Source organism: Cibotium barometz, chromosome 15 (genome assembly GCF_041138505.1).
Source record: "Cibotium barometz isolate CiBa-2024 chromosome 15, ASM4113850v1, whole genome shotgun sequence".
NCBI classification, from domain to species: Eukaryota; Viridiplantae; Streptophyta; class Polypodiopsida; order Cyatheales; family Cibotiaceae; genus Cibotium; species Cibotium barometz.
The window spans coordinates 3,557,444-3,629,532 of record NC_141060.1 but is presented as its reverse complement, the minus strand read 5'-3'; the positions used below and the strand labels follow the sequence as shown (position 1 = coordinate 3,629,532).

General features: G+C 44.4%; 1 protein-coding gene across 7 annotated transcripts; it reads left to right on the top strand.

Annotated features, from left to right (window-relative positions):
- Positions 1-16,316: 16,316 nt before the first annotated feature.
- LOC147630863 (uncharacterized) lies at positions 16,317-64,446 on the top strand. Of its 7 annotated transcripts, none has more exons than XM_086809236.1 (4): positions 16,325-16,615; positions 17,596-18,794; positions 62,966-63,040; positions 63,741-64,446. In XM_086809236.1, the coding sequence occupies exons 2-4, from the start codon at positions 17,841-17,843 to the stop codon at positions 63,858-63,860; spliced, it is 1,149 nt and encodes a 382-aa protein (XP_086665362.1). In that variant the 5' UTR covers positions 16,325-16,615; positions 17,596-17,840; the 3' UTR covers positions 63,861-64,446. The 7 variants fall into 7 exon arrangements, with proteins under 7 accessions (XP_086665357.1, XP_086665361.1, XP_086665362.1 ...); XM_086809237.1 differs by lacking the exon at positions 16,325-16,615 and adding an exon at positions 16,660-16,869; XM_086809238.1 differs by lacking the exon at positions 16,325-16,615 and adding an exon at positions 16,943-17,307.
- Positions 64,447-72,089: the final 7,643 nt, after the last annotated feature.

Sequence of the window (72,089 nt, the reverse complement as noted above, 5' to 3'; positions counted from 1 at the left end):
ACTTCTCAAATCATCAAGTTCTTCAGATTGCTTAATTTTGAAATCATAGCTAGTTTAAGATTGTTCAATATTCAGACCGTCTATGATTCAAATCATCATTCCAAGATCCAGATCATTGACTCAAAAATCTTTCAAAAAGTAAAAAATCAAGAAAAGATTTAAAAATCATACTTGCATTGTTTATATTCATTTTTCACATTTTTATCCATTTTCATGATGTCTGTTTGTCGTTTCACTATTAAAAAAACCTTGAAAATATGTAAAAACCCATTTAAAAACTCCAAAAAAGTCATTTAAAAACTTATAAAAAGAACCTCAGCAAGCAATTTTGGTGCTAGATCAGGTGCTTATACAACATTTCTCAATCTTATTCTAATCTAACCTTTGTATATGAGACTTCTTCTCATGCTCTGACATTAGAGAGTGGTACTAGACCACGTGTAGAGCTGACCTCCCTAATTACACCAAACAACAGTACATAAGTAGACCAAGAGTCCTTCACAAATAGAGGAGGTTAGATCAGTATTGTGGCGTAAAAATCTTTTAGAGCTTCCATAAATAAGAATGGAGCCTAGTGAGTGCCAAGTATTCATAGGTGAATCATTAAGAAGGACTGAAAAGGCTCAAGCATCAAGAAGGGATGAGAGGACTCAAGCAACACGCCAAACTGGAGAGACATAACAAACTAGTAAGAATGCACAGGAACAAGCTCAAACTCAAACATCTAGTGAAACCTATGTGCTATATAGCACTACAGCTATCATGAGACTGTAGATGTGCTAATCTACATTAACCATAATGGGGTGCTCTTGGAGAGATGGTCACTTCTAGCATTGCTACCAAGGCGTGAATTGAAGATCTTGGATAACCCAAAAGTCGTCACTTTTTTGCACGATGGGCCTAAATTCTATGTATACCCAAGGGAAATATGTATATCCCCACACAAATCTCCTCCAATGTTTGCTTGTTTGGTGTGCTAACTAAAGCACAAGGACCACACATAGTCCACAAAATCTCAAGAGCTCACAAAGACCCTAACCTCTCAATAGTAATAGATAGATTCTTTCTTAGGAGCGTTCAAGCTAATCAAGGCAATATTAGCTTGTATGAAGATACCCTAGGCAACATCTTTAACATTGCCATTGCACATAGGAATGTGGATGGAAACCACAAGTTTTTGGATGCACCCTTAGTCAGTAAGTGTTATCATCTAATGAGTGATTGAATGACGTATGTGGATGAGAAAGGTAACACATACATCCCAAGAACGGCCAATAAAGTGAGAAGGACAAAGAGGTCTTAGTAGGAGGGAGTCTTCCCATCTAACACAAACCTAGAGCATAGAACTTCGAGGCCAAGTGAAGTCATGAAATCACCTCAAGACCAAGAAGCTCTATGGTGAGAGGAGAAGTTTCATTCTATTCCATGAGGGAAATGATAGAGAGCACCATCGTGTGAAGGACCATCTCTTATTGCATCCATCTAGGAATTAAGATCTCTCCTTTCACTCCTTTGTAGGAGCATTTTGATGTGACTATGGAGTAAGGATGTGATGGCTCTATGTATACTCTATATATGCATACATAAAGCATACATAGCTCTACATATGCTCTATGCATGCATACATAGAGCATAGAACTATGTATATATACATTGAGCATACATAGAGCATAGAACTATGCATGCATACATAGAGCATAGAACTATGTATATATGCATTGAGTTATGTTTACTCTATGTATTCATAAATAGAGCATACATAGCTCTATGTATGCTCTATGCATGCATACGTAGAGCATAGAACTATGTATATATGCATTGAGTTATGTTTACTCTATGTATTCATAAATAGAGCATACATAGCTCTATGTATGCTCTATGCATGCATACGTAGAGCATAGATAGTTCTATTTATGTATATACAGAGCTATCTATACATGCATAGAGTTGTGTTTACTCTATGTATACTCTATGTATGCATACATAGAGCATACATAGAGCTATCTATACATGCATAGAGTTGTGTTTACTCTGTGTATGCATAAATAGAGCATACATAGCTCTATGCATGCATACATAGAGCATAGATAGTTATATTTATGTATACATAGAACTATGTATACATGCACAAAGTTATGTTTACTCTACGGATGCATAAATAGACCATACATAGTGAACCCAAAGCCAAAATCAAGCTTCCGTAAATATTTACCTTCCACTAGGATGAGTACCATTAAGTGAGAGCCTTTAGAAACAACTAGATCAATAGCCCCAGTTGAGCTAGTAGTACCAATCCAATTAGGAGTGGGGAACTACTAGAGTTGAGAGCCAAGAATATAGAGCCTTAAGTATACCACTAGCTCTTGAAGCACCTACATATATCCAATGAGAAACTAAGAGAAACATCTTTTAGGATACCAACCTATGGGATATGTGGGCCCAGAATTTACATAGCATAAGAGATGAGAAGAACTATGGATGTCATTTTGGCACTAGTTAGACCAATAAAGGGACTAAGTGAGAAAGTTGTTGGAGTATGGACATCCTAGGATAAGACCCTCTCTCATAGCCAAGCTGATTTCAAAGTTCGACGGAATGGGAGATCCCTACAACCAAAAAGAGATCCCTACAACCATTTGGTTGCTTTCATGCAACTCTATACATTTGAAAGGGTGACCAATCCTTGAATAAAGATAGATACTTTTGGCTTAACCTAGAAAGTAATGCTCTTGTTTCAAATGCTAGAAGGTTCACAAAGAGAAACCATGGAAGACTTGGAGCTAGTGTTTATAATAGGATTCTCCAAGACACGTGTCAAGCTAGTTCTGTAGCTCACCTATATTGGTTCAAGTAGCTTGAACATAAAACAATAAGGGACTATATTAATTCTCTTAAGAACTTGAACACTAGGTATCCTAATAAGAAAAAACTAAGTCAAAGTAGGCTAATTTTGTTGTTCTTGTTGGAAGGATCGAGAAGTAAGCAACTACATGATGGTTGTATGCCAAGAGGCATCGACAAATGCTAATTTTGTTGTTCTTGGAAGGATTGAGAAGCAAGCAACTACATGATGGTTGTATGCCAAGAGGCATCAACAAATGCTAGTGGAGTATTTCTTGGATACCATAGACTTTGATGATAACTTTACAGGTATCCTATCCACATATAATCTAAGGTCAAAGTCATTGACCAAAAATCAAGCATGCAATAAGAGCATTCAAAGTAGGCTAAGAGTACCTCACTATGATCAAAGGACTCAAAGGAGTATTCAAAGCCACTCCAAGAGAGATGGGCCATCCCCATTTAGCTTCTAGATGTGAAATGATGTGGTGTGATGTTTGTAGAAGCAACCACATAGCCCATGAATGTCTAATTATACGAGCTAGACATAAAATGATGTGGTGTGATGTTTGTAGAAACAACCACATAGCTCATGAATGTCCAATTCTAAGAGCCAGAGCAAACAGGTGGTGTGGGTATTGCAAGAGATATGGAAATCATGAATTAACCAACTGATACCACGCCCAGAGAATGATGAGAATGACAAAAGTGCCAGCATTTCTAGCGTTTCCTTTGCCTTTAGCCTTGCCAACGCCACCTCCCAGTGTGGTGCAAGTTCAACTTACACTAATATTAATCCCAATCATCATTAGGAATCCTTATAGGGACACAAAGATTACACCTCTAGTGTTACCTCCTCTCAACTAGCCCAACTAAGCACAGTTCATATGAGGCTAGTCATCAAGACTAAGCACAGTTCATATGAGGCTAGTCATCAAGACTAAGCTTATCATTAATAAGCCTCCTAACCCACCTAATTTAGATGTTAAATACCTTGACTCGGTGGTTGGAAGCCCATCAAGGGGTGAGCACCGTCATATGGCCTAGCCAAGACATTAAATGCTATAGATACACATTGTAATGCAAATAGCACATCAAGGGCTTATCGACCAGAGACATCAACACACCAAGGCAAGCTCGCTTAGCATGTTTCAAATGTCAAGACCCTCAATGAGAGCTACCCTAGAAGTACGAATTGCTAACCCTTACTATTAGATAGATGGTGTAAGAAGTGTGGCATTGATCATTTGATCAATGTGATGACTTACCTCTTGAGACCACCAATCCAAATTTCCTTATGATTACGTCATCTTTTGCCATGGGGTTGGGAATTGTTAGCATAACTTGTCCATCGTCTTCTTTGGACTACAAAAAGCAGCTCCAGTGAAGATCCTATGCAAGGTCCCAAGCTAAGTCATTACAAGATCAGTCAACAATGTCCCCATGATATCTTCTACGAAACCCCCTAAGAGCAAAAAGGGAGAAAGGAAAAGTAGGGACCATAATAAGGGGAAGGTAACAACACTACCAAATGAGCTTACAATAGAACCGCTCAGACAAAGAACTTCCCCAAAGTCCTAAGGTTGTGAATGAAACCAAAGAAAAAGATCTAAAGGATCTACAAGGATACTATAAGATTGAGGATGTTCCAAATTTCTCCGGTCAAATTACCTTAGAAGAATAATAGGGAGTAGAAAACCTCGATGGACAAATCCTCACAGATATAACAGAACTTAGGGAAAGCCCAAAAACCATCACAAACCCATAGGGACGAAAGTTGTGAACAAACCAAAAGACCCAAGGAATGATCCATGTTACCTTCGATGTAAATCACTCTTTGAACAAGGAATGAGGCACGAAAAGCAATAACGGATCAATCCTGATGGATAGGATAGATGAACTCTTGGAAATGGTTAAGAAATCAGTGGAAGGAAACTAACATATAAATACAAAGAAGTCCCTCCAAAGAAACTATAAGAATATTCTAACTCGAGAGAGAGGAGGTTGAGTGAAGCACAAGACACGGTGCAGTGGATCCAACTAGAAATAAAGAGACTGCGAGACCAATTATGTTGTTTCCATACAAGATTCCTACATTGAGGCCTTAAGAGCCACTCTTAGAAGTATCTCATAAAGGTAGTGTCTTCAACCAGGGATCATGAAAAGATCAACTATCAAAAGACCACTTATAACAACTAAAAAATCATGAAGCGCTAAAAGAGCTTATATTAAAGGATAAAACCTGTAATGAGAGCCATTAGAGCTTGAAGATGCAAAAAACCTGAGAGTGCTACATGACCACATCGTGAGGGAATGGAAGATTCATGAGATGCACCTTGTGCTTAAGGAATCAATGTTAGAAGAAAAACATGAAGGAAATGAGTTGGAATGGGCATGGGTGTCATGACAATAAAAAAGAAACTCATTGTTGCAGACCATGCCTTCATACATTCTCACATGATGAGTCTATGACCATAGCCAATATACCTTCGACAAGGCCAAAGTTTAAGAATAAAATAGGAGCCTTAAGAGTAATCCTCTATGCACCTGTGATGACCATCCGGATTATTGAGGACTTCAAAAGGCCAAAGCTTAAGAATAAAATAGGAGCCTTAAGAGTAATCCTCTCTGCACCTGTGACCATCAGGATTACTAAGGACTTAAAAAGGAAACCAGAAGCCTAGAATGAATTCTATCAATGGATGAAATAAAAGAATATGGCATAGCAGAAAGAGATAGCAAGACAAAGCACAATAGACAATGCAATAGATATACAATGGAGAGAATTTAAAATTTTGAGTATATCAAAGAGGTACAAGTGATGGTGCTGTCCACCCATGCGTTCTCAAGAAGAGCTTAGATGGTGATCTCTAGACAGACTCTGAATGGAGTATGTACAAGGTGTAGAAGGGGGTGGATACTCACAAGCATTGGATGCCTTAGCTCATGGCAACCATGTCCATATATAGTCCTGTAGGTGGCCACGTAGGCGCGTATACAACGAGGGCGGTTACACTGCATAGACATGGTCACCGCCTACGTGTCAAGAACATGGCCCACCGACAAATGCCCACTAATGATGGACCTAGTATTCGAGGGAATATTCCTCATATCGTCGCCTAGCTAACACTCGTACCCTTGACCATCTCCTAACCATCATCAATGGTCACAATAATGATCCCATTGGTGTCTAAGCTGAGGTTCCCACTAAAGACATATGCACCATGGCTACTCCTCGTAATGGGGGCCTAAAAAATATGCATTATATATCAAAGTAAGATACATGCTGAGAGGCGGGCATTGAGTGTATACTAACACCCCCCTCAATGTCCTGAACTAGGTTTTTGGCCCAACGCCAAGTCAATGAAGATGCCGAGTAAGTTGGTCCTTCCCAAGAGACTTGGTGAAGATGTCGGTGCAATTTTGCTCTGTAGAGCAGTAGTCTAGCTCCACTATCTCATCCTCTATTAGATCCCACACATAATGATACTGAATCTCAATGTGCTTCGTGCGAGCATAAAACACAGGGTTCTTTTAGAGATAGCCATGGAACTCTGATCGTCGCACCTCAAGACTGTAGCCTCCTTGATCTGAACTCCCATGTCAATCAAGATTCTCCTTACCCATACTACCTCACATGTCAATCAAGATTCTCCTTACCCATACTACCTCACATGTAGCAAAGTAAGCTGCCTTATACTCAGCCTCTATGGAAGAAAGTGCCACTGTAGGTTGCTTTTTGGTCCAAGAGAAAGTACCGGAACCAAGCGAAAAACAATATCCAGAAATTGATTTCCTAGAATCACAATCTCCTGCACAATCTGAGTCACAATAACCTATCAGAGTGTCACCCATGCTGTAAATGCTGCCATACTCAAGAGTACCTCTGATGTACCTAAGTACCCTCATCCCTTCCTTCCCAATGACTCTCTCGTGGCTTGTTGTTTGGAAAACTTGCTCAACACACCAACTATGAAGCTGATATCAGGTCTAGTGTTAGTGAGAAAAATCAAGCTCCCCACCAACTTCCTGTACTTCCTGATATCAACAAGTGATGAAGAATCCTCTGTTGCAGAAAGCTTCATATTCACTTCCATTGTTGGCATAGACACAGGCTTGCAGTTTGTCATCCCAAATGCTTTGAGAATCTCCCAAGTATACTTTTGTTGCGAAATGAAGATTTTACCTAACTCTTGCCACCTCAATCCCCAAACAGAAATGCATAAGACCCAAGTCTGTCATCTCAAACTCATGGCTCATCTCTTCATTGTCACCTGAAATGTTTAAGTCATCTACATACAAGACAACCAAAATAATCTTGCCATGACTTTTTAGAACATACAAGTTAGCATCAGAAGCACTTCTTGTAAACCCAAACAGGTATATCCTGTGATACCATACCCTTGGGGCCTGTTTCAGTCGTACAATGCCTTCTTCAGCCTGCAAACTTTGTTTTTTGATCTGGGCATCTCTAAACCTGGTGGTTGAGCCACATATACCTCCTCCTTGAGATGGCCATTCAGAAATGCTGATTTTGACATCCACGTGAAAGATTGGCCACTTTTTGTGAGCAGCCAAGGCAAGTACCGCCCTGATAGTTATCATACAAGCTGTGGGAGCAAAGGTTTCATCAAAGTCGAAACCCTCTACCTATGCAACCAACCTAGCTTTGTATTTCTCAAGTGAGCCATCAGCCTTATACTTAGCTTTCCAAACCCATTTGGTACCAACAATTACCTTTCTGTTTGGTGGTCAGTCAAATAGCTCCCAAGTGTTGTTCTTTATGATGTTGTCATACTCAGACTGCATCGCTGCTTTCCACTTTGAATTTTCTAAGGCTTCATCCAAGGTGGCTGGCTCCTTCACTATTCCCATTATCTCAGCCATCAAGGCCATATTGATAATGAGATCAGATACTCTTCTCTGCTCCTCTATTCTCCTTGATCTGCATGCTCCATCTGCTAAAGATTCTGGCTTCTCAAGTACTGGATTACGCTCATCAAAGAGCTGTTATGCCCACTTTGGAAGTGGCTTTCCTTGTGGTGCAGTAGCAAGCGGTTGTGATGTGTGAGAGTCTTCATCATCTGAAAACTCCGCCTCATTGAGAGGAAATTGACTGGTGGGTTGGACTATTTCTCCGGTTGATGATAAAGTGGACGGACCTCCTTCCTCCACTGAGTGTGGCTGTTCTACAAATACCACATCTCGGCTGGCCACAATCTTCTTTGCCTCTGTATCATAGAGCCGATATGCCTTCGACTCTTCACTATATCCAAGAACGATACACTTCTTAGTTTTGGCATCTAGCTTGGTCCTGGATGCATCTGGAATATGCACATAACATTCATAGCCAAATGTTCAGAAATGAGAAACTGAAGGTTTCTTATTAATAGAGTAGGCCTCTTGAGGTGTAACATCCTTGAGTGCCTTTGCGTAGCTCCGATTGAGGACATAAACTTTGTGTTGACTGCTCTAGCCCCAAAATGTATCGAGCAAACCCTTTGCCTTCAACATGCATCGAGCCATCTCCATGACAGTTCGATTGGCGTTCTACAGCACCATTTTGCAGAGGTGTGTGAGTAGTGGTAAGTTGGCGCTTGATGCCATTCTCCTTGCAGTAGCTGTCAAATTTTGTTTGAAAGGAATTCTCCTCGTCAATCTGTACAAAACTTCTTCACCTTCTTTCCTGTCTCATTTTCAACAAGCTTATGCCATTGTTTGAACTTGCCAAGAGCTTCAGCCTTATCCCGAAGGAAATAAACCCACATCTTCCTACTGTAATCGTCGACTAACAGCATAAAGTAAGAAGATCCCCCCAATACAGTAGTAGACATTTTACCACAAAGATCAACATGTACCAACTCTAGTCTTTGTCTAACTGCTTCTTTCTTGTGGAAATGCCTTGGGTTGTTGCTTGCCCATCATACAAGCTTCACATGGTTCTTGTAATTCTAAAAATGCAGGCAAATTAGCTACCATACCCTTTTTCTACATCCCCTTTAGCACGGCAAATACAATGTGACCAAATCGCTCGTGCCAAAGCTTGCTTATGCTCTTATCTGCAAACACTGTAAGGACACTCAACTCGTAGAGATTGTTACGCCTTGCTCCTTTGCCAACTACCTTGCCAATAGCATCTAGAATTTTTGCTTTAGTTTTCTTGAAGCGTACTTCAAGCCCACGATCCGTTCGCAGCAACTGATAGTAGATTTTTCTTTATCTATGGTACATAAAGCACATTTGACAGCTTCTTCTCTTCACCTGTAGCTTCCATAAAAGATATGGTTCCAGACCCTTTGGGTGGATATTTAGCATTATTCCCAACAACAACACTGATGGGTTCCTATAGAGGCTTCTAGAAACTATACCAGCCCTTCTTACTGGTCATGTGTTGGGATGATCCACCATCCAAAATCCATGAATCATCAACTAGAGCCTGAGCAGATGAACATACCTCTTCAATGGCGACCCAAAGTTCAATCTCGGTGTCTCGACATTGTTGACTGACTCCTTTCCCTTCCTCCATGAAGACTTCAAGGTGCTATTCTTCACGTCAGCCTACTTCTTTCTACATTCTTTGACAGCGTGACCCTTCTTGTCACAGTAATAACAGCTCCCTTGAAACTTCTTCTTCTTCTCATCAGAAGATGTTGTGCCTTTGCCTTTAGCATTGGCAAAAAATGTAGCATCACTACCATCATGGGTCTTCAGCCGCATCTCCTCCTCAAGTAGCATAGCACTAAACTCTTTAAATGATAAAGATGGTACTATAACCTGAGTGTTTAGTGATGTAGCCAAGCTGTCATACTTATGTGGAAGAATTCGGATTCACCTCCAGGCCAACTCCTCACTAGTGTGTGTAATCCCTACAACAGGCGTTTGATCTCGTAGATTTTTGATCCGTGAGATAAATGCTTCAGCAGCTTCTCCTTCAGCAAACTTTTCAGCAAGCAAGCTGATTCTCCAGGTTCAAAATCTTGGTCTGATTGTTGCGAGTCTCATACTGATTTCCTAGTATGATCTAAGCCTTTGAAGCCTTGGTAGTATGTTGAATCAGAGGAGTGAGAACAGAATCACTTACACTGGTGACGATGGCACAAAGTGTGTCAGCATTGTGCCTTCTCCATGCTCGAAGAAGTGTAGCATCTGGCGGAAGCATGTTTGTAGGGTTGTGTGGGGTCGGGACTTTCCACCACATTGGTTCTGCATCCATTCCCAGAATCATAAGAGTCTAGAATGGCATTAATTTTGAATTTCCAAAGTGTATAGTTTGTCCCATCAAGCTTGCCTTCCGTGAAGGCAGGTGGATAAATGCGTAAGATTGGTGCTACAGCAGCAGTAGCAGCAGCAATAGAGGTAGAAGCCATCACTCCTAGGGTTCTATGCAAAGAATGACTAAACTTTATGTACTATTCTTGCTAAGAGCACCTAAGATCTAATACCATAAAAGAATATGGCATAGCGGAAAGATATAGCAAGACAAAGCACAATAGACAATGCAATAAATACGCAATGGAAAGAATTTAAAATTATGATAATATCAAAGAGGAACAAGTGATGGTGCTGTCCACCCGTGCGTTCTCAAGTAGAGCTTAGATGGCGATCTAGACATACTCTGGATGGAGTATATGTACGAGGTGTAGAAGGGGGTGGATACTCACAAGCATTGGATGCCTTAGCTCATAACAACCATGTCCATATATAGTATTGTAGGTGGTGCGGTAGACGCGTATACAACGAGGGCGGTCACACTGCATAGACACGATCACTGCTGCCCACATATCAAGAACACAGCCCACTGACCACCACTGACCACCGCCCACTAATGAGATGGACCTAGTATCCGAGGGAATATTCCTCATACCATCGCCTAGCTAACGCTCGTACCCCTAACCATCTCCTAACCATCATCAATGGTCACAATAATGACCCCATCGACATCTAAGCCAGGGTTCCCACTAAAGACATATGCACCATGGCTACTCCTCATAATGGGGGCCTAAAAAATGTACATTATACGTCAAAGTGAGATACATGCTGAGAGGCGGGCATTGAGTGTATACTAACATGAAATACCAACCCAAATGAGAGAGACCAGGAAAAAGAGGAAAACCCTTTGAAGATATACAAAGACATGCTTGTCAGCGTAATGGGTAGTATTTTGAAGGTGACGACATGAATGCCACTATTTCAACCAAATTGGATGGAGTGACTACAAGTGTGATCCTAGATGGTGAAGTAGGAGTGAACATAGACACCAAAGACATGTGGCAAAGATGGGGAAGCAAGCCCCTCAAACCTTCAAAGATTGTCCTTAAATTACCAGGATGGCAATTTAGGAACCCCTATAAGAATTCTGAAGAAGATGGAAGTAATTTCATGTGGCCTAGCCTATGAGAATACATTTACTATTTTTGACTTTGGAAGGCCCACCAATCACAATGCGATTCTTGGATGCCCATTCATGCATTGAATTATGTTAATCCACAATTGGGGACATGTACCTCTCCAAAAAGATAGTACTATATCAAGGTGAAATTAAGAACCATTCATATAGAGAGGTGGCCAGTGATGCCTATCAATGAATTAGGATATGATACAATAGCATGTTCGAGAGTATAAACTTATGCCATGTGAACATGCATAGTTGTAAAAGGTGTAAGCAAGAAGAGGAACCTTCCATCACTTCACTGCAAAAGATGAGGAGGAAAACTGGATGCATCTATTGGCTACAATGGATATTTATCCTAGAACTATAGGAACTCAGATCTATGATGATAGAAACTCCCATGACTTCACTGCTAGACCCAAACAAGAAGCAAGACTAGATGCATTTGTTGGCTACAATCTATACTTGTCCTAGAACTACATGAACTCAATTCTATGATGACAGAAATGACATTGTCCCTATTATAACCATATCCTCTCAAAACCAAAAGATTTTGCATCATTCAAAAGCTATGGAGAGATGGTAGGACAAAAGATATTGCATCATTAAAAAACAGTGGAGAGATGATAGGATAAATGTGGAGAACCAAAAGATGTTACGTCATTCAAAAACCATGGAGAGATGATAGGATAAAAGATGATGACATTGTCCCTATCAAAAACCATATCTCATAACCAAATGATGCTCAGACGCTTTAGTGTAAGCTTTGAGCTAAGCTATGCATTGAGATGGGTAGATAAGGATGAAGAGGATGAGGAAGTGTCAAAACACCAAGCACTCCTTAGAGGTCCTTAAAAGCAGAGAAGCTTCTCTAAAAAATTTCAAAAAGCCAATGCATATTAGAACAAGAGAGCCTCATGGACGAAAAACACTATTTGCATTATGTCGATGCCTTGAGGGCTACCAAGGAGTTACATTCTAATTGGAAGGATCTAATGAAGAAGCCAAGCTTGGATGCCTTAAAAATAGATCCTAAAATTGTAAAACCTTAACAGGCAATAATCCCATGGATTTAGTCTCACTTGACTCTAGAAAATCCCATGGATTGAACATATGAGAGTTGACCAACACAAAACCACATTCGCTATATAGAGGAGGGGACACAAAACCAAATTCACTACAGAGGATCCTATCCCTCTTGCCCATGCGTGCTCATGGGAAGTGTGTTGGGTTTGGGATCACCGATCACGAAATCGCATCATTCAATAGTTCATTGGTTGACAAAGAAACCTACTGGTTGTGACGAACTTATCTCTAGCATCCTATCACACTGTTAGTATTAGGATTCTAAGAAAGTATACTATTACACACGTATGCTTAGAACAATTGCATCAGATGCAAAGACAAATATGTATTGCATAGATCAAATGATTGCCATTTCAAAGTGGGATTACAACTATGAGAAATGGAGAGTAGATTTTCAAGACTTAGATCATTATGATTTGGTAAGGTTTTATTTCTTCCATTTCTATCATTATAATTTTGTGAGTTTTTTGTCTTTCTTTCTCCTTACCACCACCAGGAATGAACTCTATTTATTTGTGCCAAGATTCCAACTTCTAGACTCTTCTTGCCTACGATCGGCTATTACCCCTTATAACAATTGAGACTTGTTACAAAATGTGATTGTTAAATAAGACTTCTATTCACCGAAGAAGCCTCCATCCTATTCTTCACCAGGGTGAAGACTTGACTTCTTTATTATTAAGATTACTATTCACTGTTGAAGAATCTATGCTATTCATCAATGAAGACTTGACTTTTTCATTAAGAACTAGTGGGTTAACCAGTGCTTTGCACATATATAGCCCACCTCCTCTCTCGAACCTCCAAATTGCATCCTAAACCTCAAAATTCTTGCCACATGGCAGCTTCATGAAACTCTTTCTTTATATAATATAGAGATATAGAGATTCTATTCGTCAATGTAGACTATATGCTATTCATCAATGATGAAGACTCAGCTTCTTTATTAAGACTTTTATTCATTGGTAAAGAGTCTCTATGCTACAACTGGTTTAGACTCAACCCATTACTTTTGACTAGCCATATATATTTTTCACTGCTTTGCTTTTTGTCGATAGATTATATAAGGTTTACACTTTTCTCTTTATGGGCTTGAATAGCAAGAGTATGGGGAGAGCTATGCCAAAAAAAAAGAGGATTTCTGGAACAAAATAGTTGAAATTACCTTTAAACCAATGTGATTTTGAGGCATTATATTATAACTAGTGGTCTAGCCCGTGCTGGCATGTACATAATTTCCAGCTTTATATTTTTTAAATTCCTAGAGTAATAAGAGCCTACCTCTCCTTGAACCTCCAAATTACCTCCCGAACCTCCAAATTCTTACCATGTGGTAGCTTCATGTAACTTTTCCTTTATATAATATATAGAGATATAGAGAAGAGAAGTTTTGTTCTTACATCACTATGGAGGGGCTATATTGGTCCAGCATAATATATTTTTGTTTTTAAACTTTATCAATTTTTGTTTGATTTTTCTTTTGGAGGGTGGTCCACACTCTATTATTGTTACTTGCTCTATTATTGTTACATGCAATCTAAGCTTGAAAGTTTTAAATTGAAATTCTAGATACAATCCCATGCAACAATGTTTGGACACTACTTTGGTAACACTACATGACGTAAAAGTTTCCTTCCATAGTTTTGGGGAAAAGAATATAACATTATTTCATGATAAATCTATATTATCTATACATCACAGGATAAGTACTAGTATGGGAAAAAATAGCTATACATTATAGTTACATTGTGCTAAATAGAGATTAGTATAGCGAGCACTAGAAATAGGAAGCATTTTAAAGTAAAATATTTATCCCAATAAAAAATCACTTTGATGTTTTGCTTGACCACGCTCAATCTACATGACCAAGAAAGCATGTGAAAGTTATTGGCATGGGAAGAAAAAGTCATATATCATATTTATAATATTCTAAATTTTAACTCTTTAGTACATATAACGAAGAAGGAATTTTGATTCTAAATTTGGCATTAAAATGCACATGATGAAGTTATTATTTATCATTGGCAAAAACATAAAATTTTTTTCAATATGTAATGAATATGGTCCAAAAAGAGTCAGATGTAAATGACATATTTGATGTAAGTTTTTAAGATTGACATGATGTAAAAATGTCCTAAGACACCTTTATGTCATGTTACCAAACTAGTGTTGAAAGTAATCCCTTGACCTTTTCATTTGCACGTACATTATATTATGCTAAGAGTCACACCCATCAATTGATTAATTATTACTTCAATTTCTCAAGATCTATGTACATTTAATCATCTTTTCACACTTTCCTTTTCGTTTTTGTTTCATATTGACTTCTTATCCCATATATAACATGCTTTGCTTGTTTGCTTATTTTGTGTGTGTATGTGTTTACTCTTTCTAGATGTGCATGCTTGTGCATATGTATATGCAAGCATATGCATACATGTGCATGTGAGTGAGTTTGTGTGCATGTGTGGGTAGCTGCCTGCATGCATGGTTGTGTGTGCACATAGTTAATGCATGTTTGTGTACTTGCCTATGTGCACACTTGGATGCATGTGCATGTGTGGCGCCATGTATGCTTGTGTGTGTGCATACACGCATGTGTATTCTACACGTGTACATGTGCACACATTGTTAGTATACACTCAATGCTCGCCTCTTAGCGTGTATCTCACATCGGTGTTTGGTGCACATTTGTAAAGGCTCCCGTTTATGAGGAGAATCCATTAGGGTATGTGTCTTTGGTGGGAACCCCGACTTAAATGCCGATGGGGTCATTATTATGACCATTGATGGTTAGGAGATGGTCAGGGGTTCAAGAGGGGGGCCAATGATCTGTTGGCCACATTTTAATGCTTGTGAGTATCCATATCCTCTACACATAGTACATCCTCCATCCAGAGTCTGTCTAGATCACCATCTAAGCTCTACTTGAGAGCACATGGGTGGACATCGCCATCACATTTTATCTATCTCAGAATTTTACATTCTCTATCTTCTTTGTTTTGCTATCTACTTTCAGCTATGCTATATTCTTATACACATGCACCTGTTCTTAGGCATGCATATACTAGCTCCTATAAGTTACACATGAATGCATGCATCTCTACATGTGCATATGCTTCCATGCAACATGTGCTCTTTGGTGCATGTATGAAATATTCACACATGCATGGGTGCATGTACACGTGTGCTCTTGGTGCCTACACATGTGCATGCACAATCCATGCCATGTTCTTCCTCATGAATCAAGCATGATCGCAACTTATTTAAAACCTCATAAGGTGGTTAAGAGGTCACTTGCATTGTTTTTATTCCTTTATGGCATACTATTTTCATATTCGTAGATAAAAAATCAAACGAAAAAATGTCTTGTGACTAGATTTGTTTTGTAGCAAAATCACGAGAGCCACCAAACGTAATTATAGATTCTTTGCATAAGTATTCTTATGTAGCTAACAATTTTTAAGTAACCCTTAATAGCCCTTCAAATGTCATAGATCAAGACATCAAAGCCTTATCTTTGGATAAATTCTCAACTTTAATCAACTTCTACTCTTAGAAATTGTGAAAGATCTATGTCCAATTTTGTATTGATGGATGTGATGCATTATGACCCAACTTATATCGATAGATGTGGTGCTTTGAGCAAGGCCTCCGTCTCATGTTGACCTTGATGTTCTCAACCTCTACAAGGCATGAATAGCACTTGAGATGCTTCTTCACGAGGAATTAATTGTTGGTCACCGCTTGGAGTACATTTTCAAATGCTTCGGATGCCTTATTTGGGACTAACACCTTATCAAAGTCTTTGGATGCCTCGAGAAGTTTGCTAATGAGGGCCTTTGTGGGTGCCTCTTATTGCCATCATTGAAGTGTTGGGAAGTCTGTAAAGCTAGTGTGGGATGAGTGGGTCCCCAATAAACGTTCAAAGCTAAGTATATATTTCATTAAAGCCAAGTATATAGAAGTCTATTAAGGAGTTTGTAGAAATCATGTAAAGCTACAACCCTTAAGTATACACTTTATAAAAAAACAAATTTGAAGGACCATTGCCGGCTAAAGAGCAGACAAACGAGCGACAGAAAGTTAGCAGGAGAAAAAAGAAGAAAGGAAGCAAGACTCTTCACTTGTGGAGATCTCAGGCCTTCCAAGCCCCCTTTGCCTGCCATTAGCAATAGCAATACATCAATCACATTTTTGATTGTATTTTCTGTCACTCCCACCTTTCAGCATTTCCATCCCCCCTTTTCCGAGATTTTACTGCAGATATGAAAGTTTGCCATCATCGATCATCACCAGGCGAGCATCTGGTTTTCGTACCTCTTCTTTCTGTGTTATAATCTTTTTTGAATTTTAAGCTTTCCAACGCCTTTTATTTGGAATGGAAGTAACTTGATGACCTAAAGCTATGGAAATTTTGGGTTTAGAAAGGCTGTGATGATGTCTGGAACCGGATAAATAATGGATAATGGGATGTGCTGCATGAGCTTGCTATACCGCTGTCATCATGGCTTTGATTTTTCGGCATTGGGCACCCGCATCGTGGGTGGCAGGTGCCTAACTGCACCATCATGAGCTTCTTTAGGCTATGGACATGGCTTCTAACTTTGCTTTCAGATCTAAAAAAACCTTTTCCATTATATTTTGATCACATCTTTTAAAGGGTTGAAGACAATGTAGGATGGCTTGGACGTCGTTTTACACTGTAGGATGCCACACATAGGTGCATGCTTTTGTCCATTGCTCCCATTTAGGCATAGAGACCACGGGCTATTTTCTACCAAAGTTTCCCAAGACTTGTACTCAGCCATGTCAAAGTCACCCAAGACCTGCACTTGGCCCACCCATGCTGCTTGTAACGCCATTTCAGTGGAGAGAAATTAGCAATGTTTTTTATATAAGGCAAGGAGTCTTTCCTCATGTGTGTGCTAGACAGCTATGCTTGATGGGCCATGCACCTCTGGGTGAGGATACTGGTCCTTGACTGGCAGGTAGATTTGCACCTTCTGCTTTCCACTAGACCAACTTACTAGGAACATTTTGATTACCTAAGAGATAGTCGTGTTGGGGGGCTATATATGTACCATTGTGAGCTGCTTAGACTTGCTTTTGGTTGTAGAAATTTTGCATTTTGAGCTTCGTGCCCAGGGGTGGGGTGTTTTCTGTTTTTTTTCCTTTGAACGGCATGCAAACTTGCACTGCTGATTGCATAACTGCCTACTACATAGACTGTATTTATCAACCTTTGTTGTTCTCTTTCTTTTTTTTTTTGGGTGAAGGCTGGCTGGCATGGTCTTCTGATGGTGCACATAGTGTAAGGGACAGTCAGGATGCTCGTTTGGCAAGCAATGCATTCAAAAACAGTTTCATCAGACAAAGATTTGAGCACTATCAAATGTGCTGTTTCTGAAGTGGGGAAATGCACAGTTTAAGGGACAGTGAGGTTGCTTGTTTGGCAAGCAATGCATTCAAAAACAGTTTCATTAAACAATATCAAATGTGCTGTTTCTGAAGTGGATAAGTGATGACTAAAGCCCTTTCCACAGCGATTCAAAAAGGCTCCTCTGACAATGGCATGATGAGCTTAGAACCAGATATTTTGTCATCTCCAACCTTGTTGAAAGAAAACAGTCAGGTGACTAAAGACCATGATGCAGATGGAGGAGGTGTTTTCGGAAATGTCATCGGCCAATCACGTACATGTGAGGAGGAGGCGGTGTTGGTTGATGTGTGCCGGGTGTGCCAGTGCTCAGAACCAGACAAAAGTGGGGACGCTGCTCTCAAATTTCTGGGCATTTCCGTCCCTCCTCATGCTGTTCATCAGAATACAAATGGGTTGAGTCTGGATCCGGCTGGGGCTTCCTCTACTGATGGAAAGGATAAACTACCAACAGAAGACAATACTTCAAATGGCCCAGCAAGCCTTGCTATGCATGCTTGTACTTTCGACTTAGAAGTTGGACCTACCATTCCTGTTGACAGCCTTATGGAACTGGGCTGCGCCTGTAGAAGTGATCTAGCATTGGCACATTATGCATGCGCACTGCGTTGGTTTGTGAGCAGAGGTTCTATGATTTGTGAAATATGCGGGGTGCCTGCAATAAATGTGAGCATTGTGGATCGAAACAAGATTTTGTGTGTTTTGAAAGAAAAAAACACATTGCAACATGTTGTGCCAGTGGTGGGCACTGGAGAAACCAACTCTACAAGAAGTCCTCTGGCTGATCACAGTGTTCCCTATGATTTATCAAACAATACTACGGAGTTGGTCCAGGTCACCACCTGGTTTGATCCTCTTGGCAACACAGCGTCAGGCCCAAGGAGTCTCTCTGAGCAAGTGGTTGACATTCCAGACGAGGGTTCCATTACTTCTGTAAGCCCAGCAACCAAGTGGGCCGTGGAAGGAACGGGAATACTGATTGCTACGGGCTTGCTCACTGTCACAATTACTTGGCTTCTTTCTCCTCAAGTTGATAAGGTATGGGCTTGCGTATCTCTGGGAGTGTGTTCCCTCTGCTTGCTCTTAATTTTTTGTTATGCTCTTAGCTTGTGCCTTCAGGATTTGAGATGTTTTGAAGCTTATTTTCCAACAAGAAACAACTATTTTGTTTTTTAAAGGTGACAGGAGATGGCTGGTGGGAAACAGCTGTTTCTTGCTGCAGCATGCATGCACGCGCGCTCAACCACCCACACACCCACCCACCTATTTCACCCATCCACACGCTTTTTGGCTGCTTGCACACCACCACCCACCCACCCACACACCCACCTATTTCACCCATCCACATGCTTTTTTCCATTTCGCTCCTTGCTTTTGTGTTGTTGAGTGAAGTTTGCTTTTAAGAGATGGCCAGAAGAAAGAAAGCTTGTTCATGAGTAAGGCTATGGGGCATTTTCATGAAGCATCCTTTAAATTAGGAGCAAGCTGAAAGTAGGCGAAAATAAAATGAAATATTGAAAGAATTGTACCATGTAATATCCGAGACCAGTGGGATGAAGGTTGTCCATTGTTACTCGTGTTAATACCTGTCACATACGGCACTATCACTTGGACATGACTGAGCTGTGCAAGAGTACGTTGGCTCATTAACTGAAGAGAGCAGAAGATAGAGGTTACATGAGACCCCAGATTGGGTCCCAATATCCCACTGAAGGGCTGCAATCCTTTGGTGTATTTGCTTGATTATGGAGTTGAAATGAGTACAATACAGATCTTAATCCTTGACCTAAAGATTTCTCCTTCCTTATATCATTATCATTATCAACATCATCATAGTGGGCATCATATTGAGCATGTGGATAACTGCGCAATACATCTTTATACCAGTATAAAGGAGATCTCATGCGTGTGTGTTGCCATCCTCATCCATCCAGAATATCCAGTATAGGGGAGTCTATGACTGTCAAGAGACTTGCCATGTTCATCATGGGTGGGGGAGTGTCCTTGTGTGCTAGAGAATCACCCAATCTGAAGCTGCCGTATGGAAGGCGGCTGTGGACTTGGGGCCCATGGATGTCGGATCCATTGTAGCTGGCGAATGTGGTCCAAGGTGACTTCAGATGGTCCAGGTGGGCTGTGGTTCGGCGTACTAGGGTGATTGGTCCTGGGTGAGTCTGTGGGCTCAAGTACCTCTTTGGGTTGCCGACTAATGCTGCCACCCTATACTTGGAAGAAGCTAGTAATGGTCAGCTGTGAGGTCTCCCAAGGCTGGGCTTTGCTATTTGAGAGAGAGAGAGAGAAAGAAAGAAAGATTTTATTAACGTCTTCTAAAGGCCAAAAAACGGCCTATGAGACAAAACCTTTGTACATCATCATCATGTCTCAATGGACATCAAATGGATACAAAAGAAAAAAAAGTACAAAATACTCTATAATGTGGAGATAAATCACATACAGGGCTCTGGTTAACTACTATGGGGTGTGGGTGGGACGGAGGGGGGGTAAATACATCCAATAAAGCATCTAGCTCCAACCGCCGGTGCCAATGATTGGGTGTAGGATGTCATAAATCGGGTTAGGGGCAAGATATCTCTGTCATGGCCCTGTGAAAATGGAACAGCACAAGTGTGGGCATGGTGGTTGCAGAGTCAGAATATTGAATGATTCACATGGGGGTTGCCCGGACAGAGTTAATGATGTGTGGACATCCCTAGGTGTGAAGGGGGGAACTAGAACATTAAACTTTTAATGTTTATTAAAGTTGCCCCTAGGCCTTAGTGGCCCTAGGGAACTTTCAAAGTTTGGGGGCCCTAGGATTTTTATGGGGAGGAGGCCACTCCACTTTTGGAGTGAGTGCTTCTCTCTCCTCCCCCTCTCTCTAGCTTTTGGGAAAAGGAGTCGTGGAGGGGATGCGCTTGTGTACATGCGTGGAGAAGCTGAAGAGAAGAGTCGACTGCAGATTTTGTGAGCTGCTGCTGCTGTTTTTCTGAGTGCAAACCAGCCGTACAGCACTGTACGGCCAGATCTGCTGCAAGTACTCTCTCTCTCTCTTTGGGACAGGCTGCGGGTCTTCTTCTCTGCGGGACTGGCTGCGCACAGGCTCTGTACAGGCCGGGCAGACAAGTACACAGCAAGTACAACATTGTGCGACTGCCGTACAGTGTACGGACAATCAGGTACAGCAAGTACTGCTGCAGGCGGCGCAGGACAGGTGCTGGACAGAACTGATTACGCCGATTCAGGCGAGTACAAGTGTGGACAGCAGGCTGCGTGTGCAAGTACAACTCCTGGCATGTATCCCGAGGTAGTGCAGACGGGTACGGGGCTGTTTTTCAGATCTGTACATTCAAAGACAGCATAGAAGTGAACACAAGGAGGAGGGTACAGACAAGTACGTGCATGCGTGTGAAGCAGGGTTGTGGAAACAAGTGCCTGCAAGTACAGATTGGTACCGTTGCTTCCTCCAGTGCTGTTTCACGAGCTGAATTTGGTAAGCTCCGTTTCTGTTTATCTATCTCTCTTTCTACTGCTTGATGTTTGTTGCAGATATGAGTTATCTGGCCCCTTGTGAGAGGAGGGGTATGGCAGATTGACAAGGGTTAAGACAGAGTTTGGACAGCATATGTATGTATGAGCTGAGATGTTGTATCATGCACTTGAGTTATGCCAGATGTATGCTCATGGCTGCCCTACTTAGTGGTCTTGGCTGATCAGAGGGAGGCACAGTGTGTTATTTGGAGACACAGATCTGTGTGCATAGATCCTCTGTGCTAAGAGGTATTGTGGGCCGTCAGATTGGACATACAGGTGTAATCTCTTGGCTGATTTTTGTTGTAATCAGCCATTCATATTATTTTAATTGAATAAAGAAATACCGCAAGGGGCGCCAAGCTTTGGGGCCAATAGGTGTCGCTTTGTTTTCAGATTGGGCACTCTAGCCTCCAATCTGTTTTGTTTTCATATCTAGACTACAAGTGGACGGGTGACTGCTAGTCTACCACACTCTGGTTTCTATCAGAGGCCGGTTTCAAGGTTCCGTCCCCGGGACCAATCATCAACTTTCTGAAGGGGGTGAGCTCGTGGTTGCTTTGAAGAAAGCCATCGATGAAAATTCAGCAAACATGTCTGATACAGAGGATGAGTACTTCTATCATGAAGAAGAAGAGCAAGAGACTTCTTCTGAGAGAGATGTATCTGAGGATATTTTTGCAGGAGAACAGGCTGCAGATGTTGAGCCTTATGAGGATGTAACACAGCCAGAAGATGTGCATGGTAAAGAGGATGATGATGCTCGGTTCAAAGATCGTTTGGCTAGTGTTATGGATACTTTTATGTAGCTCACACAGAGTGAGAGATTTGCTGAATTTATGAGATCTCGCACAGAGCCCTGCACAGAGCCCGAGAAAAAGAAGAAGAAGGTTCGTTCAAAGAATCTTCCTCAGGGTCATAGTGGTGCCATCCCACTGTGGGAGAAGGAAGAATTAGGGTTAGGTTAATTCATGTGGGAGACATACACAGAAAAGAACAAGGGAGAGAGAGAGAGAGAGAGTTGTGGGGATAAGTCAACTCATGAGGCATGAGTGTGTGACTCCCCTATCACACATGTATATTGCACTAGTACACATAGTGCACTTAGTACATTAAAAGTACTAAGTGTACTATGTACTATAACTTATGGGCTTGTACACACTATAAGGGTGGGCATTATGCCTTTACCCCAACAACCTCCCACTTAAAGGCAAAGTGCCCTTAAGTAAAGGAAAAGAAAAAATCAGCATGTACATGATAATATACAAGGCCATATCAAGGCTGAAACTGGCCTCATCCAATGCCCATCAAGTGTCTGCAATGAGCAAAACGCTCCGGAGGCAAACTCTTTGTCAACAGATCAGCCGGGTTGTCATCCGTATGAATCTTAACAAGCTGAATTTGCTTGTTCTCTATCACCTCTCTGATGAAGTGATACTTCACATCCACATGCTTCGTCTTTGCATGAAAGACAGGGTTCTTTGCCAACTGGATGGCACTCTGACTATCACAATGCAACAATGGAATATCCCCTGTATAGCCCAAATCAACCACTAACTGAGATAGCCATAATGCCTCCTTGCAAGCCTCTGTGGCTGCAATATACTCGGCCTCTGTAGTAGATAAGGCAGTGCACTTCTGCATCCTGGATATCCATGACACAGCACCTCCTGTGAATGTAAACACATAACCGGTAGTAGACTTCCGGTTATCTGGATGACCGGCATAATCCGAATCCGTGTAACCATGCACTAATGCATCCTGTTTGCCAAAACATATGCACATATCCTGTGTGCCCTTCAGGTATCTCATGACACCTTTCACTGCTTCCCAATGCTTCTTGCCAGGGTTGGCCATGTATCTAGAAACCACTCCCACTGCAAATGCAATGTCCGGCCTAGTAGCAACCATGGCATACATGAGACTGCCACAAGCTGAAGCATACGGAATCTTGGCCATATCAGCCCTGTCTCTATCTGACTGTGGGCTGTCCATAGCACTGAGTTTCACATATGGAGGCAAAGGAGTACTAGTCTTCTTCCCCCCGTCCATATTGAACCTCTGCAAGACTTTGCCAATGTATTCCTTCTGAGACAAATACAACACATGCTGATTTCTGTCCCGAAGTATCCGCATACCCAAAATGTGATTTGCATCACCCAAATCCTTCATATCAAAGGTTTCATGCAGCCTCTTCTTCAAGGCATCCATCTCTTTACGAGATTTCCCGGCAATCAACATATCATCAACATACAAGATGAGGATCAATAGACTGCCATCCAAAGCTTTCTTGGTGTACAAGCAGTGATCTATGTCACTTCTCCTGAATTTCTGAGATTTCATGAATGTATCAAATTTATGATACCATTCTCTTGGTGCCTGTTTGAGCCCATAAAGACTCTTTTTCAGCTTGCATACAAGCTTCTCCTTTCCACTCACTGCATAACCCTCTGGCTGCTGCATATATATCTCCTCATGGAGATCACCGTGAAGAAAAGCAGTCTTCACATCCATCTGAATCAAGTCCAGATCATCATGTGCAACCAAAGCCAACACAGCTCTAAGTGTGGTCATTTTGACCACTGGAGAGAAGATCTCATCAAAGTCCACACCATATTCCTGCTTGAAGCCCTTAGCCACTAACCTGGCTTTGTATCTTGGCTTTGCATCTGGTGCAACTTTGAGCCTGTATACCCACTTGCATGGCAAAACCTTCTTGCCTGCAGGCAAATGCACCAACTTCCAAGTTCCATTTTTGTGCAGAGAATCCATCTCTGATTTCATGGCACGCTCCCATAGAGCTTTGTCTGCCCTCTGTAAAGCCTCTTTGTAACATGAGGGCTCCCCACAGTCAGTGAGCATCAAGTAGTCAACCCTTGGAACAAACCTGTCAGGGGCTCTGGAGGGTCTTGTGGACCTCCGTACCCAATGACCATCATTTGCAGGTTGCTGTCCAGCCTGCATATCACCCATTGGTGGCTCCTGTTCCATGTCATAAGGCTGAAAAATCATGCCCGGTATCTCCTCTAACTGTGGTATATCCATAGGGATATCTTCTGCCATCTCTGGCTGTCCATTTGGACCATTTTCAGCACCATTTAAGGGCTGGTTTTCCTGCTGTAATGGCTGATTTACAGCCCTTTGTTGTTGTCCATGATGTCCATCATCATCAAAGATGACTCTGCCAGGCTCCTGTTGCCTTGCAGGCTCCTTATACATGCATGTTTCATCAAAAATGACATCATTGCTGCGTATGATCTTTCTATTCATGGGATCCCAAAGTCTATACCCCATTTCACCTCTGTTACCATATCCTAGGAATATGCATTTGTGAGACTTTGGATCAAGTTTGGTGCGCATTTCCCTGCGTATGTGCACGTACGCAACGCAACCAAACACTTTCAAGTGCTTGTATGACGGAGGCTTCCTTGTCCATACTTCTTCTGGCACTTTCCCACCAAGCCTCGTGTTAGGTGACCTGTTTATAAGGTGAACGGCTGTCATAACAGCTTCAGCCCAAAAACCATGAGGTAATGCAGCATGTGACAACATAGAACGGACCTTCTCCTGAATGGTCCTGTTCATCCTCTCTGCTGCCCCGTTTTGTGGAGGATCATAAGGAGTAGAGAGCTCCCTCTTGATGCCTTTAGCCGCACAAAAGTCCTGAAACTGTTTGGACATATACTCTCCACCATTGTCGGAACGCAAAGCCTTCAGTGTTTTGCCAGTTTGATTCTCAACAAGAGCAACAAACTTCTGAAACACTGAGAATGTATCACTCTTCAAACGAAGAGGATAGACCCACACCTTACGTGTGGCATCATCAATAAAGGACACAAAGTATTTTGCTCCTCCCAAAGAAAGCTGAGGCATCTCACATACATCTGTATGCACAAGCTCTAACTGAGCATCTTTCTGTCCAAGAGCTTTCTTGTGGGGGCACTGTAGTTGCCTACCATATATACAATGCTCACAAAACTGAAAACTTGAAAACTTTAGAGAAGGCAAGTAACCCAAACGAGACAATTGCTCCATTCCCTTGACACTCATGTGTCCCAACCGGCTATGCCACATAGAAATTTCCGGCAGCTCGGTTGCATTTACATTAGCATGGTGACAAACACCTGCATGCATGAAATAAAGAGTGTCCACCTTAGAGCCTCTGGCAACAACCAGTGAGCCCTTACTAATTTTCCACTTTCCACTACCAAATGTGGTAACATAATCAGCATCATCAAGCTGTCCAGTAGAAAGCAGGTTCTTCTTGATCTCAGGCACATGCCTGACATCATGGAGCATAAGCTGTGAGCCATCTGAAAACACAAGCCTCACATCACCTCTGCCAAGAATCTTGCATGCATGGTTATCACCCAAATAAACCACTCCTTCATTGCCAGCAGTATACCTGACAAACAAGTCTCTGCAACCTGTGACATGAAAGGAGGCACCTGAATCAATGATCCATGAGTGCATACCATGACCACCTGTAAGAAGTGAATGGGCATCAAGTGAAGACGTAAATAGGACCTCATCCTCACTGCCACCTGCATGTGACACATTGATTTCTTCAATCTTGACTCCACTTTTGCCCTTTGGCTTTACATCTTTGGCTTCATCTTTCTCTTTGTCTTTGCCTTTTCCCTTTTCCTTTTGATCATTTTTCCATTTGTAGCATTGCTTTTTAATGTGTCCCTTCTTGCCACAATAATGGCATTCCAAATCCTTTTTGGAGCGAGACTTGCTCCTTCCCCTTTCTTGGCTTTTCCCCCTTTGCTGGGATCTCCCACGTGCATTCATTGCATTGGACTTTCCAACAGAGTTGTTTTTCCTGTTCATCTCTTCTTGAAGAAGAGCACCCTCAACATCTGCACATGACAGCATAGCATGCGAATTGCTAGTGGCTGTCCTGAATGTGTCCCAACTCTCTGGCAAAGTGCATAACAGAAAAGTGGCTTTGAACTCATCGTCCATTGCCAACTTTTGATTAATGACCTGGCTGACAATACCATTAAACTCATTTAGATGGGCTGTCATAGATGCCCCTTCCTTCATCTGAAGACCTATGAGTTTCTTCAACCAATACACTTTGCTTGAGGCACTTTGTTGGGCATACAAGTCCTGCAATCTCTGCCACATTCCCCAAGCTGTCTTCTCTTCACGAATGCTGAAAAGTAATGAGTCTGACACAGACAACATGATAGTAGATCTTGCCAGCTCATCCATATCTTCCCACTCTTCAGCAGTAAGAGAAGCGGGCATTACACCCCTTTCTTTGATAAGCTTGTGCTGCTTTTTCTGGAGCAACACATTGTAGCACTGGGTTTGCCAAATATCATAATTATGCGAGTCTTCAAGCTTCTTGATGTGAAGCAATGAAGAGCTCTCACCTGTGGTTGCCATAGCAATATGCAACCTGTCTCAATGCCTGACTCCCTGCAAAATGTGCAAACACTGCACCAAAAGCACACAAAGTGCTCACAGTTTTTCTCCCAAGCTTTATATCCCACTGCGGAAGCAAGAATGCAACTTTTCTCCCACTTTATGTGATGAAATCACCAAAATCTGGTTGCTGCAGATTTTGGACAGCACCTTAAATGTGCTCTGTTGCCCTTCCAAAGTACTGTACAGCAGTACCAAGTGCTCACCAATGATGTACCAAACCTGTACCGGCAAGTACAGCAGCTGAAATTGAACCTTTTGGTCACTCAAAACAGTGTACAGCCATGCCAAAACTTGTACAAAGCTGTGCCAAATCTGTACCAGCAGGTACAGTAGCAATAAATGCTCTCCTGGCTGTCCAAATGAGTGAAAATCAGACTTTTACAGTCCCGTACACTGCATACAACAGTCCCGAACAGAAATTGGGCAAAAGCCCCTTGACTGCAAGCTGATTTTTGAGGATTCAAGGCATAAATGTCTTGCCTGCTGCTTTGCCAAGCTCAACAAGCATACGAACTTGAAAAGCCCCTTGATTTAAGATCAATTTCTGATCATACATGGTACATTGACGCACATGAAGGCATCCAGAGTGTTCACGATGCTTCCCCCTGGCCACATATACATCCAAATAATGAAAGCCCCTTGATTTACAGGCACATTGAGTGCTTGTAAGGTATCAACACATTATCCACAGCATCAACTGCGATTGCCTGCATGCAAATCAACCAAATCGGCACAAAAGCCCCTTGATTTGCACTGCAATTTGCTGCAATTTTGCCCAAATGTGCGATTTCTCACATCATACAACATGTATGAGTGCTTAATTGCACAATTACATCAAAAGCCCCAAATTTCGACATCCAATTTCCTGCAAATTGATCCTGATTGTGACCAATTTCCTGCAAATTGATCCTTATTGTGACCAATGTCACCCAATTTTGCCAATTTTGCTCAAAAATTGAGCAATTTGGCACCTGTACCTGCTCAATTGATTACTGTACTTGCTCAATTTGCAAATCCCAAAAAAAAAATTGAAGCAGAATACCTTGTAATTTTCTGATTTTTCTTTGATTTGCAGGCGGGTTGATGAATTTGGTGCTGATGCTTATGCAGTTGCTCCTGCTTGTTGCTATGGGAGGGCTCTTCAGGCGTGCAGCAATTTCAGAAGTCAGAGCATCGACCGCCTTTCTCCCAGTCACCGAAGCGAGTGGGTTCGGGGCCCTCGGGGCCTCCAACCTCTCCTCTGTGTGGGTTCTTGTTCTCTTGCTCTTCTTCAAGATCATGCGAGACCCTCTCAACGCTACCGCTATGGCTCTCTGACGGAGAAGGCTCCTCCGATGCAGATCTCTTCTCACCGTGATGAGGATCCGTGGTCGCCGCGTGTAGAAAAAAGTGTGTTGCCTGCAACACAGGGCGTAGCAAGGGGCGGAAAGCTGAGACGGATTTGCCTTCGCCTGGCCAGCGCTACACGGGACGAGTCGCTCACGTAGCCAGCCGTCGACCAAATCGCCACGCTGCCTTCGCTTGTCTGCGAATGATTAAACGCCCGCCTTCGCTCAAGCTTCTTCGCTCGCCTGCCTTCGCCTAGTGGTGCTATCGCCTGAGTTCGCACAGCTCACAAAGAGTTTGCACAGCCCACGCTGGCTGGGCTGCCTACGCCCAGCTGCTGTAGGTTAACTGCGCTAGGCAGCCTGGGCAGCCTTCTACGAAGATTCACCTGATTGGCTGGGCAAACCTCCCTCTAGCGCAACTTGACAGAAGCTGGTCACCGTGCTTTCTTCAACGAGAAGGAGCTTCTGGGTATGCGCCTGATTGGCTGGGCAAACCTCCCTCAAGCTCTGATACCAGTTGTGGGAGAAGGAAGAATTAGGGTTAGGTTAATTCATGTGGGAGACATACACAGAAGAACAAGGGAGAGAGAGAGAGAGAGAGTTGTGGGGATAAGTCAACTCATGAGGCATGAGTGTGTGACTCCCCTATCACACATGTATATTGCACTAGTACACATAGTGCACTTAGTACATTAAAAGTACTAAGTGTACTATGTACTATAACTTATGGGCTTGTACACACTATAAGGGTGGGCATTATGCCTTTACCCCAACATCCCATAGGAACCATCTTTTGGCCAGTTTCCGAATATGCAGCATGCTTATGGTGCAAACTCTCAGAGTTCCTTCTATGGACAGCCACCTATTCCTCAGCAGAATATGCATCCAGGTTATTTTGGTGGTGGTTTGGTGTTCCAATCCATGACTGGGGGTTACCCTCAGGGAGGCATGGGTATGTATGGGCCTTTTGGAGCCAATTTTCAGCCTAGCATGCAAGGGAATATGTATGGTGGTATGCAATCCGGTATGCAAGGAAATGTGTTTGGAGGCATGCAACTTGGGATGCATGGCAATATGTTTGGTGGTATGCAGCCAGGTATGCATAATGGAATGTTTGGAAACATGGCTCGAATGTATGGTATGCCTGGTGTGGGAATGGGAAATGTTGACCCAATGATGGGTATGAATGTTGGGGGCAGCAATCTTGCGAAACCACTTCCATATGATAATCTAACGCCTATGGGAAAGGCGAAGGATTACAAGGAAGGGGGAGCTGCAGTGAAGTTTGACACATTCAGTGGGGCCAAGGATAAACTTAAAGCACTTACCTTTTTACAGCAGTTTGATGCTGCTTTTTCTGGTGGGAATTACACAGAGTCCTCTAAGGTGAGGAAAGCTGCCACTTTTCTCAAGGGCAATGCTTTGCAGTGGTGGTCTACTCTTCTTTTGCAGGGCATAGCACCCACTACATGGGTCCAATTTAAACAGGTTCTCTTCCGTATGGCTCACATCTACATTCGAGGTGGATGTTATGACCGCATGGCATAAGCTGGATGCTTCAAAGTGTGATAGTTTGGAGGATTATAACAAGAAGTTTTGGGAAGCTTTACTCCCAGTGACTTCTTACCGTGGCGTGCCATTATCTGAGCAGGTAGAGAAGTATTGTTGTGGGCTGCCCAAACAGGTACGAGATTATTGTATAAAGACGAGTAACGAACATGTCACAGATGATTGAAAATGCTATGACAGCTAATGCGTTACTCACTGGTGGTTCATCTGGGTTTAAAGGCAGTAAGAAATTGAGCAAGGAAGCTGAAAAATTTGGGCATGCTTCTCGTGATGCTAAAGGGTCTTCAGAGACAAAGTATAAGAAGTTGCCAATGCCCAAGAGGACTTCTGAGGAAAGACAGGCTTTGAGAGATGCTCAAAAGTGTTTTTACTGTACTGAAGAGGGGCATATGTCATTCAATTGTCCCAAAAGAAAGTCCCAAAAGGATTTTGACAATAAAGGAGAGCCCAAGCCAAAGAAACCAAAGCCTTCTGCAGGCTTAGTTCTTGATCTTGTGGGGGAGCAGCTAGGTGGTGAAGCCACAGAGTTGTGCAGGGCATGGGGCAAAGTGAGAGATCAGAATGCCTTGATCTTCTTTGACACAGGTGCTAGAGCCAACTTCATTTCACCAGATTTGGCTGGCCGATTGGGGATTCGCGCAGAGGAGATGGGGCCGTTACATGAGGCAAATATGGCTTGTCCAGGGTATGCAGAACCCGTTACTCCTATCATTGGGAAGCTTCGGCTTCATTTGCAGGGTTATGTGGACAGCGAAGAGTTCTTCATCATGCCTTTGGATGGCTGTGATGTTTTGTTGGGGATGCCATGGTGCCACAGGATACATGCGGTGGTGGATACTTACAATAGGAAAATCACTCTGACTCATAGAGGGAAAGAGCATGTATTGGATGTAAAACTCAAAGGGGAATCTGTTCCTATTGTATCCGCTTCGGCGATTTCATCAGTAATGAAAAAGCATCTTTCCGCGTACTTGATTTATGTAGGATGCACAGGATGATGAGTCTAAGTCTAATTTGTCTATGTTAGATAAGGACAGGACTGATTTCTTAAGTGGGTTTCAAGACTGTTTTTCCGAGTCATTGCCAGGAGAATTACCTCTTGAGAGGCCAGAAGATCATGCCATAGATCTGATTCCTGGTAGTACTCCACCGAATAGACCGCCGTACCGTGTTAGTGCAGCCCAACAGGAAGAGATTATGAGTCAGGTGCAGGAGCTTTTGAATAAGGGGTTGATTCAGCCTAGCTCATCACTCTTTTGCTCACCTGTGCTCTTGGTGCAGAAAAAGGATGGTTCTTGGCGCATGTGTATTGATTACAGGGCGCTGAACAAGAATACCATCAAGAATCGATTCCCCATACGGAGGATCGATGACATATTGGACCGCTTACAGGGCTCCACAGTTTTTAGTCGTATTGACTTGAAAAGCGGGTATCATCAGATACGCATTAGACCCGAGGATGTGCATAAGACAGCATTCTGAACCATGTTTGGGTTGAATGAGTTCTTGGTTATGCCCTTTGGTTTGACGAATGCGCCTGCCACATTTAATAGAATGATGGACATGATTTTCCGGCCTCATAGAGAGTTTGTGGGCACATTCTTTGATGATACGATTGTGCATTCACAAACTGAGGAAGAGCATAGAAGGCATTTGGCCATTGTGTTTGCAGAACTCAGAAACCATAGGTTGGTTGTTAATGGCAAGAAGAGTGAGTTTTTCTTGCAGGAGATACATTTCTTGGGGCATATTGTGTCTGGTCATGGAGTCCGTATGGATCCAGCAAAGGTGGAAGCAATACTTAATTGGCCAGCTTTGAGGACCGTGCATGATGTACGCAGTTTTCTAGGATTGTGTTCTTATTACAGGCGTTACATACGGCACTTTGCTGAAATTGCTTCGCCTCTTCATGCTTTGACGAAGAAGGCAACTCCGTTTAGATGGGCTGATCGGGAAATTACAGCATTCAAAAAGCTCAAAGAAAAGCTTACTTCGGACCCAGTATTGGTGTTACTGGACCTCCGAAAGGCTTTTGTTGTCCAGTGTGATGCCTGTGGAAGTAGCATTGGTGCAGTTCTCATGCAAGAGGGACATGTGATAGCCTATGAGAGTAGAGTTTTGCAAGATGCCGAGAAGCATTTACAGGTGTATGAGAAAGAGATGTTGGCTGTAATTCACGCTCTTTCTACATGGAAACACTACTTGCTTGGGGCTGATTTCACTGTACAGACAGATCATCAGACCTTGCGTTATTTCCTCACGCAGACTAAGCTTTCAGAGAAGCATATGCGTTGGGCAAACTTTTTGTCAATGTTTCACTTCCAGATTGTGCATGTGGAAGGCAAAAAGAATGTAGTGGCAGATGCTTTGTCACGCAAGCCACAGGTCTCTGCAGTTTCACTTGCTTATCATCATGAGCTTGATGAAATGAAAGAGTAGTATGCCCATGATGAGGACTTTGAAAGGTTGTATGATCAGATGTCTGAGGGTCAGCGGCATGAGCACTATACTCTCAGAGATGGGTTTTTATTGATGCATGGCAGACTGTGTGTTACCAGGCCATTGCGACTCAAGGTTATGATTGAAAGTCATGCTCCACCGTATGCAGGTCATAGAGGTATTGACGCCACGGTCAAAGCAGTGGAGACTTTCTTTTATTGGCCAACCTTGAGAAGAGATGTTGATGCCTTTGTGAGGCAATGCATCGTATGTCAGAAGGTAAAGTTTGACCGTCAGAAGACACCAGGGTTATTACAGCCTTTACCTATTCCAGATAGACCGTGGGAGAGCATTGCCATGGATTTTGTATTTGATCTTCCACGGACACAAACGGGAAATGATGGCATCTGGACTATCATATGCAGGTTCAGTAAGCAGGCTCATTTCATTCCCGTGCGGAAGACAATTAAAGTGGATCATATGGTGAAGTTGTTCATGGCGAACATCTTCAAGTATCATGGCTTGCCTACGTCTATCATTAGTGACCGTGATCCACGGATGACGAGTTTGTTCTGGAGAGGGTTGTTTGACAACATGGGTACAACTCTCAAGTTTTCATCATCATTTCATCCACAGACAGATGGTCAGTCAGAAGAGGCTAACTCTACAGTATTGGATCTTCTCAAGTGTTATGTGTCAGAGCACAAGCAACAATGGGAAAAGTATCTTCCTTTGGTGGAGTTTGCATATAACAACACTGTACATACCTCGACAGGCAAGGCGCCTTTTGAGATTGTAGAAGGAGGGAAGAAGGTACCACCCATTTTGCATACAAAAGATAAGATCTTTGAGGCTGATCAGTATGTGGAGAGCTTGGATGAAGCTTATCAGAGAGTTAAGTTGGCCCTCCAGAAAACTCAGCAGAAGCAAAAGAAAGCCGCAGACCGTCACAGACGTGATTTACAGTTTGCATTGGGTGATTGGGTTCTTTTGCGCTTTGAAAAGGCTAGACTCAAGAAGATGAAGGGTAAAGAGCGCTTATTCCCTAAATTGAGCATGCGATATTATGGGCCTTTTCAGGTTTTGGAAAAGATTGGTGAGGTAACCTATCGTTTGAAGTTACCAGATCACTGGAGGATTCACAATGCTTTTCACGTGAGTCTCCTTAGACCTTTCCGTGGGGATGTGCCTGAGGATGTATCAGTTGAGGCTCAGCCGGAAGTTGAGGAACTTGATGAGGTTCTGATTCCAGAGCAGATATTGGCACATAAAGAAAGGAAGGTACGAGGTAAAGTTTCCCGTCGCTATCTTGTGAAGTTCAAGAACTATTCACCGATGGATGCGAAGTGGATGGAGGAAGGTGACTTAACAGATTCACCTCAGGTTTTGCAGCTTTATCTCGATGCCTTTGAGTTAGAGCCGACTCTTGTTGTGGCTCATTCAGGTTCAGCAGAGCATGGGTCTGGAGCATTACCTGATGCTCAAGAGGGGGGTAGCACCTCCACTCCCTTGATACAGACAGGCTCAGATGACATCTAGAGGTCGCTTGGTGCAGTTTTTATCTCACCCGAACGTACTGAGGCTGACAGTATATCTGTTTATGGGACTTCTATGATATATGTGTACTTGTCACATGAGATTTTTGTGGATATGTATGGTTCACAGTGGTATACAACTTGGACTATTACTATGCCATTGGTTTGCAGTGAATGTTGATACATGTGTATGGCTTAGAGAGATTGGGACGCTGATCTTGCCATATTGTGTATTTCACTTTGGATATTTTGATGCATCACCAGAATGCAATCGAGGACGCTTGCCATTTTTCAAGAGGGGGGTATGTCATGGCCCTGTGAAAATGGAACAGCACAAGTGTGGGCATGGTGGTTGCAGAGTCAGAATATTGAATGATTCACATGGGGGGTGCCCGGACAGAGTTAATGATGTGTGGACATCCCTAGGTGTGAAGGGGGGAACTAGAACATTAAACTTTTAATGTTTATTAAAGTTGCCCCTAGGCCTTAGTGGCCCTAGGGAACTTTCAAAGTTTGGGGGCCCTAGGATTTTTATGGGGAGGAGGCCACTCCACTTTTGGAGTGAGTGCTTCTCTCTCCTCCCCCTCTCTCTAGCTTTTGGGAAAAGGAGTCGTGGAGGGGATGCGCTTGTGTACATGCGTGGAGAAGCTGAAGAGAAGAGTCGACTGCAGATTTTGTGAGCTGCTGCTGCTGTTTTTCTGAGTGCAAACCAGCCGTACAGCACTGTACGGCCAGATCTGCTGCAAGTACTCTCTCTCTCTCTTTGGGACAGGCTGCGGGTCTTCTTCTCTGCTGGACTGGCTGCGCACAGGCTCTGTACAGGCTGTGCAGACAAGTACACAGCAAGTACAACACTGTACGACTGCCGTACAGTGTACGGACAGTCAGGTACAGCAAGTACTGCTGCAGGCGGCGCAGGACAGGTGCTGGACAGAACTGATTACGCCGATTCAGGCGAGTACAAGTGTGGATAGCAAGGTGCGTGTGCAAGTACAACTCCTGGCACGTATCCCGAGGTAGTGCAGACGGGTACGGGGCTGTTTTTCAGATCTGTACATTCAAAGACAGCATAGAAGTGAACACAAGGAGGAGGGTACAGACAAGTACGTGCATGCGTGTGAAGCAGGGTTGTGGAAACAAGTGCCTGCAAGTACAGATTGGTACCACTGCTTCCTCCAGTGCTGTTTCACGAGCTGAATTTGGTAAGCTCCGTTTCTGTTCATCTATCTCTCTTTCTACTGCTTGATGTCTGTTGCAGATATGAGTTATCTGGCCCCTTGTGAGAGGAGGGGTATGGTAGATTGACAAGGGTTGAGACAGAGTTTGGACAGCATATGTATGTATGAGCTGAGATGTTGTATCATGCACTTGAGTTATGCCAGATGTATGCCCATGGCTGCCCTGCTTAGTGGTCTTGGCTGATCAGAGGGAGGCACAGTGTGTTATTTGGAGACACAGATCTGTGTGCATAGATCCTCTATGCTAAGAGGTATTGTGGGCCGTCAGATTGGACATATAGGTGTAATCTCTTGGCTGATTTTTGTTGTACTCAGCCATTCATATTATTTTAATTGAATAAAGAAATACCGCAAGGGGCGCCAAGCTTTGGGGCCAACAGGTGTCGCTTTGTTTTCAGATTTGGGCACTCTAGCTCCAATCTGTTTTGTTTTCATATCTAGACTACAATTGGACGGGTGACTGCTAGTCTACCGCACTCTGGTTTCTATCAGAGGCCGGTTTCAATCTCCCAATCTGTACTAGATCAATCGGGGGTCTGTCCTCTCTGCTATGTCTCCTCAAGATCTCATCAACCTGGGGGCGAGGGCCAGGTGGGCGGGGGCATCTCTTGTATCGTAGCTCTCTCGCTCGGGCTGATGTCACTCCTCTACTAGTAGATGTAGAGATAGTGCGTCTCTGAGTGACCCGGGTTTGGACCGAAGGAGCTGTGGAGGATGTCCCACCATTGAGTGGCTGGAAGAAGGTAGTGATCCGTGTCTAAGATGTAGTATCCCTTTGCTGTGGGAGCTGCTGTAATAGGCGCTCTCTATGACGTCGTAACTCCATCAAAAATCCCCCCAAGTATCTTTGATCATGAAACTGCATAACTCTGTTGAGTGGACCAAATCCCTCCCTGAAGAGACAGTGGTATCTCCCCCGAATCTCATAGTATACTGGGCAATGGCAAACATAATGCTCCTCTGTCTCCACCTCTATGTGGCACAATCTGCAAATACGTCTCCCTCGGGGCTCCTGTAGCTCTCCATGCCTCTATCTCTAGAGTGTGTGAAGATACCCGAAGCTGCCCAATAGTAGTGCGCATGGCATGAGACATATATACATCGATGTACCCCGGTCTCTGCACAAACCCATCCTTTGTGAGCTGAGAGAGAGAAAGAAGAAAGAAAGAAGAAAGAAAGAAGAAAGCTGTATTAACGTCTACTAGAGGCTGAACTCGACCTATGAGACAAATCAATGTACAACTGTCAGTGTCCTCTGGATGTCCAGAAAAAAGAGAGGACAAAATGAACATGAAATAAACTATGAAAGTACTGAGCTAGTGGGGGGGGTGTGATGGATGGAGCACTACTGCTATATGCGTAGGGTATACAAGAATGCAATGCAAATCTGTCTAGCTCCAACTAGTACCATAATGGGGGTGTAATATGTGATACATAGGCGATGGCGAGGCAAAAATCCCTCGGAGCATGATCTCCGGGTGTGAGTGTAAGTGATCAAGTCGCTCCTGGATATGGTGCTGATGTCGAGCCCGTATCTCTGTGATCTCCCTCTGATGTAGTATGGGAGTTTGGTAGCTTGGTGCTCTTGGTCTCCGTCTGGCTCGGAGGTCCTTAGCGCGCTGAAGTGTAACCCCCTCCTGTGTCCGGGTAGGCACTGGGATAGATCTCTGGAAGAAATCAGTGAGCTGCAGCTGTCGCCCACCTCTCCCTGTGGTATGAGTCCGTGACTCCGTAGTAGTGCCTCTCTGTGGCGCTGTGTCTCTAGCAAGAACTGGCCAAATCTGCGCTGGTCTGCGGATTCCATGATCTGGCTGAGTGAGGGATGTCCACTGAAGATGGTGGTGTATCTCTCTCTAATGTCACTATATGCTCTGCATCTGGGCATACATAATGCTCCTCACTCTCAACCTCCTCCTGGTATAGTCTGCATACTTGCCTCAATCTCAAGCTGGTGTGATGACACTCTGAGCTGGCCAATTGCCACTCAGGCACTGTGAGGCATGTACACATCCATATATCCGGGTCGCTGAATGAATCCATTTGCTGAGATACGCATAAACTGATCTCTGTAGTATAGCATCTTTGGCGGTAAAGGCTGGCTGGGTGTAATCCAAGTCTCCTGATGAGTGTATCGCTGCCATAAATCCTGTCGAAGGACTCTGTTCCTCTCACTGTGAGAGCTGGATGTGTGGTGCATGTATATCATACTAGAAAGGTGGCAGGTGATCTATGTTGAGACCATGCTGAGTGAGCCACTGTATCATCTGTGAGTACGATGATCTCCTATCTCCACTCTGCGAGCTGCCTGGATGTCTCAAAAGCTCTTTGTGAGAGTCGATTTAATGGCATATCTCTGATCCTCTGTATGAAGCAGATCGACTGGAAGAGGGCCTCTACTAGCATAGGAGGTGCGGCAAACTCCGCTCGAACAATGTCATATGGGACGGAGGGTTTACTGCTGATCATCCGTGAGAGCATGAGAATCTGAGGCCTCTCTATCTAAGACCATGTGGAGGTGGCGAGCCTAGGTGCCTATACTGCTGCAGCATACATCAAAGCAGGGGTGACTAGTGTGTCAAACAATCACCCCTTCGTAGGGGCTCCTGGAAGTGTGCCTGGTGACATTGTCTCTCTAGCATGGCCAGAGCTGCATACCCTCGTGTGAGTCTATCCTTGGCTGCCTGTGTCTTAGTAAATCTTCCTGGCGGAGTCGCAAATGTAATCCCCAAGTACACATGAGTCTACCACCTCTACCTGTCCTCCTGCTAGTGTGAAGATGGCCTGTCGTCGAACCGGTCCTGAGGTGTGGAAAATCATGACCTTGGTTTTCCAAAGGTTCACTATAAGTCCCCTCTATGTGCAGAAGTCATCGAGTGCATGGAGATGATGCTAAGTCCCATTCGCGACTCAGAGACCAAAATAATATCATCTGCATATAGCATAATGTGGACTGTGGTACGTGAGATGTCTACCCCGTCCCCACCACCGTGAACAATGAAGTCAGCCACCTCATCAATGTATAACCCAAATAGTGTAGGTACTAGGAGAGAGTGGGCATCCTTGCTTCACACCTATGGTGCTAGCAATAACATCAGATAGCCCCCCGAGACATCATATGCGCCCGAGCTGCTCATATAAGGCATAGATGCCCCAACTGTGCCTCCTCATATGCACGCCTCTTACTGCGTGTGAGGGTCCTTATCTGTCGGCTCGACTGTCTCTCTGTAATGGTCCCAAGTGCTCTCTGGGCACGGAGGTGTTTGTATAGCTCTTTGCACTCATCATCATACCACCGATTCTGGGGCATGCTCCTAGATCTATCTGTGTGTGCAATGTGTGTATGATGGGGGAAGCTGCAGGTGGCGGCGGTATGTAGTAGAGATGACATCTGAGTGGTGAGTGTGTCTAGAGGTGACACGGGATCCATCTGGAGTAGCCCGTCATATACTTGATGCTCATATATGTATGCCAGGTCATGGGTGAAGTAGAAAGTGGTAGGCGATGCCTGTGTGGGCTGTGTGGGTGTTGGTGTGGAGCTCGCCAGTGACAGCAAGAGGTACGTGTGATCCGCACTGATGGGACAAGGGGGGGGGATGGTGAAAGATGTCACTGCGTTTGTGGTCTCCATAGACCCCATGATGTAGTCCATTGTGCTACCTCCCCCTGACCGTGGAAAGCATGTCAGTGCTCTTGAATCCTGCCACTGTCTCATCCCGTTATAAATAACAAGATGGTGTTGGGCTCCCAACTCAAGTAAGTGATGACCATATCTGGTGTTATCCGGCCCCATGTCCTCTGACACCCTGCAAGTTCCCGTGTCCTCCACCTCTAGTGTGTGCATCACTTGGGGGTGCTCGAAATCATAAATGTCGCACTGTCGGCTCTGTGTGCGTGCATTGAAGTCCCCCATAAGGAGGACTTCCCCCAGGTTGGAGTAGTGTATGATCTCATCTGAAAGGGCTGCATATGGTGACTTCCCCAATGGCCCTGTGTACCTCCTCCTCTCTATGCTCCTCCTCTGCTATCATGGCATATCTCGATCCTCTAGAAGAGAAGTAGCATAGAGCAATGTATAACACCCTGTCTGCTGAGAGCTGCAGCCTGATCCACATGTTTCTAGCCTCCTGGTCACGTGCTACCACCTGTAGGTGCTCGTGTAGCTCTCGCCTAAAGAGTATCGCTATACCTCCAGATCCTCTTGATGTGCTCTGCCGTGTGGTCCCCCTGTGTGTAGACTCCCACTGATAACCCTCTACTTTGGGTAGGCCCCTCTCTGGGCTTTGGTGTGTCTCTGTAAGTAGTATGATGTCCCGTCCCTCCATGACCTCCTCCATCCTCCCAGGATGTGTCAAAAGTGCTCCATTGCAGTTCCAAACTGCTATATGTATCTGTGAATCTGGATCCTCCGTAACCGATGTCCCATAGGCCGCCTAGCGCTAATCGGTGGCCTTGCCATCGATGATGACACGACCATCGCGATAGAATGCTCTCTTGCCCTCTTTCCGGGCCTGTAGGACTCTCGGCATGCATGTTTTCCTGTGTTCTATCTGCATCTTCGTAAGGTCGTCATCCAAATAGATGGATCTCCCTGTAATCCTCGTAGAATCACCCTCTTCCTCATGAAGGTGGCCCTCTCTGTCTCTCCTGCAAACTGCAGGATGAGGCTCGCTTGCGTGTTGAGTCTTTCCCGGCTCTCCATGTTTTGGTGAAGGGGAGAGGGTCCTCTTCCCTGTAGCCGAGCTTCGTGCATAGAAGCTGTCCATCTTTCTCGGGAGTGGAGTCAGGTGTCTCGGCTATACCTGTGACTCGAATGTTGAGGCGGCGGGCCTGTCTCATCTTCTCCTCTTCAATGGTGGTGTGAATGATTTGGTGTTCTTCCCTTTGAGTCTCCTCCCTCACCTCTTTACGGATGTTCTTCTTCACCACTTCAACCCATCTTGATTGCTTGGCTTCAAGTTTCCCCTCAATGTCCTTTGTGATCTCCTTGGAGATCTCTTCTTTGATGGCCGTGAGAGTGTTGCCATTGATCTCCCCTTCTTCCTTCTCGGTGTTCTTGACGGCTACCAGTTCCACTTTCAGTGCACTCACCTCCTCCTTGAGTGCCGTGTTCTCTTGTTCAAGTTCCGTGACCCGTACTTGGAGGGCCATGATGTGCCGGTGTAACTTGTTCTCCCCTTCTTCCTTCTCGGTGTTCTTGACGGCTACCAGTTCCACTTTCAGTGCACTCACCTCCTCCTTGAGTGCCGTGTTCTCTTGTTCAAGTTCCGTGACCCGTACTTGGAGGGCCATGATGTGCCAGTGTAACTTGTTCTCCACCTCATTGAGGTTGGAATCGGATGTCTTCTTGTTCTCCTTGATTAGTGCCTTCATTGATGTCTCGAGGGCCTCGAGCTTCTCTTGGAGACTCGGAGCCATTCCTCAAGATTATTCTGCAGTGCTTCCCACAGGCAGAGGAGCGAGAGAGAGAGAGAGAGAGAGAGAGAGAGAGAGAGAGAGAGAGAGAGAGAGAGAGAGAGAGAGAGAGAGAGATGAAATGAAATGAAATGTTATATTAACGTCTTCAAAAGGCCAAAGTGACCTATGAGACCAAAGTTACAACCATGTGACATCTGATACACTGTCTGGAAAAGAAAAGAAAGAATTGAAGGTAAGTATCTAGCCCTACAATACATCAGTAGGGAGCATTCGGAAGCAGCAACTAGGGAGAGTGGGAAGCTAATGCTACTAGTCAAAATGGGGTACATGAGTACATGGATACATGAATACATGAATATGGGGGAGTACAAAAGTGACAGTGAGTACAACAGTATATGGCTGGAGTCGTAATCATCCTAGGACCTCTAGCATGGGTCTCTGCCGGAAGGCCTGGATATTTGCCATAGTGAGATGCTTGGTCGGACGAGCCCGATGCCTCGCAATGATGCTCTCAATCCTCCGGTGTAGGCACCGTCTCCGATGTGAGGATCCGTGAACCCTCGGGCTGCCCAACTGGATAGCTCTCTCAACTAGAGTCCCACGGGGTGCCCACTGTTGGGCTGTCGGCTGTGTGTCCTCCTGGGTAGTCCCTCTAAAGAAGTCAGTAATCTGTCTCTGTGTGGACTCCCTGCCAGTCGGGCGTCTGCTCCTAATAATAGACTCTCTGAACGTGCGGATCTCCAGGAGATAAAAACCCAAGCATCACTGATCACAATAGTCCATGACTCTAGCCAGTGGACCAAATCCCTCTCTGAAAAGGCAATGGTAGTGCCCTCGAATCTCATAATATGCTGTGCAACGACAGATGTAGTGCTCCTCCGTCTCTGGCTCTATCCAACAAATCTGACAAATCCTGTCCCTTGGAGGTATGCCTCTAAATTTGCCTTTCTCTATCTCTAACTGATGTGAAGAGGTGCGGATCTGCCCAATGGCGCACCTCAATCCATGAGACAGATGGGTATCCATGTAGCTCGGTCTAAGTATAAAGCCATCCTGAGTGGTGCGGAGAAGATGGTCTCTATAGAAAGCCATCTTCGTCCCCAACTCTTGTGAGGGCTCTAGCCATGTCCTCCTAGTGTCCAACTGAATGAGGTCCTGTCTGATGACTCTACTAATCTCAGAATGTGTCAAGGTGAGAGAGGGTGCCTCCAGAGAGTACTGGAAGGGTGGAAGTCTGTCTAAACTGAACCCGTGGAGCTCAAACCAGGATGCTATCTGCGCATACCAACATGAAGTGTCTCCCTCCATGGCTAGCTGATGAGAGGACTCTAAAGCAAGTCGTGCATACCGGTGTCGGGGAAGCTCCCAGGTGCTATGAATGAAGGAAACTGATCTGGCAAGAGCCTCGACTACGATCGGTGGTGCTCCCATCTGGGCTCTAATAATCTCATGGGGTACCAAGGCCTTAGCCCGAATCATCGTGGAGATCATGGACACAAGTGGTCTCTCCATCGATCTCCATCCATCGTATGTGCATCGTGATCAACCGTGACGATCTAGGCTAGGCCCCCAGATCTGTACTCCATATAGCATAGCCGATGTGACCAGCGTGTCAAAAAGCCACAGCTTAGTGCGTGGCTCCTAAAACTGTACCTGTGAGCACATCCTCTCTAGACCTCCTAGTGCTGCATATCCTCTAGTCAATCTGGCCTCTGCTGCCCCCCTCATGGAAAATGTGGGCCGAGTGAACACCACTCCAAGATATGTGTATGAGTCAACATACTCCACTGTCTCCTGCCCATATGTGAAAATAGGTGCTGATCTCCAGACCCACTGAGCTGTAGTGTTAAACACCATAACCTTGGTCTTACCAAGGTTAACTGAGAGCCCACTGTCCTGTGCATAAGCATGTAAAGTATCCAAGTGCCTCTGCATACCCTTTGGTGAGTCTGCTATAAGCACAATATCATCAGCATATAAGAGCAGAGGTATCCAAGTGCCAGCCAACTGGGCTCCTCTGTCCCCTCGTGTCCCAATATAATCAGAGATCTCATCAATGTATAGTCCAAATAGAGTCAGAGAGAGCGGGCAGCCCTGTTTCACCCCTATAGTGGAGTGTACTGGCTGGGAGAGACCCTCTGAAGTCCGCACCTGCCCAACTACTGTCTCATAAAGTGCCATAATACCCCAAATGAGCTCACATGGAACCCCCAAGTCTTGCAGCCTGCGCATCAGTCTAGCTCTGGGCAGTGTCAAAGCCAAGTAGATCCTCCTCCCATGTGCTCTGCCCTCCTCAATGATAGCCTTGAGGGTAAAGATATGATCCAAAGTAGAGAATCTCCTCCTGAAACCCGCTTGTCCCTGAGCTCGGACCCCTTGTCTCTTTGCCCATCTGCTCAACTCCTGCTCAAGAATAGAGGCATATAGCTTGGCCGCGAGAGAGAGAGAGAGAGAGAGAGAGAGAGAGAGAGAGAGAGAGAGAGAGAGAGAGAGAGAATTTCTAGTAGCGCAAGCACAGTGTGAGCAGGCCAGCACAACGCGAGCACAGCAACGCAGTACAGTAGGGGTGCGCAATGTAAGCAGGGCAGCTTGGGCGGGGTGGGTACGAAGGGCAGTGCCAGGCGCAGCAGCACAAGGGTGCGCAGACCACCAACGCGTAGCGTGAGATCGCCAGCGCGAGCAGCGAGAGAGCAAAGACGTCATGCCATGGACAGCGTGAGCAGCTAGAGGGTGACCACAAGCGTGCAGCGCGCGCGAGAGAGAGAGAGAGAGAGAGAGAGAGAGAGAGAGAGAGAGAGAGAGAGAGAGAGATTAAGCATCTACTAAAGACCCAATGGGCCTATGAGACCAAAGTGGTACAATAATGTCCATGGCATATCTCATCATGGAATGGAAGATAAAACAGAATGAAAACATAAATATAGCTATCTCACTGGGGTGATACAAAACTGTCCATGGAAACTCGTCATGGAATACTAAGAACATAAAAACATGGGAGCAACATCAGCTCCGAGTAGATGGTATACCACTCTCCAAAATGTCAAGCATGGGGTTGATGAGTATGGCCGAGAGGTCTCCCTCAGCTATGTCACGTGGAAAGGTAGCTCCAGGGCGGTGGAGCATGTCCTGGATCTGGAGCTGATGAGGTGATCGTGGGCCGACGGGGGGGTCAAGGGCGTCGGGCATGCATACCATACTCCAGAGTGTCCCTCAAGTGCTAGCTATCTGGAGGACTCCAGGGTAAGCCTCGGGTACCTGTGGGGATCCATGACTGATGCGATGAAGGTACGTGACTGTCTGGAAGAGTGCCTCCACTACCATCGGGGCTGTAGGAAACTCTGCGTGGATAATCTGGTGTGGGACTAATGGTTTGCTGCGGATCATACGGGAGAACATCATGACCTGGGGCCTCTCAACTCGTTGCTCATCCTCATCGGATAAATCTGGCCCCCAGAAAGCTGCTCCATACATCAAGGCTGGTGTGACGAGGGTGTCAAAAAGCCAACCCTTCATCTTGGGCTCTTGGAAATGTGCCTGGAAGCACTGCCGCTCAAGTAAGCTCAAGGCTGCATATCCCCGCGTCACTCTAGCATGTGCTGCGGGAAGCATGGTAAAGCGTGGGCCACTGAAAGTGACATCAAGGTAGACATAGGATGAGACAATCTCCACAGGATCCCCTCTATATGTGAAGCTCAATTTGGATGTGACGGGGCGAGAGGTATTGAAGACCATTACCTTGGTTTTACCAAGGTTAACAGAGAGGTCCCGTTGAGTGCAAAGGTCATGTAAGGCATCCAACTGTCTCTGAAGCCCTTCGGCTGAGTCTGAGAGGAGGTCGATGTCATCTGCATAAAGTAGTATGGGGATCAATATGCCTGCCAGTGTGGGACCAGCCCCACCTAATCCATCAATGAAGCTCGAGATCTCATCAATGTAGAGGCCGAAAAGAGTGGGTGATAAGAGGGCAGCCCTGTTTCACCCCAATGGTGCTGGAAATCTCTTGTGATGTACCTCTTGGGGCTCTCACTCGTCCGGTGATGGACTCATAGAGGGCGATGATGCTCCAAACCAAGTCAGATGGGACTCTGATCTCCTGTAGACGGTGTAAGAGGCGAGCTCGGGGTACAATATCAAAAGCTTTGCGGAAATCCACAAAGCAGCAGTAAATCCTCTGGTGTCGTGCTCTACCCTCCTCGATGATGGCACGGAGGGTGAAGATGTGGTCAAGGGTAGAGTAGCTCCTCCGAAAGCCAGCCTGTCCTGAGGTTCTGCATCCCTAGCTCTCTGCAAATGAACTGAGCTCTGCCTCTAGCACTGATCCATAGAGTTTGGCCTATGTGTGACCAATCATGATCGTCCTGTAGTTATTAGAATCAAGTGGATCTCCGGCTTTGAGGATGGGGGTGATGGTGTTGGTGGACCAAGAGGGTGGAAATCCTTCACAAAGGGCTCTATTGAACAGGTAGGCTAGTAGGGGCGCTAGGTTATCATGGGCATGTGAGATGTACTCGGCAGTGAGTCCCTCATGATCTTGGGCTCGCCCATTGCGTAGTCTACGAATGGCCTTGAGGACCATGCCCTTTGTGAAGAAGGTGGAGGTGGTGGGGCGGGGGTCTCGTGATGGGGGTAGGGGTGGCTGATGGGGGATATGATAAGAGGGAGCGTGCATAGGCGTGCCATGTGTCTGTGCAAGTGATAGGTGTGGGAGGGCGATGTTCTCGGAGTTTCCTACATGCCTCTTTGCAGTTCGGCCCTAAGAAAAGTCGGTATAACTCATCCTCTTTCCGAGCATAGAACTCTCGTTTCTTGCGTCGGGTGAGCCGTTGAGAAATCCCTTGCGCTTGGCGCTTCGTGACCCAATCCGTAACTCATGCTTAAGACGGGAGCGTGTGGCCCGACATTCGTCATCATACCAAGAGTTCTGGGGCATGGAACTGCAAGGTGGCTTGGCGGTAGACGGCTGCGTGCAGATGAAAGAAGCTGCAGTGGATGTGTGGAGTATGGTGGTGAGTTGTGTTGTGAGGGTGGATAGGGGGACAGTAGGTTCCACATCCTAGAGTTGGTGGTAGATGTGGTTGGAGTAAACAAGGTCAAGCTCGTGATCAAAGAGGACCTGAGTGTAATGTGAGATTGGGGGAGGTGGTGGAGGGATGGGTGGTGTGCAGGTAAGAGTGAAAGAGAGGTAGGCATGGTCAGCTTCAAAAGGGGGTGGCCGAATGAAGAAGTCGGGGATAAGGTGTGCCAAAGCCAGAGATCCCATAAGGTAGTCCACAGTGCTAGTACCTCCTGAGCGAGGGAAGGAGGTGAGGGCGCCGGAGGAGGGCCATCGGGACATCCCGTTGTAGATAACGAGACCATGTGCAGCGCCCAGCTCTAAGAAATATCTCCCAGACACTGTGACCTCTTCACGGTCCTGTGATGATCGCTGCAGCCCTGTGTCAGTGATGTCCAGCTCCTGTAGTCTGATAGGGTCATCTAGACCGAGTAGTGGGACCTGCTGACTTCCCGTCCTGGCGTTGAAATCCCCGAGTAGGAGGACTTCCCCCAACTGTGAGAACTCCATGATATCCTCATATAATGGTAAGTACGGTGACTGGCCATGCTGTGCGGCGTAAGGGGAGTGGCGTGGTGCAAAATAACACACAGCAGTGTGGGTGACTTTGTCACTACGAAGCTGTAGCCGCACCCAAAGATATCGTGCATCCTCGTCCTTCCGGATGAATATGGTACTGGATGCCAGATCACTATGTAGTTAGTTAGGGTTTGCTTTTAGAACAAGGGGCCAGCCCATAGGGCTACCCCAAGTCTTAGTGTGGGCATGGGGATAGTGTGAAAACACCCCCATGAGGGCCAGGAAGGCCCTAGCTGAACCCACGAGCCATGGAGAGGTTGTAGGACAGCCCCAGGGGCAGCCGACAATACATGAAGCTTTTATAGGGCTGTAGGGCAAGTTTGGGGCAGCCCATACAGGCTGCCCAGTCCCCAAGGCAGTCTAGATTCAGTGCCCAGCCCATCTAGAATCATGCGCATGATCCCCAGCCAGCCATGAAATGATGCGCAGCTTTTTATGTGATTTTTCCAGCATTTAATGCTGATTTATAGTCGTGGGTAGAAAAGTGAACTGGCCGCCTGGATAAGAGCTGGCTGACTGCTGTTTATGAGAAGTATAAATAGGAGATCCACAATCCCATTGTGTTATCTCACAATTCATCAAGTGCTCAAGCAAAACAGGGCTAGGACAGCTAAGAGGTTGCTAAAGCAAAGGGGTGGAGGATCGCAGGTCAAGGGCAGAGATTTCTCAGCCAAGAAAGGTCAAGATTTCTGTATTTTCTTTCAGATTTACATCATTCTAATAAAGCAAATACACCATCCGTGGTGGGGGCCCTACAGAGGGTATTTGGGACCCAATACTGTGTCCTCTCCTCTCTCCCTCTCTCTCTCTCTCCAGTGCATGGTGACAAGATGGCTCATCATCAGAAGTGCAGCAGTTGTACAGTTTTAGAACCCAATAGGATGATAATTGTCGTACACCGTGACCCCATTGTACATCCTCAGTCCAGGATAAGTCAAGCACGAGCTACGTAGGTCATTCCTCAGCCTTAGTGGGTCAGTCAGTCAGTCAAGTCCCTTAACCCACTTGGAGAGAATCATTCATGCATGTAGAGTCAGTAGAAGCCTTGGGGTTTGCATCAGAAAGCACTCTGCATCCTGCATAATATGCATTCATATGCTTGTGCATCATTTAGAACATCCCCGAAGCCTTAGGGAATTTACTGGGATTTATCTGGTATTTTTTCCATATTTATAGTATTTATTTAGCATTATTTGCATTATTGGGCATTTATAAATATAAAACTTTATTAAATGACCAACCTCCAGTTAGTATAAATAGGCTTGCCTAGAGCCTATTCTCTCATTCAGTCTTCATTGTGCTAACAGCTCTCCTTCCCCTTGCTTTCAGCCCAAGACTAATCCAGCCCTAGAGCCCATAAGCTTTCTTCTCCAGCCCCTTGAGAACCATAGCTTCAGCCAGCCCTAGGTGCCTGCCTTCAGCATCATTCAGCCCTGAATTCAGCATCAGTTCAGGCCCAGATGCAGCCCACAGTTCAGCATAGTTCAACGCCAGCAAACAGTGCATCTTCTCTGCGTTTTTGCCCAGCCGTACAGCAGCAGTCCTGCGTTTCTGTTCCAGCCGTACAGCAGCAGCCCTGCAGTCCCCTGTTTCTCATGCGTTTCAGTCCTCAGCCCTCTCTACACTTCAGCGTTTCTGTCCACAGCAGATTCCAGCCCTGAAGATTCAGTCTACAGCAGTTTCCAGCCCTGAATCTGTTGTTTGCATCAGTGTCCAGCCTTCTATGCATCATCCACACATGCAGCAGTCATCTGGTGAAGGTAACACAGCATTCATATGTGTTTTCAGCATTCTAACATAGTGTAGAACAGTCCGCCTTCTTCTTCTCTCAGCCTCAGGTGTGCAGCCCTTCCTCATGCCCTTGGGAAGAGTGCATAGGCTCGAGATCAAGTCATCGAGGTGTTTCTACAGCAGTGTACAGATCAGCCACTCTCCGATCCTCCGAGATCTTGCATTCGGCTTATCTACAGTCCAAAGTCATTCTCTCTAAAGTAATAAAGCAAATACTATCTCGTTATCGGGATAGGGGGCCCTTCAGTGGGTAATTCGGGACCCAATCTGTTGTACAGTTCTCATCTATCTCTCTCTCTCATCTCTTTAAAGTTTGAAGTATTAAAGTGGATTGCTAAACTCACGAAACTCAGGATACAGAAGACGGTGTGAGCATTTGTGTGATAGGATCTTCCAATACAAAGACTTCCGCTGCATATCACATTGGTATCAGATTCAGATAGTCCACACACACCGTATCCTAGCGTGGGGGCATCCTTGGATGGTTAGATTGCGTTCCGGCACGACCACCGACTTCAGCATCATGTCTACAGGAGAGAGTACTCATCAGTCGGAAGATGTCTCCCCCGAAGGAGACCTTGTTCTTCCGCCTACAGCAGACACCATAGCTCTTCTTAGAGCTCATAACCAGCTACTCATGGACCGTCTCTAACTCTTGGAGGCAGCAACAGCACGTCCTTCTACACCTCCAGCAGCACCCGACTACATCTCCCTCTTCTTTCAGATGGAACAACAAAGGAGAGAGGACGAGGCCCGAAGGAGAAGAGAAAAAGAAGAAAGACGGGACTATGAGGAAGCCCAACGCAGGATCGACGAAGACCGGCGTCAGGCTGAACTCGCCGCTCGGGAACACCAACGTGAGCTTGATCGAGAACGTATGTTACTCGAATACCAACGGGAAAAGGAGGCCATACACTTGAGGTATCAACAGCTCTCCTCAGTCTCCATAGTCATAGGTGTCACCAGCCAGCATCCCGCAGCAGCATCAACCACCATCATTCGCAGTCAACCGAATTTCAGCAAGTATGATGGTAAGTGTGATCATTCTTCAGTTAATCAATTTATTCATCAGTTTAATGCTCATTTTCCATTAGCTAAGATCACAGATCCACAAGACAAAGTCCACTTAGCGGCTCCCCATCTCACTGGTGAGGCAGTCACTTGGTGGCAGCATTGGTCTAGTATTCATACTGACCAGGCCACAGGTGTCACAGCCTTTGACTGGGACATCTTTGTCCATGACCTGAAGACCAGATTTCTCCCGTCCCAGTACATGACCGGTCTGAAAGACGAGTTCTATGGACTCAGACAGAACGGATCCCTAGTGCTTCAGTTTTCCAGTAAGGTTATTACTTTAGCACAGCAGTTAGGGTTATCTGAGCAGGCTAAGATGGAGCAATTCATTCGTGGATTGGACTCTAACATTTGGTTCACAGTTCGTAACTTTGAACCAAGTACATATAACCGGGCTCTGACTCTCGCTCAGAATGAAGAAATGAAGCTCAACGGGGGCAAGCCCAAGCACACATCTCAGTCCAGTACCAAACCCCAGCAATAGCAATCAGCTGCACAGACAGGGAAAGGTAATGCATCTTCTAAAGATGCTAAGAAGGACAGCAGTAATAGCTCCAGTTCAGGGGGTAAGAAGAATAAAGAACCTAAGAAAACCCCTGATGAAAAGGCTAAAGCAGGCATTACTGGAGGTTATCTTCCTCCAGAGGAGCAAAGGAAGTACCAGTCAGAAAATAGATGTTTTCTCTGTCACATTATAGGGCATGGTAAGAAGGATTGCCACAAATGGCAAGCGGCACAAGCTGCCAAAGCCCCTTCTGCCACAGTTGCCACAGCCTCCCCAGCTCCTCCAGCTCCGCCTACTACCTCAAATGCAGTTCAACTTTTACCTTCCATGCTCCTATGCCATCCGTGGTATTTGATGCTAAGTAGGAGGGTGAGAGCGACGCTGCTCAGAAGAGCCTCATCCGAGCTTATGGCTCTGCCCAGGGCCGACAGTTTGTAGTCCTTTTCGATATGGGCAGTTCTGAAGACGCCATCTCTTCCCAGTTGGCTAATAAATTGAACTGCACTTTAGTCCCATATCATCTGGATGTGGACGGGTTTACACCTGGTCTTCGCACCCACATTTCCCAGAAGGCACAGCAGTTTGCCTTTGAAGTTTAGAAGGCCTCATTTCAACGAGATTTCATCGTCTCCCCTCTGTTAGGGTGTGACATGATCTTAGGAATTCAGTGGTTCCGTCAGTATGAGCCTATTCCCAATTTTGGGCAGGACACTTTTACTATTTGTAAAGGTTTTCCTGAGCCTGTCATGATTCAGGGGGATAGAAGCATTCTTGGCATCCCATTGATTTCACATCTCCAGGCCAGACGAGCTATCCGCAAGGGAGCAGAAGGAGCACTCCTTTATGTTCGTGCTCAAACAGCCCCTCCCTCATTAGTAGCATCCATTACATCTTCAGTCCCTCAGTTAGCCGACCTCCTATCCAGACACCAGGACATTATGCTTAGGGACGATCTCCCGCCCAGTCTCCCACCCTCTCGCCTTGAGGACCATCACATTGATTTGGTCCCTGGATCAGATCCTCCTAGCAGGTTTCCCTATCGTCTTTCCAAGACTTTAGAGGGCGAGTTGGAAAAGCAGTTATCTGAGCTTCTCCGAGCCGGATTCATTCGGCCTTCTTCCTCCCCATTTGCTGCACCTATCCTATTTGTCCAAAAGAAGGACAAGTCTGCACGCCTTTGTGTAGACTACAGGGCATTAAACAAACTCACTATCAAGAATAAGTTTCCTATGCCCAGGATAGAGTACATTTTGGAGCGTTTAGACGGTGCTAAGTTTTTCACTAAGATCGACCTTAAGAGTGGTTACCATCAGGTCCGCATTTTTGAAGCTGACATTCCAAAAACAGCTTTCAGGACAGAGCGTGGTCACTACAAGTTCGTAGTCATGCCTTTTGGGCTTACAAATGCACCCGCAACGTTCAATAAGATGATGTCTAGGATTTTTGCAGTCCATATTGGAAAGTGTGTTTTTATATTTCTTGATGACATACTAGTCTTCTCAGCCACTGCGGAGCAGCATGAGAAAGATGTGGAGAAAGTCTTGCAACTTTTGCGAGATAATCAGCTCTACATAAACGCCAAAAAGTCTATCTTTGGTGTTAAGGAAGTTCGTATTTGGGCTACATCATCGGTTCCGATGGGATTAGACTGGACCCATCAAAGGTTCAGGAGATCTTAGATTGGGACATTCCTAAGACCGCCCAAGAAATCCGTTCATTCGTAGGTCTTTGTCAGGCCTATAGCACACATGTCCATCAGTTTTCCAACCTTGCAGCACCTCTTACCGACTTGCTCAAGGGGGTGAAGACTCGCAAGCAGAAAGTCTCAGTTACAGGTAAGGCACTTGATGCATTCCGTGCACTCCAGAAAGCTGCCTCAGAAGCACCTATATTAAAGTTAGCATCATGGGACGAACCTTTCGAGGTCATCACGGATGCCAGCAATGTAGCCATAGGTGCAGTCCTCCAGCAGGACAATAGACCCGTGGCATATTACAGCAGAAAGTTGGATGTCGCCGAAAAGAATTATTCGGTATATGACAAAGAGCTTTTGGGTGTGATCACAGCGCTCAAACATTGGAAGCCTTTTCTTTATGGACAGGCTTTCATAGTGAAAACAGACCACCAAGCACTTAAGTGGCTTCAGACTATGCCAAGTGCCCAGTGGAGTGATCGACAGGCCAGGTGGAGTCAAATCTTCCAACAGTTTGGAGGTATGATTGAATACATCCCTGGTAAGCATAACCCAGTAGCAGATGCTCTCAGTCGAAAGTCCAGCATCCAGGCAGTCCAAGAAGCTACCATTCTCGAAATCACGGGGAAGGACTTGGATAGTATGAAAGACCAATATGTCGACTCCCCTGAGTTTGGTACTCAGTATAGTTTGGCCCTCACTTCTGAGCCTGGCCACTATTCAGTACAGAACGGTTGGTTGTTCTACAAGAACCGTCTCTGTGTTACTCAAGAAAAGCGTTCTGCTCTTCTCCACGATGCCCATGATTCCTTAGTTGGAGGACATAGGGGTATCAACAATACCCTCGAGAAATTAGAACGGTCCTTTTATTGGCCAAAGATGAGGCGTGATGTCTATGCACATGTACAAGCCTGTAAGATTTGTCAAAAAGTCAAGGTTTCCCATTCAAAGAAGGCAGGTTTACTTCAACCTTTGCCTATCCCCGACGGCCCTTTTATCAACATATCTATGGACTTTGTAGGGCCTCTACCAGCATCCACTGGATCGCGTAACACTCAGTGTTTTACCATTGTGGATCGCTTTAGTAAATTCTGCATGCTCATCCCATGCAAGCATACGGCCATAGCCGAGGACGTAGCCCGTCTGTTTCTCAAGCATTGGTATCCAATTTGTGGTTTGCCTAGCACCACAACATCAGACATAGATTCCAAGTTTACCTCGCATTTCTGGAGGGCATTATTTGAAAACTTTGGAACTAAGTTGCAGTTGTCTAGTGCATTCCATCCCCAGATAGATGGCCAGACAGAAATTTATAATCAGTTGACCTTCGATGTTCTCAAGTCATATTGTCATGACCAGCAGTCCAAATGGGAGCACTATCTTCCGTTGGTCCAAGCTATCTTGAACGACACTCATTCATCCAGTGTCGGACAGACTCCATATGAAGCAGCCTTTGGTCGCCGTTTTTCTTCTCTTTTGACGAGAATGGTGTCTCCATCTTTAGAGGCTAATAAAACCACGGAAGCATTTTCCGAGATCATTGAGTCAGTCAAGGACCGCTTGACCAAAGCTCAGGAAGCATATAGCAGACAGGCAAATAAATCTAGACGAGATGTCCACTTCAAGGAAGGGGATTGGGTCTATTTGCGTATCATGAAGCAGAGATTGAAACAAGTGGGCAAACGTTGTCCCAAGCTTTCATTCCGTAGTTTTGGCCCTTTTCCAATAGTTAAGAAGATAAGTGATGTCTCAATGAAGTTAAAGTTGCCTGCCAGTTGGACAATGCATGATGTTTTCCATGTTTCTTGGCTAAAACCATATGTTGGTCCAGAAGTGTTTGATGTTTCAGATGAACAGCAGCCAGACGTGGTAGACGAGGCAGAAGTTATTGAGCCTGAGCAGATCCTTCTTCATCGATGGAAGCATGGTTCCGGTCGACGGATTCGTCAGTTCTATACGAAATTCCGAGATCGAGGTACCCACGAAGCCGTATGGCTCGACGAGGAGTTCTTCCAGGAGTATCCCCAGTTATTGGCGGACTACTTGGAAGCCATGAACCTGCCGCCAAGCTAATCAGGAGGGAATGTCACATGCACTCTACACTCAGTGCATGGTGACAAGATGGCTCATCATAAAAAATGCAGCAGTTGTACAGTTTTAGAACCCAATAGGATGATAATTGTCGTACGCCGTGACCCCATTGTACATCCTCAGTCCAGGATAAGTCAGGCACGAGCTACGTAGGTCATTCCTCAGCCTTAGTGGGTCAGTCAGTCAGTCAAGTCCCTTAACCCACTTGGAGAGAATCATTCATGCATGTAGAGTCAGTAGAAGCCTTGGGGTTTGCATCAGAAAGCACTCTGCATCCTGCATAATATGCATTCATATGCTTGTGCATCATTTAGAACATCCCCGAAGCCTTAGGGAATTTACTGGGATTTATCTGGTATTTTTTCCATATTTATAGTATTTATTTAGCATTATTTGCATTATTGGGCATTTATAAATATAAAACTTTATTAAATGACCAACCTCCAGTTAGTATAAATAGGCTTGCCTAGAGCCTATTCTCTCATTCAATCTTCATTGTGCTAAGAGCTCTCCTTCTCCTTGCTTTCAGCCCAAGACTAATCCAGTCCTAGAGCCCATAAGCTTTCTTCTCCAGCCCCTTGAGAACCATAGCTTCAGCCAGCCCTAGGCGCCTGCCTTCAGCATCATTCAGCCCTGAATTCAGCATCAGTTCAGGCCCAGATTCAGCCCACAGTTCAGCATAGTTCAACGCCAGCAAACAGTGCATCTTCTCTGCGTTTTTGCCCAGCCGTACAGCAGCAGTCCTGCGTTTCTGTTCCAGCCGTACAGCAGCAGCCCTGCAGTCCCCTGTTTCTCATGCGTTTCAGTCCTCAGCCCTCTCTACACTTCAGCGTTTCTGTCCACAGCAGATTCCAGCCCTGAAGATTCAGTCTACAGCAGTTTCCAGCCCTGAATCTGTTGTTTGCATCAGTGTCCAGCCTTCTATGCATCATCCACACATGCAGCAGTCATCTGGCGAAGGTAACACAGCATTCATATGTGTTTTCAGCATTCTAACATAGTGTAGAACAGTCCACCTTCTTCTTCTCTCAGCCTCAGGTGTGCAGCCCTTCCTCATGCCCTTGGGAAGAGTGCATAGGCTCGAGATCAAGTCATCGAGGTGTTTCTACAGCAGTGTACAGATCAGCCACTCTCCGATCCTGCGAGATCTTGCGTTCGGCTTATCTACAGTCCAAAGTCATTCTCTCTAAAGTAATAAAGCAAATACTATCTCGTTATCGGGATAGGGGACCCTTCAGTGGGTAATTCGGGACCCAATCTGGTGTACAGTTCTCATCTATCTCTCTCTCTCATCTCTTTAAAGTTTGAAGTATTAAAGTGGATTGCTAAACTCACGAAACTCAGGATACAGAAGACGGTGTGAGCATTTGTGTGACAGGATCTTCCAATACAAAGACTTCCGCTGCATATCACAATTTGTCCTTTTGTATGACAAAAGAAACATCTACCCTCCTTGTACTACTGAGAAAGCTCCTCAGCACTCAACTTGCCACCTGTCTTGCTTGCCTCTACTTTTTGGTCTGGAGTAAGCGTAGACGCATTGTTCAAGTTCTTGGAGTCAGAGGCTTCCAGGCTCTGTCCTTGGGAAGACCCCGTCTGGTTCTAGCCTTTGTCCCTTGAGGTGGTAGCCTTGGGAGAAGCCGGCTGGGAAGTCTTGGGCTTGCCACCATTATGCTTCATTTTTGCACTATGCGCAAGCGAGAGTGCATCTTCAAAGGTGGCTGGCCTAAACATACGTACCTCCCATTGGATTTGCGTGTCAAGGTCATACAAAAACTGCCCTTTCTTGTCCAAATCAAATAAGCCTAATTGCAAACATAAGGTCGAAATTCTATTGGCAAACTGAAGGACTGGTTGCGCGTTCTAACGTGCTCCCCTGAACTTGTCTTCGAGTCATTCAAGGTAGTGGGGCGGTAGAAACTGCTGCTTAAGGTCGGGGACAAACTCGTCCCACACATAAGCTGCCATATCTAATCTCGTGTGGGCATGAGCCCACTGAGTCCACCAAGAAATGGCCTCACCTTCCAAGTCTCAACTTGCTAAGATCACTCTGTCAGTATCTGTTTTTCTAATTGTGGCAAAGTAAGCTTCAAATTGATGCAACCATGAATAAAGAGTTGTGGGATCGAGTTTACCATTATACTTATTGAAGTTCATTTTCTCGGAAAAATGATTCGAGGGCGCCGTCGGTGTCAATCTGGCGTCCAAAGCTTTGAGGTAACGCTCATGTTCCACGCGTCGCAAGGCTTTGTCTTCTCGTTGTCGGATCTCCAATGCACGCATCTGCAACTCACGCAAAGAGCTCGGCTGTGGTCGTGACCCTGCGAGAGGGTCCCTGTGTCGAGGATATGGAATCTGGGATACAGAAGGAGAGGGAGGAGGAGATGGAAAACGCAACGCTGGGCAACGGGTACGTTCTTCCAGAGCCTCAATCTGCGCCTTCTGCTCTTCCAACTTGGTCGTCTGGTCTGTGATTGCTCGCACCATGTGCTGGAACATATCTGTAACACTCAAGCTTGGTGTCCTAGCTGGGCTGCCTGGTGCACTTTGGTCCCAAGGTTCTTGGTCTCTCTCGTTGTCGAAGCTCGCCATAGCAGGAAAACGCACTTCCTTTCCGTAGCGCAATCTGACCATCCACCCCGAGTAAGCGTAATACGCAGTGCTTAACTATTGTTGATAGATTTAGCAAATTTGTTATGCTTATTCCTTGCAGGGCCAATGTGACCGCTGAGGATGTTGCCCAGTTGTTCATTCGGCATTGGTACCCGATTGGTGGGATTCCTAGGACCATAGTGTCAGACCGAGATGCCAAGTTTACCAGTCATTTTTGGAGGGCATTGTTTGATAACTTTGGTACTAAATTGAATTTTTCCAGTGCATTCCAGCCATAGTCGAACGGCCAGACAGAGATATACAACCACTTGGCCTTTGATGTGCTGAAGTGTTATGTCCACGATAAGCAAGGTAAGTGGGAATTTTATTTGCCTTTAGTTCAAGCTGTTTTGAATGATTCTTTTTCTTCAGCTGGCATCAAGCATTCTCGGTCGTCCACCACGTCATCGACCGTTTTGAGCCGTTTTGGGGTTCCATGCGAATAGGAAATGCCGTTCCATTGTTCAAGACCACAAGGAACGGTGTTTCTTGTGACTATGCCACCAAGGCCTTGCAGACAATTACTCCTTATGAAGCTTGGAATGTCTATGGATTATTTGCGTGTTTTTGGTTGTCTTGCATATGCTCTTGTGCATGAGCAACATCGCAATAAGCTGGATAATAAGGCGGTAAAATGTGTTTTTGTGGGATATAGCTCAGAAAGCCAAGGGTATAGACTCTACCTTTTGGCCACAAAGCGGATTTTGGTGTATTTGTTGAGAACGCAGTTCAGCCCATGCGTTTATGTAAAAAACAGCAAAATGTATGCTCATAGGACATCTTTGATACACTCCTATCTTTGTACAATGCTAGGTAGCTGTGGAGCAAATGAATGCTCAAAAAGGTGCTGCAAATCAGTCCATACTGGTCGAAAATCACCTCGAATTTCAACCCACAAATCAACCTATTGATGAGGCAACTATGGATGATGTAGTGGATGAGGAAAGGGAAGTCCTACAGGCGTCCAAGAGTATGCCAAAATGGTTGGTGCAGACATTGCGAGACAACAAGTTAGCTACTCCTTTACCTAGCAGGACATGTGCAGGTTCTTATCATGTATCTTATTCTTTTGTGGATCATTGCCCCTTCTGCTCCTTCCTTGCCTCCCCACCATCTGCTCCCGCCTCTGCCATACTCCTGCCTGCCCCTTCTACTCCCGCCTTGCCCCCTCACCATCTACTTCCGCCTTTGTCCCCCACCCTATGCTCCTACCTCTACCTTTGTCTTCTATGTTGCTTCCGCCTCTGCCCTCTTCTGCTCCCGCCTTTGCCCCTTCTGCTGTGACCAAAAGCAGAAAGGATCAGGAAGAGGAAAGGGAAGGATCGGGTCAAGCCAGGCAAGATGTGGCTTTAAGTTCGGTGCACATGCAAATGCATGTCAGTGGTGCACTGTCATGCTCACTGTGAATGCGTTGAAGAGGGGGAGTGTGAAAGCGGGCATCCAAAAGCAAGCTGTGGCAGCGGCTACAAGGGAGTTAACCAGATTGTTCATTCAATGTGCATTATCCTTCCACATATTGAAGACAAAGCGTTGGAAAAGTTGCATGAGGACAGTGAGCCGCATCGGCTATGAGTGGGAGGGACCTTCATACGAGGCCTTGTGCACCCGTGAGCTTAGGAGAGAGCGTATGCAAGTAGAGGACATACAACCACTTAGAGCTACATGGGAGAAATATGGATGCACACTTCTATGTGATGGATGGTCAGATGTACGTAACAGAAGTGTATAACATTTTGGTGTCCTCCTGCAAGGGCACTATGTTCTTCAAGGCTATCGATGCCTCTTTACCAGGCACAATGGTGATAGGGGAGTTCATTTAGAGACACTTGCGTGAGGCTGTGATGGAGATAGGCCCAGAGAACATAGTGCAGGTTATTACAGATAATGGAGATAATGGCTCTAATTGTGTCAGTATGGGCCATATGTTGTGTGAGGAGTTTCCAAATTTTTTTTGGACTCCTTGTGCATCACATAGCTTAGATTTGTTGATGGAGGATGTGGAGAAGATGCCGTGGGTTGCCAAAGTGTTGGCCACTTAAAGTTTATTGTCAAATTTTTGACAAAGAGACCAAAGGTGCTGAATATCTTTAGAGTAGAGAGTGAGCTGCAGCTCCAAAAACCCTCGTCTACTAGATTTGCCTATATGTTTATTCTAGTTGATAGGGTACTACGAGTTTGGGCCGGACCCTTCCACACAATTGTTTCATGCGCATGGTTTGAGAGGAAGGATGTGAAAGAAAGAAGGCCCAAATATGTGAAACTTGAAACCACTATAATTGGAGAGGAAGCCTTTTGGAAGAAGGCTGAAGTGTTGGTGAGGATTCTACAACCATTCTATAATGTCTTACGCATCACCAATATGGAGGGCAACACACTTGGCTTATTGTATGAGTATATGGATAAGATTGGTGAATGCATTAACAAGGTTGAAGGCTTGGAAGAAGAGGAGAAGTACGTTATTGCATTGAACATTCATCCTTATCTTTGTAATTTTGACTTGTAAGTTGTATCATTTATGCATAACTTGGGTATTGAATTTCAATATTTTATGTATTATGTTTCAACCATCAATTTGGGTGACGGGTCTTTGCAATGCGGGGCTCAATCGATGGGATTGGTTTCATAGACCAATTTATGCTGTTGTACACATCCTCCGTCCTTTATGGAGAGATGATAAGCAATTCTTGTGTGTGGAGTTGAGGATGGCTGGAGGGAGTACATCGATGATTTGGCTGGTGGAGATGTATAATAGTTGAGTATACTAGAGCAAGAGCACCTACACTTTTGGAATGGCACAGGAAAACACTTTGGGTCCCCCATTGCTCGCCTACGAGTGTGCCAGCTTGAGACTATGTCATGGTGGGAGAAATATGGCGTTGGCGCTCCCCATCTAGTAGGAACTTTGTTGCTTGTGGTCCTAAAGTGATGGAGTTTTAATAAATTTTCCTTAACTTCTTGAATCTTCATTTATTATAGCAGCTTCTAAGTTCTTCTCATTTCTGAATGGCAGAGAAGCATTGCCATGAGAGTTCTCTCAGAGAACTGCAGCTCGGGTCCTTGTGAGAGAAACTGGAGTACATGGGTCCACTTCCACACAAAGAAGAGGAAAAGATTATCTACCGCTCAGTTGGAGCGTTTGGTGTATTGCCATTGCAAGCTTCGTCTTCTTGAGGAGAAAGGCAATCCCATTGAGCCTCACCATGTGAATGTCGACTTGACATTTATGCTATGCTCTACGAGGACGCCATGCAATCGATCTCCACCACATGGAGCCATTCGAGAGTCAAAGCCCGAATTTAGGTCACCACCAGTTCATTAGTGGCGAGATCTAGTTCTCGAGTTGGCACAAGTTGGAGTGCTGCAGCACAGAGGAGTCAAATCCAGATGATTTATTTACTTACACTACAGATTCAGACGCTGAGACATCTGATGTTGAGATGGATGTGTAGACTCTAGAGTGTCAGTCTTGAGTCTTGACATTATTTTTATTTCGTTTGTACTTGGCAGTTGTGTTATGTGTAGTGTGTTGTATGGCTACTGCATGTGATGCAGCATCCTTGTACTACATAGTTTTTTGAGTTTTTGAGCACTTGCCACTTTCTTGGTCTTGGCCCTTGCTACTTGGGCCTTGTAAGTTGCCCCAGACTTCAGTTTGATGTATCATTTTGATTCGACTTGAATCATGGATGGTGGATTATGTTACATAGTTTTTTGAGTTCTGGAGCGCTTGGTCTTGGCTCTTGCCACTTGGGCCTTGTAAGTTGCCCCAGACTTTAGTTTGATGTATCATTTTGATTGGACTTGAATCATGGATGGTGGATTATGTTACCTGTTGTCTCTTAGCTCTAGCTTCTACCGTCTTGATTGTTCTTCTGTTATTATTCTTTTGGTTTTTAAAGTTTATAATATACATGAATGGTTAATGTTGAATGGTCATTGGTATATCAATATTAAAGTTAATGTTGAATGGCATTGCCGCCACTAGACCCTTGGGAGCCTGGGGCCATATGAATGTATTATCATTATGATTTAATGAATGATGATAGTCATAGGCTTCATATTGTTCACTCTTGAGTTTTTATGTACAAGTTTAACTTTTATACATAAAATTTATGGTTCCTAGGCTTAAAAACTATATATATATAATACAGGCTATAATTATAGCTTAAAAACTATATATATATAATACAGGCTATAATTATAGCTTAAAAAAATTAACAAATCAAAAACTTCTCCAAAAATAAAAACGTTTTAAAAAGTATAAAAGTCGTATTACTTCCCGTTTTAAAAACGTCTAGTAACTATGGGCTTGTTGCATTATTATTTGGGCATACAGTTTATGTAGCGTGATGATAATATTGTGATGTTGCAGTTAAAGTCCATACTGAGGCTGCTTACATGGTTTGGTCTTGAAGACTCTAAGCCTGTTGCTATCCTAGTAGAGACAGGTGTTAGGTTTAGTCTCAAGGATGCAGGTGAACCATTTGATGCATCACTTTATTAACAGGCTGTTGGGTGCCTCATCTATCTATGCAATACGAGGCCAGACATTCAATTTGGGGTGAGCAGGTTTATGCACAGTCTCGGAAGTAAGGATTAGCAGGCTGCCAAGTAAGTATTCAGATACTTGCATGGCGCCTTGGCTTATTCTATGCTAAGGGGGGTGATATTTAGCTGCATGCTTTTAGTGATTCCAATTGGGTTGAATGTTATGACACGCGAGTGTCCACTAGTGGCTTTTGCTTTCACCTTGACGATTCATGTATATCATGGCTTGGCAAGAAGCAGTCAACAGTGGCCACCTCAAGCTGTGAAGCCGAGTACAGGGCAGTTTTTACAGCGATCATGGCTTGGCAAGAAGCAGTCAACAGTGGCCACCTTGAGCTGTGAAGCCGAGTACAGGGCAGCTTTTACAATGATTGTGGAGTGTGTGTCTTAGACGCCTTTGGTAGATCTTGGTGTTGGACAACAGCATGTGGCTGATCGATCCCAAATGGGAATTAGCCCAAAGCTTTACAAAAAGTTTTGAACTTCTCTCGTGAGAGAGCCTTCGTGAACCTATTTACCACATTGTCGTGTGTAGAGACATAAGCCAAGCTATCATCACTACAGGGCAGATTTGTAGCATTTATATGGTAGTGATGTGTGGACGTAAGCTAATAATGGGTCGGGACTTAGGGCACTTTTTTCCTCTTTAGGAGGTTTTTTCTCCCAAGCGTATGTATGCACTCTTATGAGTGTGTAAGTGACCGTATCATGTCACTTCACTTGTACTTCACTCAGTCTTATCAATCTACTTTGAGTGTTGTGCTTCCATCTATCTCTTGTTGCATCTCTGTGTGTGTTGCAACTTGCTACATTAATCTCCACTCCAACAATGTTTGTCTAGGTGAAACTAATTGTCTCTACTATGGGGGTGTGATCACGCCATCTATAGCTTGTTGTAGTGGGCTCATGAGATTGGTCAAGCTGCATTGCTGCTGATGAGCTCTCATTGCTGGTCTGTAAGGGTCAGGGACCACTAGAACCTTAGCAGCGGGGATGCTGGTGAAGCGGTAGTGTGAAAGCCTCAGCACTTGACCCATGCCATTTACATGTGCAACTACTGTACTAGGGTGCGATGTCGACATAAATGAACATAAGTACAGCCCTTGTCTAGGAACAAGTCGGCCAATGTCCATCTAGGTCTAGGTCATGCATTGTCTTGCATATTAAGTGAGTGCAACCCACTTGGATTATCCTTTGCATAAATGTCCGGGCAGCTTATTAGGCCAAGAGCTGGGCTCCGGACATGGTGAGGAGGACAAGATTTGGAAGCAGTTAGTAGATCGCTAGGCCGAATTTACAAGCTCCAGGCAGCCAAATCATCAAGGGCACATGTGTTTTGAGGCACTGGACAAGGCTGTGGTCAAGCTTGTTTTTTGGTGGCTACCTCTCTCTGAGTCTCTCTAGCAGTAGTGCTCCATCCATCACTCCCCCCCACTAGCTCAGTACTTTCATACTTTATTTCATGTTCATTTTGTCCTTTTTTTTCTGGACATCCAGAAGACATTGACAATTGTACATTGATTTGTCTCATAGGTCGAGTTCGGCCTTTAGTAGACGTTAATACAGCTTTCTTTCTTTCTTTCTTTCTTGGAGTTTCTCCTCTGTTTCTAGATGCTTGTTGAGCAGTTGCATCCAGGCGTTTGCCGAGCTGATGGTGGGTTTGTTGCTGCTGCAATTGAACATGCTGCTAGGTTTGTTGCTGTTGTGCCACATTCCAAACTGTTCTAATACCAATGTCAAATAGTCTTGCCAATGTCTGGTAGTGTTGTAAAAACGTAAGGAATAATTGATTGTTTTTCAACCAGAATCATTCAGACATCAAGCAAAGGGAGGAACGCAGGTGCTGTTGGGGAAACAGCTGAAATGGCCAGAGGGAAACAGACAAAATGGGGAACTCATGGTTTTGAATACGGAAACAGTGAAACACGTTATCCTGTGTTTCCAGGAGTTTCCCATAACAATGGACCAGTTATGACTGGCATACAATATAATGTTTTAATGCTTTTTTTGTACTCCCATGGGCATCCAAGCCTGCCCACTGTGGCTGCAGCCAGCCATTCCTTTTTGGTCTGTTTACGGACATTCCATCACTGATCTGATTTACATGTTTATGGCTGTGTGCATTGCTAGATTTGTTTTCCTCCTTTTGCTCTCGTAGGCCAATGCCTCTTGCTCTTGTCAATCCCTGTCACAGGTGTGCTTTCACCTATAATTCTTAACTGAATCATGTGCTTTTCCAGTGTCACTTGGCTCAGGGCCTTTGTTCCTTTATCAGTAGAGATCACAGTGGCCTGTCTCTTTGCTAAACCCTAATGATGGGTAGCTACGTATTTATGACATGCGTATGGATTTATCTGGGGCTGATGCATGATAGGTGTGATTCATTGTTATTCTAGCAAGTCTCAAGTCAAAGCCCTCTGCTGTAGGTTGGGGTTGCTGTTTGACTTGGTTGGCCTGTTGACATTGTTGCCCGACTTCCTGTTTCTTTTGTTCACTGGGGCTTGTGTGAACACGTAAAACCCTACACGGCAGAGGAGGGTACCTGCCACTCGCCTGATGGTGACAGATTGAACTAGACAAGAGATGTGTCGTGGCTGGGCCGTTCCATGTGGGTTGAATGCCACTTAACTGCTTTGTTTCCTTTTCAATGGGTACTTTGAAGTTCGGTTTCACCTCCTATTTCTAATGTCTATGTAGATTTGTGTGACATTGATTCTTTTTGGGTGCAGGGTGTTGCAAGGAGAGGCCTTAATGTTTTGCTTGGAGGACTTTGTGCTCTTTCAATTGTGGTTTTTCTTCGTTTTGTAAGGATATCTTTAATTCATTTTTAGATTTGCTGTTTTAAACTACCAGTATGTGCTTTTAGAACAAAAGGAAATTCTATGTTTGTATAACAGTGTGTACATGCACGCATGCAGGCATGCACACACACACCTGTGTGTGTGGGGAGGGGTATGTATGTATGTATGTACGAACATATATATGCATAACATATAAATATGCATATGCATATACCACTGTAAACATAAACATAAACATATGCATATTCATATACAAATACATAAACATAACATATGAATATGAATATGCATATGCATATACAAATACAAATACAAATACAAACATAAACACACACACACACACACACACACTTTTTTATAGTAATTCTTATATTACCAGTGGGAAACCTCGTTGCGAGATGAAAACCCACAAAACCCACAAACAAAACATCATGATACAACGGAGGTCCCTACATAGGACCCATGGAATTGACTGCCTAGAAGCAGTCAAAGAAGTCCATATATTGCTGATTGTCTATTTGGTGCAAGTTTCGGCAGTCATGTAGAGAATGTCTGAACAAATGTCGGAAGTAGGTGTATTGCACACACACACACACACACACACGTATACATATATGCACACATGTGTGCACCTGTGTATGTTCATTCTCTTGGCTGATTTCACACTTGGAGATTGACTAATTTTGATTTACTACTTGTGCAGGGTGTATTGCCTAGGATTAAGTATGGGCCTGCACGATATTGGGCCATCCTTGTGGTGTTTTGGTTTCTTGTATTTGGTGTTTGGGCCTCAACTACAAGAAGTTCACGCTCTAATACTTGATTGTATTGCTGTCTGTTGTTTTTCCCCTTCTCCTGTAACCATATGTTTATTTCTTCATTCCACTGGTTTGGGCCTGGGTTTTTAGCCAATGCTTCATTTGAGACTTTGGGTGCAAGAGGAAGTGCTTCTACTTAATTAATGAGCATTCAGCAGGTTAAAATTCACTTGCACCAAGAAAAAGGTTTTACCTTTGATGTTTTATAGTGTGTACTCCTTGAGGCAATAAAGCCCTTTCCAGACTTAAGGGGTGTGCAGGCCGTGGCCTCCCATCTTGATTGCCCGTCAGCTGTTGGATGGGGGATCTCTCACATCCAAGCCTCCACCCATTTCATGGGCAGGGTTTGTTTAAAAGAAGATTAGTCTTCAGCAATGCAGGTTTTAAATGGGAAAATCAATGTTCACGAATCTTAAATGATGCACCTGTCAGAGTTGATCGAGTGTAGATAAAATTTGATTGGAACTGTTCATAAACAGGAACAGATGTTTCCTTGCCAAAGTTCTCTCAAGTTTTTTGAGTAGATTTTGTTAGGCTGGAGATCTGTTCTTCTGATTTCTACTACTTAAAGTTATCTTTTCGGCAAAGATACCTGAGTGCTCTGAGTACGAATCCCTTTACAATGAGTACCTTGTGCAACCTCTAGCAAGGACAATAATGGTGTCCTCAGCCTCGAAGTGCTTCGTTATCATTTTCTTAGGCGATTCTAAAACATAGAAAATGTTACGGAAGTTTGAGTTTTTGGCCAGATATTTGGTTGACTTGTTTCAATTACATCAAGGTAATAAAGCAGGCCCTGATCATGGCAGCGTTTGTGTACTATGTTCCAGAGGAGCATATCAATTTATACATCCTTCCTATTCGAGTTGTAAACTTTTTGGTTTGTAGAGTCTCCTACACACGCAAGGATGTTCAATGAAATTGTGTTGGAGAATTTCGTACACTGGAATTTAAATGAGTAGGAATGGAACCACAAAGCTTCTTTGACTACACAATCAAGACTGGTCAATAGTAGCTTATCAGTAATTTCACTTGGATCCTCATCACAAGTATCATGAGGTTAATAGAGCCTTGTAGCTTTCGTGTGGAGGAGGTTATAGAGCTCTAGACCCTTGTGGTGGTTGACATCCACGATGGGTTACCTATCCAATATTAGGGATTGGTTGTTGTAGTCCCCATTATGAAGATGTCATGGTCCACATCACACGGTTGTGGGAGGGCAAATCTTGGCTCTACAATCCAACAAGATTATTGCTTGGGATTTAGAAGTCAGACGAACAAGAGAATGACATGCAAAATATAGAAAAGTTGATGAACCAAAAAATGGCATATTAGCATATGTAGAATTTAGAAAAGGCAAACGAACCAGAGAATGGCACGCTCAAGTCAACTGCTTACCTTAGTCTTGTTGAATCATGTGTCGTTGGGTCTTGCTTTCGTGATGTAATGCAACTTTTTGAAGTGGGTGTGCTAGTGTCCTAACTCTGTTGTCACATATGAGAATGCTCCTGTGCTACGGGGGTGAAGGAAGGGTTCTCTATATCTAGATGGAGATAAGAAGAGGTGGTCTTTGTGGTGGTTCTCTCTAACAAAAGTTAATGGAAAAGAAAAACCTACAAAGAAACCTAGCATGCATCCATCAAGCAAGCAAGATACAATAGCATACATGCAAGTAAGAGTAGAGAAAATAGGAGCTCATAAGTATTCTATTGCAAGGGGATGAACGTGTATCGCTTATTATTGTCACAATTGACTTATATACAAGTGACTAGTGATAAGTATTATTTATTGTCAAAATTGACTAGTGACTAGTATTTACACTAGGTCAGTCAAACTTAAAAATGGTTGTCATTATTACTAGTCTAAGGAAGTATGTACATGAAGTTTTTAGACTTTTCTTATTTGACATTAAGCTCATGTTAAGGGTGCTTTATATGTTCGAGTATGGTCTTATAAAAGATAAGTGGTTGTTCGAGCGATTAAGATTTGCTTGGAGCGAAGAACAAAGGTAAGGAGGCAAGCGCTATGTGGAAGGTGCTTATGTGGATGTGGGGCTAAAGAGAGCTGTATACAACATTGGTAAGGATTATTATGTTACATGTATACATGGGTTTAAGGATTATAGCTTACTGTGTGGGCTCAATAAGCGAGTGAAGGCAGCGATGTGCTTGTCCATCCATGTCACGAGCTTGGATGCCAGTGCTGTTGGCGTTGTTAGTGTGCTTGTTTGAACTTTGGACTTCCAGCTGGTGACTTGGTGTTGCACGGTGGCACACGAGGGTGCGGTGATCCCTTTGAGGTTGGAAGGCACTTGGTGGTGCCAAGGGAGTGTGTGCATGACTCTCTTGGGGGCTTGGCACTAAAGGTGGCTCTTTTGTGATTTTAATTGATGGGGTTGCGATCATCGCTCATGGACCTGGTGAAACGTACACATGCTCTTTCGATTGCTTCGTTAGTGGTTCGATACATGAGTCGAGGTGATAGCTACTACTCTCCGCCTTGCTTATTCTTCGGGGGTGGAGTTCGGAGGCATGGCTTTAGGTCTCCACACTAACTTGGATTTGACGTTTAAGAGTGTTTGTAGGGACTCGTGGCATAGTTTTCTTTGACGTTGGAACCCAATATAGGGGGTTCTCTTGGTAGATGTTAGCTTTGTTTGGATCCATTGAAGTGTTGCTTGCTAGGGTGGCATTGGATACTAGAGCCGTCGCTTTGCTCTTTTTGGCTTAGGGAGTGTGTGGACGACGAGGTTTTTGGGACCCAAATCTCTCATAGAAGCTTTAAGCTTGTAACACCTTTTAACTAGGATCCACTCAAATTCAGAGTATAACACCTTTGTGTGAGGGTCCCATTTGGTAGATTTGTACTCATTGATAGGCTTCAGACTAAATGGTGGCTACAAGGTCTTTGCTTTAGTGTTGTACTACTACCTTAGCTAGCTGCAATACTCTTGGGTACCCACTCCTCCTTAGTGATCTCCTCGAAAGTCTGTTGAGGTTGATATTTGGGGAGTGGTCTTTGTCTTTGTCAACGAGGTTTTGGATCTCCATTATGGGCAGAGAGGGTGGCTAACACATCGAGGCGAGAGGAGTGTTGAATGTTAGGGGTTACTTGAGATAATGGTGTGTAGTTGGATGTTGAGGCTTGGGATGTTGAAGGGTTTGGGATATCCTCGCTCACCAAGGTTGTGGTAACGATTTCATGGGGAGCTCAAGTGTAATAGCGGTTCTTCGTCTCACTAGATGAATATGTAATAAGTGGCCGTGATCTATCCTTTTGAGGAGAATGCATTCTTTCATTGTACCTACTACAGGGGTCACATAAAACTTGCAAGACACATTTAGATCCAATGAAAAAATCTACTTCAAAACAATTGGCGGTGGTTAAGGATTAGAAATTGTTTACTGTGTTCATAATCGATGTGGATGGTGAGAGGGGAGGGTTAGGGACCTCACAAGCTATAACCCACATTTAGATCCAATGAAAAAATCTACTTCAAAACAATTGGCGGTGGTTAAGGATTAGAAATTGTTTACTGTGTTCATAATCGATGTGGATGGTGAGAGGGGAGGGTTAGGGACCTCACAAGCTATAACCCACATTAGGCTTGTGAGCATGGGAGCATGGGAACAAGCTCTCGTACATCTCATTCATTCACATCCCGATTCACATCACATCACATCTACTCACGTCCATCACATTCATTTACATCACATCCAGTTACATCCATCACATCACATTCATTCATATCCATCACATTCATTCTCATCACCATCCCATTACATACATTCTATCCACATTACATCACATCACATCTATCCACATCATCTCATTCATCTCATCCACATTACATCACATCCACATCATGTCTCATTCATACACATCTCATCTCATTCATCCACATCCATCCAATCATTCACATGTACGACTACCCACATCTATCCATACATTCATATCTATCACTTCACATCCACATATATTCATGTCACATCACATCTCTTTACGTCACATCACATTCTTTCACATACACGTCCACATCCATTCTTTCACATACACATCCATATCCCTTTACACCACATCACATTCTTTCACATACACATCCACATCCATTCTTTAACATACACATCCACATCCACATCCATTCTTTTCACATGCACATGCACGTTCCTTCATACACATCCACATCCATTCTTTCACATACACATGCACATCCATTCTTTCACTCGATGTCAACCACGGTTGGCCACACAACTAGGTGGTCTTTTGGGGGGGTTTTAATTAAGAGGATATAAAGTGCCATTTATACAAGAGAACACTCACAAGAAGTAGGATTTTTCACAACATAAAACTTTAAAACTCAAGTTGCACAATAACAGAGATAGAGAAAAATAATGTATTATTGAAGTGATATAATAGATGGCAAAGTCCCACATATGTGTGCTCTTATGAAAATTCGATGGTTCACTTGGAACTGCTAAGATACATGCCATATGTTAGTAGAAGCTAGGGAGTAAACTTACAGCAGTGATGGATGAATTGTGTGAAGGAGGAGTTGGCCATGTATCTATATAGGCTTGTATATGTGCCATCCAGGCCCATCCTTGGCCTCGTTTGAGCTTGGAGGAGACTAGGAACCTCAAGGTTCGCTACCTCTTAAGAAGTGCTCAAACTATTTTCATGCATTTGTCTTTGATTTGGTCGTCAAACCATTCCTTACGTCATAGTTTTTCGACCATCAATCCATATGCAAATCCCAATCTTTGCTCACTTAGTTACTCTAAGGCAACTAACCTCTCTATGAGAGGGTTTTCCTTGAGGTTATGTATTATGTCAATTTGAAAACTTGGAACCAAGAATTTCATTAGCATGATTGTGTCAAGGCCGAATATAAGCTAGAAAGGTGTGCTTTATGACCATAACCTCCATAGGTCCAGACACTACATCTTTGATGCGTTCTGTGAAGCAATAGAGTTACACAATATGCAAGACAAGTCCACCCAAACCAAGAGATAGGGGACACATCATCCAAAGCCTCAATGACTAAGGGTGCCCAAACAAAACACCAGCTCGAGTCCTAATCAAGGATGTAAGCATGGATGACTTGGCAAAAAAAAATCTACTCAACTGATTAGGCCAACAACTGTGGACAAGGTTAGCCCCAAGTTGGCCATCAAGATTTACTTCTTTGACATCTGTGTGGGGCTGTCACATGAAGCATAAGGCTCTCCTCCTAGGCTTCTGTAGAAAAGCTTATCGACACGATATTTGTGTATAGAATTGAGCACATTGAGGGGTTGTCATTGTAGTGAGATTGTTCCCAAAAAGAACCAAAATCTTAGAGTGCATTAACCTCAAAAAGATTAATGCTACTATTGTTTACGATTACTACCCCTGACGACGAGAAGCGAAGGTGATGGCAGTTGCTGGCAGGGTCCCTCCTTCATGCATTGGCTGCCACACAAGGCCCCACCTCCACGCGGCTAGTGAAGGAGGGGGGGCCATGGAGGTGACAAGAGGTGAGGTCGTGAGTTGGCAGAGCCAGAGGTCGTTCGTCCCCATTGAAAAAAATGCTTTGTTTTTAATATCATTTTTTTAAAAAGATGAGTCACCCCCCATAAGAGGGTGGTTCCGCAAAGAGGAAAAAACAATTCCCCAAGGAGAAAATCAAGGTTTCCAAATATATATATATGTGTGTGTGTATGTGTAGTAGTAGTAGTAGTAGTAGTAGAGTATGTCTGAGAGGTGATCCAAGGCTCATAATGGCCTTCAAGGAGCATTAAAGGTAGGGACACTAGCTTGGAAAAGTACAAAAAAAAACTCACCCTATATACCTATATATATAAACATATTTATGTATATGAACATAGTAGGAATCTCAAACCCATGTACAGGGTCAGTGGGCCATCTAGTAAGAGGGGAAAAATAGATATGATCCTAGCCAAAAATTCACAACTTATAGGGAAAAGTTATTAGAGAAAGAAAATGAGGTAATTAAGACCCCCCAAAAAATGTTCCCACAAGGATTAAAAACAAGAGTAGGGAATCCAAACACGGTAATAGAAAGAGAAAATGGGGACACAAGCTACTATGTACAAACACATGCCAGGGTTTTGGCCAGAAGTAGGTGCCTAGAAGGTGGGTGTGAAAACCTCGGATCATTAGCCCTCCCCCTAGGCTAGAGGCATTCATGCCTCTAGCTAGTTGATGATGCTGCCATGGTCGAGGAAGAGCTCTCCCTCGTGTGCTGCTTCTCTGATGATGAGTCCATCTAGACCTCTTGTAAAGTCAACCCTTTGAAAGTACGGTTTGAGTCGCCATTTGTTCACTCTTGTTTTGTGAATTTTTCCTTAAACATCTTGTAAACTGATAGCTCCCATTTGAGAACTTCCTCATGACAATAAAAGGTCCTTCCCACCACCACTGATGTAAAAACTTCTTGTCCTTTCGGTTGTCAAAATGACAGTCATATGTTGATAGGATTTTTTGTGGCCCAAAGGATATGTTCAATGGAGTTGCTCACCCTAACACCAAGAAGGAAAAATAACACATTGGGTATGGTTAGGGAACTTATGAAATATAGGATTCTTGTATGGATATTTGCGCATTTGTAACTAGTTGTTATAAGCTGCTGTTAGGACTGTTGCATGGTGACTAGCCGACAAGATTGGGTAGAGTAGGTGAGGGTATGCATGGAGATAGAGCGTAGTTGCGTAAGAGGGAAGGCATGTAAGTGAGTTGGTATGTGGGAGAGAGCTTGGTGAGTTATGTGTGTTGAAGAAGAGACTAACAGGAGAGCTAGCTTTGGTTGTGAAGCTTGTTGGCTATTTGTGGGTTTGTGAAGAGGGAAACACGGGGAGAGGAGGCTTTTATCTATCTCCAGAGCAAGGATTGCAGAGGTGGTTGAGGGTTCTGTGTGGAGAGTGTCCTAAAACCTCTCAAATTGCAAACAGTGTTGAAACTTGGATTGGATTTAAGGATTGCTAAATAACTTTTTCAAGTTGTATTTGGATAGTTGAAGCCTGCAAGAAGCTGTGCTGCTGCTGCAAGTCTTATAGTTGTTAATCTTGTTGGAGTTAGGAATATATATTTGGTTTCTTTTGAGGCTATTGGGGTGAGAACTCTCAATTTGTTGTTGTTTTCTATCATCTGCTTGATTCCCAAGGTTTGTTGTGAATTGCGCAGTTTTCTTAAAATATACAGGAATCAAGTTGTGTGGGCTTGAGTTGTTTTTTTTTTGGGTTTAAATCAATCTTGTTTGGATGGAGTTCTATTGAAGATAAGGCTGTTAGTGAAGATTTGACTCTAGTTGAGTCTGTGTGCCGCTAGGTCAGTTAACCTGTGTTGGGGTTAACCACAGTCAGCTATACACACATTAGAATAGTCGGTAGGGGGTATAGGGACCTTGATTTGACTTGTTTGAAATGAGAGGAAGTGGTTTTGAGGCTCAACTAATGGTTGGAGGTTTGTCAAAGGACAACTATTAGAAATCAGAAGACTTGGAGACTCTTGTTCTTAGCTGAGTGGTTCTAAGGTTGGATTCTGGTTTGGTTAAGGGGTTTTGAGACTCTAGACGTGTTAGCTGACACAGAAGAGAGGATGCCTGCATTAGTTGTGTCAGATTAGTTGGTTGGTCAGGTATAATCACTTCGGAGATAGCTGGAGACCAGTTGTAGTCTCAGCAAAACAAAGAGTTCATTGTGTGATATCCCTTCAAGTTGAAAGATACCTGAGGGTGTGTGGGTGTAGGAGAAAATTTTTGGAAAGTTTTCGATTTGCTAAAGGCTTCTGAGGCAAACGGTTCTATGGCATATTTGGAGGCTAAACACAGCAGGTGGAAGATCAAAGATCAAAAGAGGGTCGATATGACAACCAAGAAGGTGTAGGGATTGTAGCTATAAGGTTTGCTGACGCTGGAGGATTGTAGCGGATACTGGAGGACCCGTTTTCTAGACTAGGGTAAGCCTTCAGAATTCGAAAATAGATAATAGTGAGAATTTGACTTGTGTGTGGCAGTTGAGAAAGTATATTATTAGCTAGTGGTCAGTTGAGGGGGCAACTGCTTGGTCCTGAGAGGTTTTAAGGCTAGGTTTTAGAGTAGCTAATTATGGAGGACATTTTGGGACTGTGGAGGGCAGATTTCTGACAGTTGTTGGCCGCTTCGGTGGCCAGCTGAAATCTATGTTGGTCAACTGGGAGTCAGCTGCTCTGAGGTCACGAGGGGCTCTTGGGTGGTG

Coding starts and splice junctions, on each gene's coding strand:
- LOC147630863 (XM_086809231.1), top strand. CDS start 17,841: ATGACTAAAGCCCTTTCCACAGCGATTCAAAAAGGCTCCTCTGACAAT. Junction 18,795..58,698: donor TTTCTCCTCAAGTTGATAAG/GTATGGGCTTGC, acceptor TCTGAATGGCAG/AGAAGCATTGCCATGAGAGT.